Source organism: Loxodonta africana, chromosome 3, assembly GCF_030014295.1.
Source record: "Loxodonta africana isolate mLoxAfr1 chromosome 3, mLoxAfr1.hap2, whole genome shotgun sequence".
Taxonomy (NCBI): domain Eukaryota; kingdom Metazoa; phylum Chordata; class Mammalia; order Proboscidea; family Elephantidae; genus Loxodonta; species Loxodonta africana.
Window position 1 is genome coordinate 179,668,652 of NC_087344.1, and position 72,089 is coordinate 179,740,740.

General features: G+C 41.9%; 1 long non-coding RNA gene and 4 other non-coding genes across 5 annotated transcripts; 2 read left to right on the forward strand and 3 right to left on the reverse strand.

Annotated features, from left to right (window-relative positions):
• Nucleotides 1-23,002: 23,002 nt before the first annotated feature.
• Nucleotides 23,003-23,074, reverse strand: TRNAH-GUG (transfer RNA histidin (anticodon GUG)). The gene has a single exon. It is a non-coding gene; the product is annotated as a tRNA-His (tRNA).
• A 380-nt stretch (nucleotides 23,075-23,454) lies between these two features.
• On the forward strand, nucleotides 23,455-43,089 carry LOC111750468 (uncharacterized). The gene is made up of 3 exons (XR_002785601.2): nucleotides 23,455-23,792; nucleotides 39,064-39,213; nucleotides 40,272-43,089. It is a non-coding gene; the product is annotated as an uncharacterized LOC111750468 (long non-coding RNA).
• An 11,684-nt stretch (nucleotides 43,090-54,773) lies between these two features.
• TRNAE-CUC (transfer RNA glutamic acid (anticodon CUC)) lies at nucleotides 54,774-54,845 on the reverse strand. The gene has a single exon. It is a non-coding gene; the product is annotated as a tRNA-Glu (tRNA).
• A 7,331-nt stretch (nucleotides 54,846-62,176) lies between these two features.
• On the reverse strand, nucleotides 62,177-62,249 carry TRNAV-CAC (transfer RNA valine (anticodon CAC)). The gene has a single exon. It is a non-coding gene; the product is annotated as a tRNA-Val (tRNA).
• A 3,702-nt stretch (nucleotides 62,250-65,951) lies between these two features.
• TRNAE-CUC (transfer RNA glutamic acid (anticodon CUC)) lies at nucleotides 65,952-66,023 on the forward strand. The gene has a single exon. It is a non-coding gene; the product is annotated as a tRNA-Glu (tRNA).
• Nucleotides 66,024-72,089: the final 6,066 nt, after the last annotated feature.

Consider the following 72,089-nt stretch of genomic DNA (forward strand, 5'->3'; position numbering starts at 1 on the left):
TAGCCATAGCTTGCAATCTGATACCAGACGGAAACTTAGACACAATGCTCTAGACCAGAAGCAAGCTCTTAGAACAGAAAGATCACATAAACTCACTGAACAATACCACGCAAAACAAGGACATGAGAATTTTAGGTTCTTAAAGTGTTTATAGCAATTTTGGGTAAGATTGACTCAGTTCTCTTAGGATTCCCGGAATCCCTATCCTAGGGCCCCAACCTCGCCGGAGACCCCACTCCAAGCTAGCCTATGCGTAGTAAACTTCCTTAGACAAAAGTAGTTCTTGAATCTGGTGGGGGGTTTCATACAAGATTGTAATGACAACGTTACAAGGATTCGGGGGTACAAGTACACGTGAATAGACATACAAAGAACGTTTTAGACTGACACAAGGCTAACAGACAAGGGCAATAGAGGTAGTCTTGACAGCCTCAACCCCCCAGACGACCAAAAGATGTGACGGGGTGATCTTGATGGCCTCAGCCTCCAGACTCCCCTGTTTCAAGGGCTGCGACACCAACCTCCCTACTCTAGAGTTCCCTGGAGTCCCTCTCTGCGACCCTACTCACGGAGTCAGTCATCCATGGCGCCACTTGCCCCAGAAACCAAAGGCTAGGATGCAGTTTCGGAAGCCACATTGGTCTGCCCTATCCGCCCCGGCCCTGAGTAAAAATTCAACAAGCAAAAAGGAACTGAGCAGGGAAGAATAAGTTTAAAAGAAAGAAAAATGGTGTAAGTCCTGTTCATGTGATGGCAGAGCAGACTGTTCCAATCTGAGGGGTATTCATAGGAGTGTAACTCATTGACTTTCTTCTTTCCAGTCCTGAGAAAGTTATGGTTTCTCCTGGAGTAAAATGTTCCAGTATTTCATTGCATCTGATATCTCTGGTGACTACTTTCCACCTAAAAACCGTAAATATGTTTCCAAGCTATATGTATGGAAAGTGATTTATCTTAACTTCTGGACATCAGTTTTGAAACAGAAAATGTGATGACCATTCAAATAGAAAACAATGGCAATAATCATTCCAAGATTCAGCACTAGATAATGCAAGAACCTGTGATAACTGGGGTGCCAGAAATCCGGTTTCTTGGGTCTTATCTTAGTTATCTAGTGCTGCTATAACAGAAATATCACAAATGGATGGCTTTAACAAATTGAAATTTATTTTCTCACAGTTTAGGAGGCTAGAAGTTCAAATTCAGGCTCTAGTGGAAGACTTTCTCTCTCTGTTGGCCCTGGAGGAAGGTCCTTGCCTCTTCTGAGCTTCTGCTCCTGGGCAATCTTCATGTGCCATGGCATCTCTCTTCCCCCATCTCAGCTTGGTGGCTTGCATTTAATCTCTTTTTACATCTCAAAAGAGACTGATTTGAGACACACCCTACACTAATCCTGCCTCATTAACATAACAAAGACAACTCCTTCCCAAGTGGAATTTGTTTTAATTATCTAGTGCTGCTATAACAGATGGCTTTAACAAAGAGAAATTTATTCTCTCATAGTCTAGGAGGCTAGAAGTCCAAATTCAGGTTGTCAGCTCCAGGGGAAGGCTTTCTCTCTGTTGGCTCTGGGCGAAGGCCTTTGTCCATCTTTCCCTGGTCTAGGAGCTTCTCAGCACAGGGACCCTCAGTCCAAAGGACATGCTGTGCTCCTGGCACTACTTTCTTGGTGGTATTGAGACAGATTTGGTTAACTGTGCTGGCGGAACAAAAGAGCTATTAAAAGATTACCATCTAGAAGTTGGGTAAACAGGAACCACACTCTGTCAACATGAGATAAGGTCAACATGAGAAAAGGTCAACATGAGATCTCCTTCTTAGTGTCTTTCTAGTCCCTTCCCCCTTTACAAGCTCCGCATGTGAAGAACAAAGTGTGACTGCTGTTTAACCTTCCTTAGCCTTCTGAAGATGGTGATGCACTGCTGAAGATCAGTGTGCTTGGACTACATCCCATAATAAGTGATGTGAAGGGCTGCCAAGAGGACTCCATCCTGAATATCAGCAGGTTCCAACTTGGATTCCAAGTGCGTGCGCAACCTAATTAGCATGCACCACCATTCTGAGAAGTACCTGCCCCTTGAAAGAAGCCCACTAAATATTCATTACTTTATTGTCTCCACTGAACCCATAGAAGCCCTAGCCTTGCTTCCCTTTTCAAGTCAGTCTTTTGGAGAGACTTAGTCCCCCACTGACTCCTTTGCCTTGACTCAAGCAAAATAAAGCTTGCTGAAGATAAAGTTTGTCTTTCGCGTGTATTCTTACTCAGGAAAAGACAAAGGCCCTTTGTATCAGATTGACGATTGGTAACAAAATTTGGTGAGCCAGCCAGGAGACTAGGGGCTCAAATTAGCCACCAGTTAGGGGACGCAGACCAGAATCACTGAGCCTGCAGAACAGACCTCTACTCAGAGACAAGCAGCCATCCGAACCTTTTTGTCTGGTGTCTCTTTGAAGCAGTAAGTTCAGGGAACCCTGACCCTCAATCCTCCTTCCCCCTTCAGCAACTTTTATTATCCCTTTTTTTTTTTCCTGGGTATTTTGTCTCCATATTTTCTCTCTTCTTCTTTCCTCTTTCCACCAAACGTGTCACAAGCCCCAATGAAGAGAGGTTCGTGGAGAGCATTCCAGTCATTTGCCTTTCACAAAAGGAGAGTTGGGAACAAGGAGTGAGTCCTTGTTAGGGCCTGATCATCCCATATTGCAAGGGTGGGTTGTGGACCTTGGACAGAGCTGCTGAGAGCATCCACTGAGTGGGCCGTGAACCCCACCAGAGAGTTGCAGAGAGCACTCCGCTAAATTGAGTGGGTCACAAGCCTCCAATAGGAGGAAGCCATGGAGAGCACTCCAGAATGGGTCGCATACCCTCAGCAGGAGGTCTCAGAGGGTGCTCCAACAGTCTACTTCCTTGACTTTTTTTTTTCTTCTTTCCCTTCATTTTTAAACTATTCTCTCAGGAGGGACTCTTGGTCTTGCGACTCTAGAGTTTGGGCAGGTGAACGAGTGTGTGGTGGCTGTCATTTTTGTGTGTCTGGATGTTGTGTGTCTCTGGTTGGTGCACTCTGGTTCTGGGGAGTGGCTGTAGACATCTCTGTTTAGACTGGGAGATTGAAGCCCCTTCATCTGTTATTGGGGATAAGAGGTATCTGGAGGATCGAAGTGGAGATTCAGATATTTCTAGTAATGTGTTAAAAAAAAAAAAGACCTCACTAAAATCATCCTTATGCTACTGTTCCCTTTCTGGCTTGTCTGGTCCGAGCACTCTCTGTTTGTCTGTTTGTCTTATGTGTGAATCTTACATGTGACAGGGGCTGTCTGGGAGGTTAAGACTGCAAGATTGTCTCAGTTACCTCTGTCTGCGTCTTATGTGTAATTTGTGTGATGCATAGAAATCAAGTGGTGAAAAGAAATTCAGGTTAAATTAGAACATACTTGTAGAGACTCTTGAGAATTTATTGATTGGGCTGAAGAAGGAGATGAATAGGGAGAGCAGTTTCAGTTTAGTCTGGGATTTGAGTCAAGTGTTAAGACTTTTTTTTAAAAAAAAAAGAGGTTCTCTCCCAGAGCTGAGAAAACTCTTGGTTGCAGCACGAGAGACAACTAAATTCCTATTAGACTAAAAGAAAAAGTTGGTGTTATCAACTACCCATAAAAATAAAAATCTAGGTTCTTGGGAACAGTCAGTTGGACAGAATGAGAAATCAGGAGAACATACCAGGAGATTCACCCCTAGGGTGCATTCTTAAATGCAGTTCTTTTCTTATAATCAATTAAAGAAAAAGTTACAGACCAAAATCACCATGCCGCATTCCTAACTGCTGCCTTGCAGGCTAAAGGCCATCCGCCCAGAAAACAAAGACAAGGAGGGAGACCAAGACCACAGGAGCCAAGAAAGCCTCACACCCTTTAGAAAGGAAAAGACCAGTGCAGCTGGTGTAAAGAAAAAAAAGACAATTTTGTCTTAAAGTAAAAGTAATAGTTCCAGAACAGTAAAAGGGAAAGAAATTAATTTTATCTTTCGCCTTTCAAAAACATCTAGGTCAACTTAAACATACATAAATGAATTAGAATGACCTAATCTTGACTTCTACCATGAGTTAAAAAGTAGGTAAGGGCAGGGCAAGATCAGGCCTTCTCAGCGTCCAGCCCTAGTCTCCAAGGTATAACTCCAGGGAAGCTTTTAAAGGACCCTTTTTTTTTCCAACTAGGTGGAGACCTTTTTAAGACCAAAAAAAGAAAAAAAAAAGGATAAGAAAAATCACTACTTCACTACAGTATCAGAAATTGGGTAAATCCTAATCATAAAAGAACTGTAAAACAAGTTCTCTCTATTGTAAGAGAACTTTAAAAAGCCTGTGTGTGTGTGTGTGTGTGTGTGTGTTTGGGTCTGTTAATGAGTAAGTTGATTTTTGCCATTTAAAGGGATGTACTTTTTTTTTTTACTATTATTAGAGATATACAACAAAAAACGTTTTTAAGAGGTTTATTGAAAAAAGAAATTTATTTGATAATTGTCAAAAGTTTATCTGTCTGACTAAAGTTTAATGGTTTCATTTATGAGATTTTTAAGAGTTTTAATGTTAAATAGCATGTAAAAGAATTAGGTTTCTCACTGTTAAAATAACAAGAGTTTCTTTGACTATGGAGTTGAAGAGTTCATCTCTTCTTTGTGTAATCTGCCTCTCTCATTAGAATAAGATTCCAGAGTCGGAAACCAAGCCACATGGCTTTAAGAAAAAGCTAAGGTTTTTATTTTAAGATCTTTGGTTAAATAACTAAAAGTATTATTTCTTGGTAATTTATGATAAACTTCTGACAAGTTTGAAAGTCACGAAAATGTTTTTTATAAAGAAAAAGTGCTAAAAAGGTTTATTTAACATGTTCTAAATTACATAGAACATGCTGTTAAAATCAAGAGAAGTGCCTGATTCACTTTGAGTTAAAATTTATATGTTAATAAACTTTATTTTTCAATCTAGCAACATCAAGGCCAATGGAGTAACTGAAGAATTCACATTATTTACCTATGAAGTTATTTTTATTACTATTCAGGTATTTAGAGACTTGATAATCTTGGGATATTTTTAATACATCCTGACTATATGGTATTGTCTCAAGATTATTATGTATTATACCTGAAACTCTTTAAAATATGGTTATATTTAGAAATATTGTTATCTAAAGTTCTTTTTAACTAATTTTATTTGGCCTTTATGTTATACTTGTAATTAATTTCTATCAGGTCTTTCACTATTAAGAGTTATGTTTTTAAATTAATCATGGCCGTATTAAGTTTTGTCATCTGCAGGTAAGTTTTTACTTTGCTGATTTTCCAGAATAACTCAACAAAAAAAGATGGACTATAATGAACTTGCAAAAAAGACTGACTAGACTCAAGATCCCCAAAACTCTTATGCAGAAGCTGATGGTTTTGCAGACTGCCATAGATCCAGAATCACATGGAACAAAAATTGACTATATAAGACTGAGTAAATGAAATGATACTATGGGATTTCGTGTGAGAATGTTGCTAATGTTTTCAAGTCTTTCCTTCTGGAAATAAGAAATGCTTTAAGATCCTACATTCTGGTGATAAGAAACTATTTTTCTCTTTTCCCCTAAATTATCTAGCTAATGGGTTTAGTTATTTTGACTCTTGAATTGGAAGTTCCTGTTGGTAAACTTAGCAAAGTTGTAAATATCATAACCAGAGAAGTGTTTGAAATTTGAGCTACAATTTTACAAATTAGAATAGCATTAGATTTCCTATTAGTTCTCTCAAAGAATAGTTTGTGCCTTAATAGATAAATGTTGCCCTGTTTATATTAATACCCAGTTTTAGGTGTGGCAGAATGTAGTTGTTGCTGATCCACATGAAAAGCAGTTACTGATGCTACTTATGCATAAACGAACACCTCATGAGATTTGTTTCCTTGGTTCAGAGACCTTAGGGTCATGGTTTCACTGGTTATATCAGATAATTGGCCTAGCATTATTTGTTAGTATTTCTATTTTACCTCCCGATTTGCTGTACGGTACCTGAGATCTTAAAAACCAGACAGTGCCCAGTTACCATTTATTGAACATTTTTGATCAAAAGATTCTATAACAAGATCATGATCCAAAGGAGGAAACTATAAAAGACTTATAATTCTCTTGAAATCCAGATTTCTGGCTTTCATGAAGGTTGGGGCAGCCCACACGGGCCACCACGTTTGGGTGTCCTTTTGAACCTCGAGCTTTGAGGAAAAACTGGTTCCTGAAGCCACTTTGAGGCAAGCAATTGTTCAGATAAACTAGCAAGACTATTTTGCTCTGGGCATTGTAGGTTTTTTTTATTTTTTATTTTTTTAAGAATTCAGTCTGTTTTGAGAAACTGACTTTCAAGATCAGTAAATAGAGTTCTGCTTAGGGTAAATCAGTAATCGGTTTAATCAGTCTTCTAGACAATGTTGCATGAAATACCTGTATAATGTTTATAATCAAACTCTCACTCTCTTGCTATGCAGAAGATTACATATCTTCAAGAAACCAGTTTCTCAGAGGAGATGGACCTCGTGGCTCAGACTCCATTTTGTCTTAGATTCTACTTCTGCTTCTGAAAAAGTAACCCATGACTGTTAATAGGGAAACTAAGGAGGAGCAGCTTTTCCTTAGGGAAAACACTTAGTATGTTTTGGACGGATTAACTAGAGACCTCCAACAGGAGACGTCCATCCTGTATTATCTTGCTAATCATGAATTCTCTAATGAAAACTTGGTTGTCACACGTAAGTTTTCTATATTTTCTGTTTTCTCTATACAAACTGTGTGTTCCTTCTAGACATGTTTTTATGTGATATATCCACCTATACTAGTTTAGATGATCACTTTTCACTGATAGTGAATTTACATGGACAATTTCTTGTTTAAATTCCTGATGAATACGTGGACAGTACACTCTGGGAACTTTAGTATTATCTTTAGATATTCATAGTAAATATTAGATAGTATATTTGAATTGAAGAAATCTTTAAGAAATTTATCAATCACTATGGGACAAATGGAAACCCTGGTGGCGTAGTGGTTAAGTGCTACTACTGCTAACCAAGAGGTTGGCAGTTCAAATCTGCCAGGAGCTCCTTGGAAACTCTATGCGGCAGTTCTACTCTAACCTATGGGGTCACTATGAGTCGGAATCGACTCTACAGCAGTGGGTTTGGTTTTTTGGGTTATGGGACAAATAACAGACGAAGTTGCAGTGGGATGAAAACACAACATTGATCCCTGACCTCATTAATCCAAGGTGACATGAGGTAACAAAATAGCCTTAAATTTTTATTCATTGGTTCAAGAAAAGCGTAGTCTGTGCTGTAACAGATACTCATGTTAAATAACACAAGAGAAGTAGAACACACAGACAGAATTGGACAACAAGCTACTTGGTTATGAACTGTAACACCCTTACAAACACCACATTTATTGGGTTGGTTACCATCAAGAATAAGTACCTGAGCTAGATCACTACTGCAAGGGATAGTCCTGATAGTATTCGACATAATAAAATTTATCCTGTATTGTCTTACACACTTAAAAGGCAAAAGAAAAGCCTCGGGCTAAAATGTTGAAGTGCATTGAGTCTGCAATTCATGAGAACTTTGCTCTTATTTAAGCCCCTGGTGAAGAACCAGATGGTAACTGGTGGAAAGTCAGCACATGAGTTTAAAGAGCCTGAAATGGCCACCATCTAGGAGCTCAATTAAGTCCAGGTATTGATTTATCTCCAATGTCTGATCAAAAAGAGAAAATGATTTAAGAAATAATATTGGAGTCACTATTCCCTATCCTTAAACATTGAGAATGTGACCCAGCTAAAGCTGGGCTTCCAAGGGCTCACAAGGACTCGCAAAGACACATCAACTGATTATTCCCTCCGACCCCCACCCCCACCCCCAAAAAGAGCAGAAACTGGCAGAATCAACTTTGTCAGAACTTTGGAATCTGGACAAAGGCGTTATAGCAACTAAGCAAATGTTGAATCAAGGAAAAGGTGACTTTAAAACAGTAAGAAAGCTTTTCTACCTGCAGTGTCCCGCCCTCTCCCTGGCTAAGCAGTTGCCTTAAAGCTGTGGTGGCCTGCATTCCTAGGGAGGGACTCTGGTCTCTGGGTCCTGAGGAAGCAGAGCAGACTTTATTCATAAATTATTGTGTATGTCTGTTTTAACCTGTCTGGAGGCTACCTGAAGGACTGAAACAAGGCACTCGTCTCTGTTTAGCCTATCTCAGAACTCACACAGGGCAGAAAAGTGGCAAGTAATGCCTGAAAATTCTAACTGTATGCAGCTGCCTGGGATTAAGAGTACAATAGAGGCATACAATAGGATCCCAAAGTCTGGCAGGGGAAGCCAGGGAGAGTTTCTTTGGGAATTAGGGCATTCAAAAGCACCAAGTATATGGAGAAATTTAATCAGAAAATACTTGAGAAAACCCTATTCTCTGACCTCAGCCTGATTCCTAGGCTTAGTACAAGCCTGGCTAAGTGTTGAGGGAGTGTCTCAGCACAGAGCAAATTAGCAAAGGCTGGGAGAGTGTCTTAGTTTGCTAGGGCTGCCATAGTAAAATACCACAAAGTAAGTGGCTTTAAAAAACAGAAATTTATCTTCTCATAGTTCTGGAAGCTAAAAGTCCAAATCAGGGTCTTGGCCATGTCAATAATTCCTTCTGTAAGCCTCTCTCCTAGTTTCTGGTGGCTGCTACAATCCCTGGCATTCTTTTCCTGCTTGTAAATATGCCTTACTTTGTCATCAAGGGAAATCCTAGTGGTGTAGTGGTTCAATGCTGTAGCTGCTAATCAACAGGTCAGCTGTCCGAACCCAGCAGGTGCTCCTTGGAAACTCTATGGGGCAGTTCTACTCTGTCCTGTAGGGTTGCTATGAGTAGGAATTGACTCAATGGCAGCGGGTTTGATTTTTTTGTTTGTTTTTGTCATCACATGACATCTCCCCCTGTGTTTGTCTCTCTGTATCTGTACTCCCCTTTATAAGACACAACTCAGAAAGGATTAGGTTAAGAATCTGCTCTACTCTTATATGACCTCATTAACAAGACAAAGAAAACCCTTCTTTCTAAACACGATCAAATATACAGGTATAAGGGTTAGGACTTCAACATATTTTTAGGGACACAGTTCAATCTGTAACAATCCATAACAGAGATTGAACTGTCCCTTTCTTTTCTTCCATTCTTCCTTCTGTCCATCCGTCCTTCCTTCCTTCCTTTCTCCCCATGGCATTCAAGAAAATCTCTGTCAAAACACTAGCTGAACAAAAATTAGGGAAAATAGACTTTGGTGCCCACACCAAACCAGGAAGGCAGTCTTGGCAAAAAGGGTAGTCATTAAACAAATGGAGTACTACATTTTTTAACAATAAAAAACAAACAGCAACCAGCAAACCTTGGGGAAGGGTGGAATCTCATTGCCAGAGTCACCGCATTACAATATTCACATATCTAGTTTTCGACAAAAAACACAAGGCATACAAAGAAACAGAAAAGGATGGCCCATTCAAAAGAACAAAAAAAAGTGACAGAAACCATCCTTGTGGAATGGTCTTACTGGACAAAGACTTTAAAACAATAGTATTAAATATGCCCAAAGGGATCAAGAAAAACTCAAAGAGCTAAAAGAAATCAGGAAAATGATGCATGAACAAAGGAAGAATATTGATAGAGAGAAATTATAAAAAGGAACCAAACAGAAATACTGCAGATGAAAAATATAATAACTGAAATGAAAACATTCCCTGGAGGGGTACAGCAGCAGATTTTAACAGGCAGACAAAAGAATCAGCAAAATTGAAGACAGGGCAATTGAAATTTTTGAGCCTGAGGAGAAAAAAGAATGAAAGACAGTGAACATAGCCTAAGGAACTTGAGGGGTAACATCAAGTGGACCAACATACACATAATGGAAAACCCAGAATTAGAAAAAAGGGGCAGAAATAATACCTGAAAAAATAATGGCTGAAAATTTCTCAAATTTGCAGAAAGATATGAATCTACACATTCAAGAAATCCAACAACTCCAAGTAAGATAAACCCAAAGAGATTCACATTGAGACACATCATAATAAAACTCTAAAAAGACAAAAGTAAAGAGAATTTTGAAAGTAGCAAGAAGGAAATGAGTTGTTACACACAAGGGATCCCCAATAAGATTAAGCACTGATATCACACTAGAAACTGTGGAGGCCAGATGTCAGTGGATGATATGTTTGAAATGCTAAAAGAAAGGAACTGTCAACCAAGAAATCAATATCTAGCAAAACTGTAGTTATGGATGAATTGTGTCCCCCAAAAATGTGTGTCAACTTGCCTAGGCCATGCTTCTCAGTATTGTGTGGCTGTCCACCATTTGTCATCTGACGTGATTTTCCTATGTGTTATAAATCCTGTCTCTATGATGTTAATCAGGCAGGAATAGAGGCAGTTATATTAATGAGGCAGGACTCAATCTAAAAGATTAAGTTGTATCTTGGATCAATTTCTTTTGAGAAATAAAAGAGAGAAGCAAGGGGGACTTTCTATCACTAAGAATGAAGAACCAGGAGGGGAGCCCATCCTTTGGACTGGGTTCCCTGTACTCAGAAGCTTCTCAACAGAGGAAGATTGATGACAAGGGCCCTCCCCAGAGCTGACAGAGACAGAGAGCCTTCCCCTGGAGCTTGCACCCTGAATTCAGAATTCTAGCCTGCTAGACTGTGAGAGAATGAATTTCTCTTTGTTAAAGCCATCCACTTGTGGTATTTCTGTTATAGCAGCATTAGACAACTGTTGTCATGGATTGAATTGTGTCCCCCAAAAATATCTGTCGACTCGGTTAGGCCATGATTCCCAGTATTATGTGATTGCCCACCATTTTGTCCTCTGATGTGATTTCCCTATGAGTTGTAAATCCTATAACTATGATGTAATGAGATGGATTAGTGGCAGTTGTATCAATGAGATCTGCAAGATTTAATAGTGTTTTAAGCCAATCTCTTTTGAGATATAAAGGAAAGAAGTAAGCAGAGAGACGGGGGATCTCATACCACCAAGAAAGCAGTGCTGGGAGGAGAGCCTTTCCTATGGACCTGGGGTTCCTGTGCAGAGCAGCTCTTAGTCCAGGGGAAGATTGATGAGGACTTTTCTCCAGAGCCGACACCCTGAACTTGGACTTCTAGCCTACTAAGAAAAACTAGGCTGTGGGAAAATAAATTTCTCTTTGTTAAAGCCATCCACTTGTGGTATTTCTGCTATAGCAGCACTAGATAGCTAAGACAATAACTAAGACAACTGTCCTTCAAAAATTAAGGCAACATTATAAGACATTTCCAAATAAAAGCTGAGGGATTTCGTCACCACTAGACCTTCCCTACAAGAAATGTAAAGGAAGTCCTTCAGGTTGAAACAAAAGGACACTAGACAGTAACTAGAAGCCATATGAAGAAATGAAGAATTCTGGTAAAAGTAATTTCATGGACAAATACAACAGCCAATTTTATTGTATTTTTTGTTTGTAACTCTACTTGTTACACAAATTAAAAGACAAATGCATAAACAATAATTGTAAACTTATGTTACTGGGCACACAATGTATAAAGATGTAATTTGTGACAACAGCAGATAAAGTGAGGGGGAGGTGACAGAGCTGCATAGGAACAGAGTTTTTGTATACTATTGAAGGTAAGTTGGAATCAAGACATACTAGATTGCTGTAAACTTGAGATGTTAAACGTAATCTCCACAGTAACCAAAAAGAAAATATCTTTAAAATATACACAAAAGGAAAAGAGAATCAAAATGGTTCACTACAACAACTGAACAAAACACGAAAGTAGGTAGTACTGAAAGAAACAAGGTACCAAGAAAAATTTTAAAAGTATACAATACAGAAAACAAATAGCAAAATGGCAGAAGTCCTGCCTTATCAGTAATTACACCCACCCCTCACTTAGCAACATGGTTTGGTTCCAAAAACTAGGTCACTATGTGAAAATCAGCATTATGCAAAAATGGAGGATGACCACATCAGGTCATAAAAATGGAGGGTGATTACACCATTACATAACTACCAAATTACAACATTACATAACTGCCAAACCACTGAGAACCATGGCTCAGCCAAGTTGACACATAACCTTAAACATAGCCAACGTTACTCTTGCCTCACACCTTGGCATTTGTTACTGCCAGACATACATCATTAATGCACAAAACCGATAGTAGATGTTTTGTTGTCATAAATGTGAAATGTTAGATAAAAGAGAGTAGGTGTATTTTAAATGTAAATGGATTAAACTCTCCAACCAAAGGCAAAGATTGGCAGAATGGATTAAAGACAAATTATCCAATTATGTCTTGTCTATAAGAGAAGCACTTTAGATCCAAAGACACATGTATGTTGAAAGTGAAAGGATGGAAAAAAAGCTATTCCATGCCAATAGTAACCAAAAGAGAGCAGGGCTGGCTATATATTACCATCAAACAAAATAGACTTTGGGTTAAAAACTGTTGCAAGAGGCAAAGAAGAAAATTATATAACGATAAAAGGGTCAATTCATCAAGAAGACACACCAATCATAAATATACATATGCACCTAACAACAGATCTCAAATATATATGAAGAAAACATTGACAGAGTTGAAGGGAGAAATACACAGTTCTACAATAATAATTGAACCAGCAGTCAAGAAATCAAAAGACGCATTGCATTGGGTAAATCTGCTGCAAAGGACCTCTTCAAAGTGTTGAAGAGCAAAGATGTCACCCTGAAGACTAAGGTGCGCCTGACCCAAGCCATGGTATTTTCAATTGCATCATATGCATGTGAAAGCTGGACAATGAATAAGGAAGACCGAAGAAGAATTGATGCCTTTGAATTGTGGTGTTGGTGAAGAATGTTGAATATACCACGGACTGCCAAAAGAACGAACAAATCCGTCTCGGAGGAAGTGTGGCCAGAATGCTTCTTAGAGGCAAGGATGGCGAGACTGCGTCTCACATACTTGGGACATGTTGTCAGGAGGTATCAGTCCCTGGAGAAGGACATCATGCTTGGCAGAGTACAGGGTCAATGGAAAAGAGGAAGACCCTCAACGAGGTGGATTGACACAGTGGCTGCAACAACGAGCTCAAGCATAATGATTGTAAGGATGGTGCAGGACCAGGCAGTGTTTCGTTCCGTTGTGCATAGGGTTGCTATGAGTCGGAACCGACTCAAAGGCACCTAACAACAACAATAATAATTGGAGACTTCGATGCACCACTTCTCATGGTGGATACAATACCTAGAGATCAATAAGGAAATGGAGGACTTGAACATTCTAAACCAATTAGACCCAACAAACATATATAGGACACTCCACCCAACAACAGCAGAATACACATTCTTCTCTAGTGCACATTGATCATTCCCCAGGATATATATGAAATATATACTTAATATTATTTTAATTTATATATCAAATAATTTCCCACTTCTGTATTTCTTACATGTACAATTCGATGTCATTAATTACATCCATCATGTTGTACAATCATCAACACTACCCATTTCCAAATTTTTTCATCACCTTTAAAAGAAACTCAGGGTCCCTTAAACAATAATTCCATCTTTCCTTCTTATTTCTGCCCCTGGTGTCTTAGGCTGGGTTCTCTAGAGAAGCAAAACCAGTAAAGTGTATAAATACATACATAGAGAGAGATTTATATCAAGGAAACGGCTCACGTGGTTGTAAAGACTGGAACATCCCAAGCCTGTGGATCGGTATAGAGGCGTCTCCCGATTCACATAGCTGCAGGGGCTAGCACACCCAAGACTGGCAGGTTGGAGAGCAGGGCTCTTGCTCACAGGTTGTGAAAATCTACGAATCCCAAGTTTGTCAAGTTCAAGGAACTGGAGGTCATACAAACAGGAGCCAGCCGCAGGATCCATAATGAGCCAAAAAGCCAGAATGTCTGCTTATATTTCTCTTTTTTGAATTATATATAGTCACATAATTGAACCTAACTCATCAGGTGATGTTACAGAGTGGACAATACGTGACAGCATATGCCTACTAAATTAACGTGTATAATGTAAGATGTGAAAATATTTTGTTAAATTTCCTGAACAGAAACAAAAATACAAGGAGAAATTAATGACCCAATAAAGAAATGTCCCTCTGCTGATGTTCTTGTCAAAATAAGGTGCCCACCAGACTGAAGATTAAATTATGAAAACACTCCTTTCTGGTTTTAAAAAAATCTGCTCTTTCCAACCCGTCTTAGTTGCTCAGAATTTGTTGCCTTTATTTCTGATTTACTTTTGCCAACACTCCCAAAGATGGATTTAAGGATCCTCCTGGGCATCACATTTCTGAAGTTCCCAAAGGTCAAGTATACCCGTGAGAATATCCATGCAACAGGGTCATAGCCACAAAATTCAGAACCAATGAGATCTGAGACTACAAACAAAAGTGCCATGCTTACATTTTTATTGCTACCAATCTTCCTGGGTTAAAAAAGTTAAACACCAAAACAGAAGAGAAGTCTTGAATTCAAGTTTGCTAAAATACTAGATAGTTCTTTCAATTTATTCGTCTCTCGAGGACTTTGTCTATGAAGAGATCAATTGTCTCTTCAACAACTCTTTGTCTATGAAGAGATCAGTTGAGGGTAAAGTTAAAGAATTATATTTAAAAGACTGGTAATTTTCAGTGTTGGTTTTAAGCATGGGAAAAGATGAAGCCTCATAACACTTTGGGCGTGTAATTGGTACTTACATATTGGAGAGCGGTACATACTGGTATTGTAAATCCACACTATATTTTACCCAGCAGTTCCCACTTTCTGGAATCTATCCTAGTTATATAGTTTCAATTTTAGCCTGGACATTAACCCTGTTTCTCCCCCAGAGTCTTGGGAAAAGTGATCCACAGCATCTGGGAGATGGCGAACACAAGAAGCAGTCAGGAATAAGGCGGAATATCCTACTACCCCCCAAAAAGCCAAACCCACCGCCATGGAGTCCATTCCAACTCAAAGAGACCCCATAGCGTTTCCAAGGCTGTGAATATCCTACTAACGAAGCCACGGGCGCCAAATCATTACCACTAGACCAAACCAGAACCAAACCAAACCCACTGCCGTCAAGTCGATGCCTACTCATAGGGACACTATAGGACAGAGTAAAACTGCCCCATAGAGTTTCCAAGGAGCGCCTGGCGGATTTGAACTGCTCCCTCTTGCTTTGCAGCCCTAGCACTTAACCACTACGCCACCAGAGTTTCCACCACTAGACCGTCCGGGAACTGAACCGCAGCTGTCTTTCTCACATCTGCGGGCGACTGCACGGATTTCACTGAGTTCCAGGAAAGCCCTTGTAGATGCCGCCGGGCGGTCTAGGTATCTTCCCGGAAAGCCAAAGACCGTTTCCTCTTTGCTTCCTCCAAAAGGTGAGCCCGCACGCGAGGCACCTTGCGCTCCGCTCTGGGGCGCGCCTGCCAGGCCCACAAGTCCTGGAGCTGGCTCTTCCCCGCCGCACCTCAGACCTCATAGAGATGCGCCTTTGCGCGGCGGCAGCATATGGAGAGGTGGTGGCCAGGTCCAGAGCAGGGGACCAGCTCTCCCGGATGAGGTGGAAGGGAAGGCGCCCAGGGTGAAAATGGGACGGAGTATGAACTCCCGGGATCTTCAACATCCAGAAGGACTCAGAAGGATGCAGAAATGGGGAGAGCCTGGATGGAAATCTCTTTCAAGCAGAGCCCCGGAACCCTGAATTGAACTCCAGATCCTCCCTCTAAAACCGGCTGCATCTGAGTTTCCCCACCTTCATCCCCACCCATCCTTCCATACGCTCAGGCCAAAACACTTGAAGCCGGTCTTTCTCTCACACACCACATCAAATTAGTCAGAAAATCATGTTTCTACTTTGGTTTGATCTGCACAATCTTTTTCCTGCTCTCTGAATTTGAGCACTGGCTCCCCTGATAAAGGCGGGGAGATGAACTTAACTGTGCGGATGGGCCGTGTTGCGCCTTATCTTTGGTTCTGCCCCTTAAAACCAGCCTCTGCAGGGCCTGTCCTCAAACACCAGTGGCAGGGCTGGGTCTCCTCAGCGCGGATCCTCTCTCTGTCAGGAAACCCACACCTTTCCAGTTTAGCCTCCAGAAGACTTCAGGCAGCGCTTTATTCCGTTTCTTCGAACCCCGCGAGGCCCAAGTGCCTCCCACCTCCGCACAGCCCCTGCCCTCCCTGCTCCTCTCGTTCTCACCGGCCGGTACTAACGTCCCGAGTCAGTCAGAGCTCCGGAGACCCCCACAGGGAGGGACCGCTTGCCCCCTTTTAGGTTCAGTCCACAACGAATCGAAAACGGTCCTGAAAAGGGTCCTGAAAAGGCAGAAAAGGAGAGGTGGAAATAGATCACAGGAAAGGGTACCATGAAGATAAAGTCGGCCTCCTCCGGAACCTTGTCCTCCCGTCGTTGCTGAAGGTGAGTTGCATTCCCCTCTCCAGCTGCAGACAAAGGAGACAACCACGGCCTGGCTGTCAGAGAGTATGCAACCCCGCGTGCTCCCAGTGGGGTAGCGAGGGAACTGGTAGCACGTTTCTCCCAGGCTTTCTATGGATTCCAAGGGTGCAATTGATAACTTTTTTTTTTTTTAACTATCCTTACTTGAAGAAAGAATAATTTAAAATTTTTAGCAAAGGAAATGATTTCTGACAAGTTTTGACCTGATGACTTTCAGGTGTTGAGGGAAACACTAAAACCATTACACTAGGAAATCAACTAATATCGAGAATCTCACACACGGGAACTGCACATCAGCCAGGTAGGTTTCACCTCCAGGTTGGGCCCATTTTACTTTAAATGCACTGTTGGTGGAACTTAAGTCTAAGAGGTTCACGAATAAATATTTTAATAGTTTTTCTCTTAAGTACACGTTCCAAAAGTTATAGAACAAGCACATGAAGCCCACTTTTTACCATTTTTACAAAAATGGGAAAGATGGTATACAAGTAAATGGCAACTTCTCATAAAGGGAACTTTAATATTGTTTCCTTTATGGTTTTTCTTCCCTTTTGTTTTTGTTGTTAGGTCCCTCCTTAGGTTTTCTAAGAGTTTATGATCTATTTTGGATCACAAACTATGCTGTAGTTGTTAGGCGCTCTAAATTTCGACTCATAGTGACCCCACGTGACAGTGTAGAACTGCTCCATAGGATTTTCTAGGCTGTAATCTTTACTGGGGCAGATAGCCAGGTCTTCCCCCCTCCCCCGGTGGAGAGGAGTGGCTGTGTGTTCAATCGCCAACTTTCCAGTTAGCAGCTAAGAGCTTAACCATTTTGCCGCCAAGACTCCTTTTTTCTTCCCTGAACATGGCCATTTAACTTCTCTTCATACAAAATCTGACATCTATGGCCAGACCCTAAAATCAGTTTTCAGGTTCCGTTGCTTCTCTACACTTTTGCTCAGCATCTTCCCTATCTTGTTTTATATGTAGAAACAGTCAATTCTTCCTCAGCCTCCATTTTACTATCCTATTGTCAACAATCAGCCTAGTATAGTATATTAGGGCCCCTCTCTGGGACTCTATCTTCCCACAAATAAGCAGAAAATTGCAAATCACATATTGTATTTTTTAAATAATTTTTATTGTGCTCTAAGTGAAAGTTTACAGATCAAGTCAGTCTGTCACATATAAGCTTATATACACCTTACTCCATACTCCCACTTACTCTCCCCCTAATGAGTCAGCCCACTCCCTCCTTCCAGTCCCTCCTTTCGTGACAATTTTGCCAGTTTCTAACTCTCTCTACCCTCCCATCTCCCCTCCAGACAGGAGATGCCAACACAGCATCAAGTGTCCACCTGATACAAGTAGCTCACTCTTCATCAGCATCTCTCTCCAACCCATTGTCCAGTCCCTTCCAAGTCTGATGAGTTGTCTTCGGGAATGGTTCCTGTCCTGGGCCAACAGAAGGTTTGGGGACCATGACCGCTGGGATTCCTCTAGTCTCAGTCAGACCATTAAGCCTGGTCTCTTTATGAGAATTTGGGGTCTGCATCCCACTGTTCTCCTGCTCCCTCAGGGGTTCTCTGTTGTGCTCCCTGTCAGGGCAGTCAACACATTGTATTTCATGGTCATAAATAATAAAAAAGAATTTTTTTTTTTTTTTGGTGGCCAAAGGCCTGAAGAATGAACTACATTTTCTCTCCAGGAAAAATATGGACTCAAAGTTGAGTTTTGCAGACACTCAATGTACTGGGCTGAATAATATATCTCCAAAATTCATATCCACGTGGGATCTCTGATAGTGCTCTTATTTGGAAATAGTGGCTTTGCAGATATAACTAAGATGAGCTAGATTAGGGTGGGCCCTAAACTCAATATGACTTGTGCCCTTATAAAGGGAAGAGAACACACAGGGACACAGACACCAGAAGGAAAAAGGCTACGTGACAAAGGAGGCAGACATTGGGGTGGTCTAAGCCAAGTGTCTTAGGATGGATTCTTTAAAGGAGCCAAACCAGTGAAGTGTATATATAAATATACATAGATTTATTTCAAGGAAATGGCTCATGAAGTTGTGGAGGCTGGCAGTGTCAAATCAGTGGGTCAGGTGTCAGTCAGGCTGGAGGCTTCTGCTGGTTGACAGACTCGGAATTGGCAGGTCAGGCAGAAATTGCTGCATTCTTAACCACTGCGCTACTAGGACTCCCCATTGCAGTTAGGTGTCTTAATTCAGTTAGGGCAGTTCCTACTGTCAAATCTGATTTAAATAAAATAGCAATCACAGTAGTCTTCAAGGATGCTGGCGCTACTTTCACAAATTTGTTCCTCACAGTTTCGATAAAAGGTCTGTCCTCTGGACACTCCATGTGTGAGTCTGTGGGTCTAACCTGATAAATCCACTCTAGCATGGCAATTTCCCTAAGCCTACAGTATACCAAGGCAGGTCTGATACTTCAAATTGATTTAGGGTAGGTTACTACTTAATCCGTGATTCAGTGAGCCAACCAAATAAACTATTAAATCCTTTCCTAACCTCTTGAGCTGAAACATTAAGTGAAGAATCTGTGCTCAGTGGGCCCATATCAACAAACTCAGACTGATCCGACATTATGTTCTTTGCACCATTTATCCCACCCCTTAATAGCCATTCCCACACATATTCCCCAGGTTTCTCTTTGTATATATGAGAAAAATCAAGCAGTTCTTTTGGAGTATAGAATACTTCCTCCTGCATCACGCTTCGTACTTCACCTCTTGAGGCTCGCTGGGATCTAAGTTTACCTGCAGCTCTAGAGACAAAAATGATAGGTGGAATGAGTCCTTGGGACATTCAACAACATTTTATAAGGCATCTGTCTCAGGTGATGCCCCAGATAATACCTCGGACACTGACCCAGGAAATATTTCAGATAATGGCTCTTCAGACACAGCTGGGTTAACCTCATAAGATGGTGGTGGAAGGGATAATGGTTCTACTGGAGAGGGTGACTTAGCAGACAAAGATGGAGTAATTTCTTCAGATGGGAGGAAGAGGGCTGGTTCTTTTGGCAGGAGTGATTCAACGGAATTTAGGGGCTCCGTGTCACCAGCTTCCTGATTATCTGCCCATTTGTCTCCACGACAAGTTTCAGGATCCCATGTTTTCCCAATCACTGCTCTCACTTCAACTTCAGACACCATTCGATGTTGACAATTCAATTGGCATTTTAATTCATCACTCTTACGATAAGACTCTGGGTTTGGTTTTCAGCAATATCAGCTCTGTTACTACAAGAAATAAGACTTTCTTTCAGGACAAAAGTGTCAACTTTCAGGTCTTGTATGTGGTTCTTCAGCTGTGATTCTGAAGCTCATCCCTGTCTTTGACCACTTTGTCTAGTGAAAGTAGGACCAACCAACCAGCTCCCTTAAACTTCTCATTTTGACAAAATTGTAGAAAAGTATCAAATGTGCAATTACCCAGAACCTAGTCTCTCACAGATATTTGGTCCGACGATGTTGATATTTTGCATATTTATACTGCCACCTCATGCCATGGATTAGCGGTACCCTCTTTACTACTGGAGACCACCCAGACTTGAGACTACCCAGACTTGAGAACCAATTCAGAATAGAGAGATTTATTTCAAGGAAATGGCTCACACAATAGTGGAGGTTGGCAAGTCCCAAACCCATGTATTAGACATCAGGCTGGAGGCTTCTTCTGACTCATATGGTTGCAGTGGCTGATGAACCCAAAATTGGCAGGTCAGGTGGAAGGCTGCTAGCTCATATCCCAAGAACTGGAGCACAGAGGATGGCAAGTTGGATGCAGGATCAAGACGGAGCAAGTTTTGCCAGATCCTTCATATATATTAGATGCAGGGATGCCCCTGAGGAAATTCCCCTTTCAGCTGATTGGCTGCACACATCAGATCACAAAACAGAGGATGATTACATAATATCGGCCAAACTACTGAGAATCATGGCCTAACCAAGTTGACATATAACTTTAACCATCACACCAAGGAATACCAAGGATTGCTGGCAACCACCAGAAGCTATGAGGAGGCAAGGAAGGATTCAGAGGGTGCATGGCCCTGTTGACAGCACAATTTTGGGCTTCTTGCCTCTAGAACTGTGAAAGAATAAATTTCTGTTAAGCCACCCAGTTTGTGGTACTTTGCTACCACAGCTGGAGGAAACTAATATATTCAACAATAGGGATAAAACTCAGAAACATTATGTAGAAAGAAAGTACAGACATGACAACATACATACTCCATGATTCCACTTACAGGAATATCTAGAAGAAGCAAGACTAATTTAAGGTGCAAAATATCAGGACAGTGATTTTCAAAAACAGTGCAGAGAATAATGACAATGATGACAATGATTCTACTGATTACAACATTATTGATCAAGTAGCTATTAAGTCCAGGCACATCTGACAACAACATGATGAAGTAGACTGTCCTTATTAGCCCCATTTTGCAGAAGAAAGAATTGAGGCACACAAAGTTTAAGTTACTTGTCCAAGGTCACACAAGGGCAAAACTAGATTTACAACCCAGAGCCTGTGTACAGATTACACTGGGTTTTTCTTCTCAGATTTAGATATTTCTGGTTATCTCAGCTAGGGGTGTGAAGAGGAGAGGGAAGAAGAGAAGGGACAAAACGGGGAGTGAATGAAAGATGGAAGCACAAGGGTCTGTAACTGTCAAGGAGCAGAACAGGGAACTACTGTGAGTGATTTTACATCAAATGTTATAAAGAGGATTTCTGGGTGGCTGGGTTGTTGGTCAGCAAGTCATGAATTCTACAGTGGTTTATTGTGCTGTGATCAGGAGATGAATTTGAGATGAATCATAGATTTTAAAATGAAAACTAACACTAAAACTTCTAGGAAAAATATGGGAAACTATATTCACAGTCCTGGGATAGTCTCAGGGATGCCAAAAAGCCTTAATAATAACAGAAAAATAAAGTAACCTGATTTCTTCAGATTTAAAAATTCCACTCATCATCAAAAATCACCAAAAGAAGGTAAAAAGGCAAGCCGTGGGCTGGTAGAAGATATTTCCAATATGCTTATTTAAAAAAAGGACTCAAATCTTGGATACATAGAGAACTTTTAGAAATCAGTAAAAGCCAAGCCATTTAAAAATGGGCAAATACTTGAATGGCCTTTTCTTTTTTTAGAAAGAAACACACAAGAGAATTTCTAAATGGCCAAAAGGCATAAGAAAATATGTTCAATATCGTTACTCATTAGGAAAACACAAATTAAAACCATGGTGAGATATCATTACACACCCACCAGAATGGCTAAAATTTAAAAGACAGACAGCACCAAGTGCTGACAAGAATGTGGAGCAACTATTGTTGCTGGTTAGAGGTAAAATAGGACAACCGTTCAGGAAAATTGTTTGGTAGTTTCTAAAAAACATCAAATTTAAACCCACCCCATGATCTAGCAATTTCACTACAACGTATATCCTCAGGAGAAATGAATGTGCAGTTCTGAAAATGAATCACACAAGAATATTCATAGCAGCTTTGTTCACAACTGTCAAAACTAGAAATAATTCAATTGTCCAATACTGTGGTGTGTTCACACACAGGAATAACACTCATCAACAACTACAAAATAACACACCCAACAACATAGATGCATCTCAAAAACACTGTTACATGGAAAAAAAAAAAAAAAAGACACCCAGAAGAATGTACTTACACCCACAGTGGTCTAGTAGATGGAGTAGAACCAGGTCACTGCCAGGAACATCTGGCAGGCTTGAACTGCCAACCTCCTGGTTTGCAACTGAGCAGTTTAAGCACTGCACTACGAGCGGTCTTGCATTAATCTATGGAGCTAAAAATCAGAGTGGTTTGCCTAAGTGAGGGTGGAATGGGAATTGACCAGAAAGGGTTCTATCGATGTTTTGTGAGTTGATGGTTACATTTGCTAAAATACATCGGGCGTGCGCTTCAGATTTGTGCATTTTTCTCTACGTAAATTATACTTTAATAATGTACTGTTAGCATAAAAACTGGGGTGGTACCGAGGCATCGAGTTTAGGTTTTATATTTAGTAGATTTTATATTATTGCATTTTATTGCAAAAGAAATCGAACGTGAGCACATAAAAAGCTGTTGCCATTATGTCTAAAAAGGCCCCACTGACACTTGAAATATCTCAACCAGAAAAATGGTTTTGGCCTCACAATTGCATTAGCAGAAGCTACAGTCAGGGCTTCTTGAAACAGCATTTTACTTTTTGGGATAGTTTCTGCGCATGCTCATACTCATGCCAAGCCCGGCGTTTCCCGATGACCGGGACCCAGGTGTGTGCGCTGAGGGGTTTCCTTAACTTCTCCTGACCGCTTCGTGCTGGGGAGCCACCGTGAACACTGCTCTTTGGACGCAGATAAAGTGCGCAGCCCATGTTAGGATTAAAAGTCAAGCTAAAAGACTCATCAAATACTGCGGACGCAAAGGCCACTTATTGCCGTGACTCGGATTCGAACCGAGGTTGCTGCAGCCACAACGCAGAGTACTAACCACTATACGATCACGGCGCGCCACAGGGTACCGGCTGCCATCGTTCCTCTTCACATTTTTTATTTGGAATCATCCACGATATTACCCTTTCTCCTTGGACAGCTACAGGTCCTTGCGTTTTTTTCTTTCATGTCCCTTTCTCCTTCCCCATTCTGATACATAATAAAAACAATTCTCGTCTTTCAGGATCTGGCCCGTGCCTTGGCACAGGCCTCCTGGGAGAGTTCATTGTTCTAGTCCACGCTTCCCGTTTTCTTTCGGTCCTCTCCCTTTTGGGCCCACCCTTTCCCGTTCCCCCTACACCGAGCCCCCGACCCCGCCGACCCCACAGACCCTGCTGACCCCACCGACCTCGTCCAAAGCAGCCGCGCTGAGCGCCAGGAGCAGAGCCGCGCAGACCGCGCTCTCGGCTTTCCCGGTTGCCCCGCCCCACGGGACACTGCGTGCTTCGAAATCGATGAACCAAAATAAAGGCTTTCAAAAAAGAACTTCTCCCTTTGAAAATCTTTCATGAACCTGAGATCTTCAAAGGACTAAAAGTATAAACATGACCATGTATCGATTCAAGAGGTCCTAATTGAGCGCCCTGGTGTGTGCGCCAGCAGACCCTGTTCTCGGCTGGAGGACACAAGAGCGACCATCACCTCGACCCCTGCCCTCGTGGAGCTCAGGCGCTGGACAGAGGAGGAATCAGAAGATGGAAGCATCACACTCGCCCCGAAAGTGGGTCGACAGGTGGGCAAACCCTCATTCCCTGACCAGCGTATGTCCTTCCACGCTCTCTAGGCCGAGCGTCCATCCCGGGCCTGGGGGCTGGCGATGAAGGGCGGTCGGGTGAAGGCTGGGCAGACAACGAGAAGAGCCATCCTGGGAGGCCCTGGGCGTTCAGTCTCCCTTGAGCTCAGGCCGGGAGGCGGGTGCGGCGCGGACCCGAGCATCTCCGGGAGCGCTAGCTTTTGAGGCACGCAAGGAGCAAGAAGGGGCAAAGATCATTTGGCTGGCTTTCTACCTTCACCCAACGCACGGGTTTCAACCTTGACGAACAACACGATTCGAACTCCCAATCTCTTCATCTTTCCTAGGTTTTGCATCACAGCCGTACAGCAGAAGGCGGGTGGCACCGCTTAGCGGTTAAAGAGTCCTAGAATCCCCATCGGAAAAAAAAAAAAAAAAAAAAAACTACCCCGCTGGGTTTCCGAGGATCCGCTAGCGATTCAAACTGCCAACTTTCTGGTTAAGAGCCTGAGCTCCCAACCGCAGTGCCGTCAGGGCCCTGCTAAGCCCCAGATGCAATTAGTAAAATTAGCTTTTCACGTTCCTGTAGTGCAATCGGTTAGTGTGTTCCGCTGTTAACCAAAAGGTTGGTGGTTTTGAGCCCGCTCAATCCAAGCTGTTTCCAGAGATTCGCTCACTCAACCTCATGCTCACTTGACGTTCTTGCACACCCTCCCAGAAGATCTAATGAGAATAAACTCAATTCTACGGTTGGGAGATGCCGAAATTCCTTGAAACAGGATATAAGAGCCTGGTGTAAACCCCGTCGTGTGGCCTTGGACTAGTAACTTAACCTTTATGTACCTCAAATTTTTTCATTTCTTATGAGGCGGCTAATAGTACACTACTTCCAGGATGTGCATGAATTTAGTAATTGTTCCATTTTTATTGGTCTAACACTAATAAGCTCCATAGGTGTCAGTATCAGCAAAAAACGTTGTCAGTACACAGTGGATCCCCCTGTCTTAGTTATCTAGTGCTGCTGTAACAGAAATACCATAAGTGAGTAGCTTTAACAAAGAGAAATTATTCTCTCACAGTCTAGGAGGCTAGAAGTCCAAATTCAGGGCACCAGCTCCAGGGGAAGGGTTTCTTTCTGTCAGCTCTGGGGGGAGATCCTTGTCGTCAATCTTCCTCTGGTCTAGGAGCTTCTCAGTGCAGGGACCCTGGGTTTCAAAGGACTGCTCCCCTCCCAGTTCTTTATTCTTGGTGGTAGGAGGTCCCTCTGCCTCTCAAAATAGATTGACTCAAGATACAACCTAATCTTGTAGATTGAGCCCTGCTTCATTAACATAACTGCCTCTAATCCTGCCTCGCTAACGTCGTACTGGTTAGGATTTAGAACACACAGGAGAATCACTTCAGATGATGAAATGGAGGACAACCACACAATACTGGGAATCATGGCCTTGCCAAGTTGATATACATTTTGGGGGAACACAATTCTACCCATAACATCCTCCCTAAGAACTCCTGACTTTAATAAACTGCTCTACTTACAGGGGATCTTAGAAAAGAAAGAAAACTGAATATCTAGCATCCAATAGTCTGCTTTATTAGTATGATGAAGACCCTAAGTTATAGGACAATTTCAGGACTGTTTAAATCTGGCTGAAGAAAGGAGAGAAAAGATATTTATATCATTACAATGTGGAAATTAAGTTAATGAAATGGAAGCTTCTGACAATTATGTAAATTTTAATAATTTCCAGAACCATGAGCTGGCTCATCGTTTTATGAAAAAGGGCAAAAAAATCCTTTTACAATAGATTTTTTTTTAATGCATGAAATAAAATGATAATAATGCAATGGGTATTTCTTGAGAAGGTTCTGTTGAGGAAACCCTGGTGGCATAGTGGTTAAGGGCTACGGCTGCTTAACCAAAAGGTTGGCAGTTCGAATCTACCAGGCACTGTTTGGAAGCCTTAGGGGGCAGTTCTACCCTGTCCTACAGAGTCACTATGAGCTGGAATTGACTAGACCACAGCAGGCGTTTTGGTTTTGGTTCTGCTGAACTATAAAAAGTATTACAGTTAGTCAAATTTTCAGCAAAGAGGTTTCTCCAAACACCCAATGGTGCTTAATTATTTTCTTTCATTTCCCTCACTGACAAGCATCTTAATAGATACCATTGCCTCTTTTCTATTTTAAGAATAACGAAGCTCTTTAAAAGTCTTGTGTATTGTCAAAGCAGCTTCTGTAGTCATTTTTGTTCTTTTATTCATAGTCCTATTTGTTATAAGCTGTTTGAATTTCCTACTTTTCCTTTATCATATAATTGCAGCAACTGCTGATATTTCCAACTGATTTGTCATTCTGCTCTAGAGTCTTTTAGAATATTAACTCATTCACATCTACATACTTAACCTTGTCCTAAAATTGGAATCAAGGCCACCAACAATTTGCTGCTGTTACTGACACGATCCAGAGCCGCAAAGAAACACTAATGATGCCATTAAAGCGGTCATGATACCAATAATGCAAGATACAGTTCAATTATTTTCTTCCTAATCTACAAATGAACCTTTACATGATTTGTTTAACCTCATCTACGTTATTTGTCTTTTGCAATCAGGCCAGATAAATTCAGAGTGTAATTGGCTCCTTCCAGCTTTCATTAGTAACTATTTTGTGCCTTTTCCAAGTGCTTCCATAAAATCTTTCTTTTTGAGTAACGTAATGGCTTTCCATGCTCACCAAATCACTATGTAAATGGGACATAGGACATGGGACATGGTCATCTGGCCATTCTAAATACTTATTACTATTTTTAAATCTCATTTACTCATACATTATTAAGAGCATAACGTGGTAAGGATCTGGTCCAAGATGCTAGATTTCACTGGTTCATATGAGGATTTCTGCCCTGGCTCATTGTTCTTAAACTAGAACATGCGATTCATAATTTATTGCTGACTGTGATCCAAATAAATAAAATACCTCAAGCTTTACATACTTTACAGATTAGCATGAATTTGTTACCTCCAAAACCAAACCCATTGCCGTTGAGTCGATTCTGACTCGTAGTGACCCTATAGGACACAGTAGAACTGCCGCATAGGGTTTCCATGGAGTGGCTGATGTATTCGAACTGCCGACCTTTTGGTTAGCAGTTGAGCTTTTAACCACTGTGCCACCAGGCCTAGAATACTCTTTTAAAAAGTGAAATTGCTCTTTACTATTTATTGGCAATCTATACAAAAGCTATTTCATCTTTTTGAAGTAAGGGCTAAAAAAATTGAACAGCCAGTCAATGAAAACGTTCATCTGGTTGATCAAAAGTTGATTAAACTACACCAACCTCGTACAGAAGGGAAAGAGGCCCCGGGTAAGTAAAAGACTACTGAAAAATAAGAACAAAGTGGGAGGCCTCACACTATCTGATTGTAGAATGTATTATACCTCCACTGTAGTCAAAACAGCCTGGTGCTGGTACAACAACAGATACATAGACCAATAGAACAGAATTAAGAATCCAGATATAAATCCATACACATATGAGCAGCTGATATTTGACAAAGGCCCAAAGTCTGTTAAATGGGGTAAAGACAGTCTCTTTAACAAATGATGCTGGCATAACTGGATATCCGTCTGCAAAAAAAATGAAGCAAGACCCCTAACTCACACCATGCACAAAAACCAACTCAAAATGGATCAAAGACCTAGATATAAAATCTAAAGCATTAAAGATCATGGGAGAAAAAGTAGAGACAACACTAGGAGACCTAATACATGGCATAAACAGTATATAAAACATTACTAGAACTGTACAAACAGCGAAAGTGAAATTAGATAACTGGGAGCTCCTAAAAGTAAAACACATATGCTCATCCAAAGATGTCACCAAAAAAGTAAAAAGATTACTTACGGATTGGAAAAAAGGTTTTAGCTATGACATTTCCGATCAACATTTGATCTCTAAAAGCTACATGTTACTGCAAAAACTCAACAACAAAAAGACAAATAACCCAATTAAAAAATGGGCAAAGGATATGAACAGGCACTTCACTAAAGAAGACATTCAGGTAGCTAACAGATACATGAGGAAATGCTCACGATCATTAGCCATTAGAGAAATGCAAATCAAAACTACAATGAGATTACATCTCACTCCAACGAGGCTGACATTAATCCAAAGAACACAAAATAATAAATGTTGGAGAAGTTATGGAGAGACTGGAACACTTATACACTGCTGGTGGGAGTGTAAAATCATAGAACCACTTTGGAAATCGATTTGGCACTTCCTTAAAAAGGTAGAAATAGAAGTACCATACAATCCAGCAATCCTACTCCTTGGAATATACCCTAAAGAAGTAAAAGCCATCACATGAACAGATATATGCACACCTATGTTCATTGCAGCTCTGTTTACAATAGCAAAAAGATGAAAGCAACCAAGGTGCCCATCAACAGAAGAATGGATAAATAAATTGTGGTATATTCACACAATGGAATACTATGCATCGATAAAGAACAACAATGAATCTGTGAAACATTCCATAACAGAGGAATCTGGAAGGCATTATGCTGAGTGAAATTAGTCACTTGCAAAAGGACAAATATTGTATGAGGCCACTATTATAAGAACTCAAGAAAGGGTTTAAACAGAGAAGAAAATATTCTTTGATGGTTACGAGAGGGTGGAGGGAGGAAGGTAGGAAGAGGGGGATTCCCTGATTAGATAGTAGACAAGAACTAATTTAGGTGAAGGGAAGGACAACATACAATATAGGAGAGGTCAGCACAACTGGACCAAACCAAAAGCAAAGAAGTTTCCTGAATACACTGAATGTTTCAAAGGCCCTTGTAGTGGGGTGGGGGTTTGGGGACCATGGTTTCAGGGGACATCTAGGTCAATTGGCATAATAAAATCTATTAAGAAAACATTCTGCATCCCATTTTGGAGAGTGGTGTCTGGGGTCTTAAACACTAGCAAGTGGCCACCTAAGAAGCAACAATTGGTCTCAAACTACATGGAGCAAAGGAGAATGAAGAACACCAAAGACACAAGGTAAGTATGAGCCCAAGAGCCAAAATGGGCCACATAAATCAGAGACTACATCAGCCTGAGACCAGAAGAACTAGATGCTGCCCAGCTACAACTGATGACTACCATGACAGAAAGCACAGCAGGGAATCCATGAAGGAGCAGGAGAGCAGTGGGATGCAGACCTCAAATTCTCATAAAAAGACCAGACTTAATGGTCTGACTGAGACTGCAGGGACCCCAGAGGTCATGGTCCCCAGACCTTCTATTAGCCCAAGATAGGAACCATTCCCAAAGCCAACTCTTTAGACAGGGATTGGACTGGACTATAAGACAGAAAATGATACTGGTGAGGAGTGAGCTTCTTGGATCAAGTAGACACATGAGACTATGTGTGCAGCTCCTGTCTGAAGGGGAGATGTGAAGGCTGAGGGGGGCAGAACTGGCTGAATAGACACGGAAATACAGGGGAGTGAAAAGGAGTGTGCTGTCTTATTAGCGGGAGAGTAACAAGGAGTACATAAAAAAAACCAAAAACCAAACCCATTGCCATCGAGTCCATTCCGACCGATAGTGATCCTATAGGACAGAGTAGAACTGCCCCAAACAGTTTCCAAGGAGTGCCTGTTGGACTTGAACTGCCAGCGTTTTGGTTAGCAGCTGTAGCTCTTAACCACTATGCCACCAGGGTTTCCAGGAGTAAAAAAAAAAAACCCAGTGCCATAGAGTCAATTCCGACTCATAGCAGGAGTACATATAAAACATAGCAAGGTGTATATAAGGTTTTGTATGTGAGACTGACTTGATTTGTAAACTTTCACTTGAAGCACAATAAAAATTAAGAAAAAGAAAAGAGGCTTAAAAAAAAAAAAGTTGATTAAACTGATTCCTAGCCCTATTCTCCTATTAGGCCTAGGGAGACTAGAAAAGTGAGTATGAAGTGGATTCCAAATTTCTTACAGTTTTTGTGATTGTACTTGTACTTTTTTGTCTCCTTCCATTGCCTAATACTAATTGCTTAAATGTCCGTACAGAGCCATTAACCTGTGGTAAAATCCAACTGATTATTACGCATCAAAAAGAGACTGAGGCTCTCATGGTCAAATTGGCTGTAGTAAGAGCAGAATTTTGACCCAAATCTGGCAGGTTAAAAATTCTAAATAGAGAAATGGTACAAACTTGGCTTAACTAATGTGGAGGTTCTAACAAAGGACTTCGGTAGAGATAAGCTGTTATGTATACTTTCAGCTAAACTGTCAATATTATCCAGAAAACTCAGGAGTAACTTGCTCCACGGTAGACTGCTCAAACTGGCCTTTTAGAGATTCCAGAAAGAAAGGAAGAAATGCATCCTTCCCTGATTGTGTCTTTTTTTTTTCTCCATTCTCACCTATTTTAACTTAAGTTTTTGGAGAGTGGCTTTATTTAAAGACCAACAGTTCTTTTTCATATATGAAAGTGAATAGTATTTGGATAATTATCTGTGATTATTCTTTGACACTATCTATTAACACACGTATACAAACATATATAACATACAAATATAAAACCAGTTGCTGTTGAGTCTTTTCTGAGTCCTGTCAATCCTACACACATTTATAATACCCATGATTAACCTTTTAAATGGACATTTCCCAGTTGAGTTTGCATCCACATACACTGGGCTAAAGGCTTGTGGAAGAGCACCAGGTTGGAGACACCAGAGCACAGAAAGCTGGCAGCAGAATTGAAGAACAAAGAGAGTTCTGTTGTGAGCTAAAATCCAGGCTGTAAAAGAGAAAGATATCTCCCATGTTTCAGAAAGCTCGACGCTGGGATGAAATGAACAAATAGAAACATCCAGAGTCTTACTGTTGCTCAGATTCCAAGCTCTGCTCAAAGAAAAGTTCTGATCACAGTACCAAACCTTTGAAACCAGTGATAAATTGAATCTAACTAGTTCAACAAAGACAAGACCCACCAAAAGTACACATTAGATTGACTAGCCCTCCACATTAGAGGCCTGATAGAAAATTCCATGTGCCAATATCTGTGAGTAAAAATTTACTTCTGTTTCTATTGTTGTTTTATACACACTGACATACATTTAAAAATTACAAGAGGCACAATGAAGCAAAGAAGTGACATAAAATCAAGAAAAATAAAGTCAATAGAAGCAACCCCCCAGGTGGCCTAGATGTTGAACTATTACACAACGACTTGAAAATAAGTACAAGAAATATGCTGTAATGACTAGCAAACAAAAAATAGACAATACATACAATCAGATGAAGAATTTCAGAAGAGAAATAAAAACTATAAAAAAGAACAAATAGAAATATAGTATCAGAAATCAAGAATATATTCAATGGTGTTAACAAAAGACTACACACAGCAAAAGATGGATCAGTGAATTTGAATGAGTTAACAGCAATTATGCAGACAGAAACACAGTAAGAATGAAGAGTAAAAAGAAAATAAAACAGGATATCTTAAACCTATAGAACAATATAAAATGATCTAATATATGTGTAACTGGAGTTCCAGAAGGAGAGAAAAAGCAGAATGAGGCTGAAGAAATATTTGAAGAGGTACCAGTCAAAATTTTTTTCAAAATAGTTGAAAACTACTAATTCCTAGACCCAAGAAACTAAGTGAACCCCAAGGAAGATAAAAATAAAACTATGCCTATACATATTATAATGAAACTTCTGAAAACCAGTGATTAAAAAGAACATCTTAAAAGCACTATTTCTGGGGAAGACAAATTAGTTTTGTTTGCTTTTTCTGTTTTTCTTTGTTTCATTAATTAGTTCTGAGTATTTTGTAGGCCTTACTTTTTTTTACTGAACTTTAAATGAAGGTTTACAGAACAAACTAGTTTCTCATCAAACAGTACACACATTAACAAACCCACGACATGTCAACACTCTCCCTTCTCAACCCTGGGCTCCCTATTACCAGCTGTCCTGTTCCCTCCTACCTTCCAGTCCCTGCCCCAGGGCTGATGCCCCCTTTAGTCTTGTTTTGTTCCATGGGACTGTTCAATCTTTGGTTGAAGAGTGAACCTCAGGAGTTGCCTTGTTACTGAGCTGAAAGGGTATCTGGGAGCCATACTCTCAGGGTTTCTCCAGTCTCTGTCAGGCCGGCAAGTCTGGTCTTTCTTTTCGAGTCAGAATTTTGTTCTACATTTTTCTCCAGCTCTGTCTGGGACTGTCTATTGTGATCCCTGTCAGAGCAATCAGTGGTGGTAGCCAGGCATCACCTCATTGTACTGGACTCAGTCTGGTGGAGGCCATGGTAGATGTGGTCCATTAGTCTTTTGGACTGATCTTTCCCTTATGTCTTTTTTTCCTTCATTCTTCCTTGCTCCCAAAGGGGTGAGACCAGTGGAGTATCCTGATGGTGCAGGCCTTACTTTTAATCTCCATTTTCTCCCAGAAATCCTGGAGGTTGAGTAAGAAGGAGGGGATGCAAATTTAGTGAAGCCTTCTAAGTTACCACTGAGCATGATGGCTCAAGGGCAAGGGCTCTGGAGGCAAACTGCCTGGGTCTGAGTACTGGCTGTCACCATCATAGAGGAAGGGCCTTTGAAAAGGTAAACCCAGCCATTCAGGACCTGAATATTCTTATCTACAACAAGAGGTAGTAATAACTGACAATATTTTGCAGGATTATGTGGACTAAATAAATTAGTACACGGAAAAGCACTTAGGTACCATGCCAATCTCATAGTAATGTTCTGAGAAAGCAATTATAATTATTATTATTACTATTATTAAAAAAATGTTCATTTTCATTTCTAATTGTACCAGTGAGGACTTTCAACCTTCTCTAAAATAAATAAGAACTGTTAAAAGGCTTGGTTAACCTCCCCCCGCCCCCCATATTAATGGCCAAGCATCTGGACAACTGGTTACTTCAAGAGTTTGATGGTGACCTAATGAAAAATGCAGACAGTACATCAGGGGACTGGATCCAATTTCATGAAATTCTTGGTCCTTGGACAGCCATGAGAATTGTTTAGCTCATGGTAGAAATCTTTTGCATACAAGTCAAGCAAAAGCTTTTAATATCCAGTCAGGCTTATCCCAAGTATTTCGAAGAAAGTCCTAGTATGTACCAGCGATCCCTTATTTTTTGTTGTTTTTGATAAATCAAGGTAGGAAATATACCTGAAATTTGTAGATTTCTTTTTTCAGTCATGTTGGTGTATTTGTAGCAAACCAACACTCATGCCCAAAACAACTAGATAAAGTGTGATTCAAAGGATTTCTGTTTGAAGTCTTTGGAGAGCTACCAATGCAGCAAGGACCTATACAGGCAGATCCTGAGAACGAGAAAGAAAGAGAAAGAACCTCATTGAAATGAGGGTAAATCCCTGCCTTTTCCCCCCAGGGTATTTGCTTATTCTTAGAATGGGACAGAAGATTGAGGATCTGCATAGAGGGCAGCTGCTAATAAGAGGAAGAGAAAACAGCATCACTTTAAGAAATCTTACAAGGCTGGGGGAAAAAAAAAGACCTGTTGCTGTTGAGTTGATCCTGACTCATAGTGACCCCATAAGGCAGAGTAGAACTGCTCCATAGGAGTACCTGGTGGATTCAAACCACTGACCTTTTGGTTAGCAGCTGTGACTCTTAACCACTACACCACTAGGGTTCCAAAAGTTAGGAAAGGGGGGAAAAAAGACACATGGAGCTGTCCATATATTCAGGCTTAAGGAGCCAGGATCCTGGAATAAACTGAGAAGTGAACTAGGTGCTTTACAAATTAAAGTATGCAAAATAAAGTGGCTATGAAGGCAAGCAAAGTATGGCTGAAAGAGAGGGAAATTTCAGTAGTAACACGGTGCAAAGAAGATAGATATAAATTACAATTCAGGACCCTCCAAAGAGCAGGTGCCTTTCAGATGGGAGCAGTAGAAGTCTACAACCTAGGAGTGTGGGCAAACCAGATATAGACTGAGACTTTCCATGAGTGCAAACAAGTTGAAATTAGTTTAGTCACGATCGGATTGAAGTGATCTGCCCCTCTGCTATCTACCAGAGGAGAGGGTGAATAACCTTCAAAGAAAGAAAACATTATCTGAAGCCTCCAGTAGTTTTTTACACATCAGGTCCATCGGTCAATCACACTTTTCCAGGCAGAGAAAGAAACAAGAACAAGAGAAAAAAAGAAAACAGAAGAAACTGACTCACAGATGATTGGAACATTGGAAATATCAGATAAGAACATTGAAATGATATGTTTTAGATATGTTTAATAAAATGTTTTAGATATATTTAAGAAATGATAATCTTTAAGAAAACAGATGACAAGATGGAAAGATTCACCAGAGATTAGGAATTTATTTAAAAATCAAATGGAAATTCTAGAAGTAAAATATATAACGAACTTTTAAAATATCAATATATTGTTTGATGGCAGTTTGGACCAAGTTGAAGAGGAATTAGTAATTGGAAAATAAGTATAAAATATCTGGTTTGAAGTATAGAGTGCTAAAAGGAATGGAACTTCAGAAAAGAGAAAATAAAAAATGAATCATGTTATAAAGGCCTAATGTATATGTATTTGAAGTCTTAGAAGTTGCAGAAGATGAAAATTAGATTGGAAGCAATATTAAAAGAATGTAAGAGCCAATTAAAAAAAAAAAACCCGACGAGCTATCAAGCCACATGTACAAGAAATTCTACGAACTCCAAGCAGGATAAAAACAAGAGAACCATACCACGGCACATGATTGCAAAACTTATGAAAATTCAAGTCAAAGAAGCACTAGAAGAAAAAAATTCACATTATGTTCAAGGATTGGAGCTAAAAAAAGATAACTGAAAAGGAAGTCAAGAAGCCATTATTAAAGGGCTGAATACTGTAATTTCCCACCTACATTCTACTCCCTGACAAAATATCTTTCAAAGTGAAGGTGAAAGTCCTTTCCAAAAAAGCAGCAGATCCTCACTAATCGCACCCCCTAGTTTCCATGGAGTTGATTCTGACTCATTTTGACCCCACATGTGTCAGAGTAAAACTATGCTCCATAGGGTTGTCAGTGACTGATTTTTAGAAGTAGATTACCAGGACTTTCTTCCAAAATGGCTCTAGTTGGACTCCAACCTTTCGGCTGACATGAACATGTTAATGGCTTGCACCACCCAGCGACTCTGACTCTCGATGTTGCCGACAAGTTGATTCAGATTCATAGGGAGACTATAAGACAGAGTAGAACAGCCCCATAGAGTTTCCAAGGAGTGCCTGGCAGATTCGAACTGCCAACATTTTGATTAACAGCAGTAGCATTTAACCACTATGCCAACAGGGTTATCAACTCTCAGTAAAGAAAATGTACAAGGTAGTTCTTCAGGCAGAAATCAAATGATCCCAAGGGAAACATGGAAATGAAGGAAGGAATGAAGAACAATGGATAGGTTAAATATACAGATAAATCAAATAAGCGTTACTGTCCAAAATAAAATCAATGACAACGATAACTCAAATGGCAGGAGGGGAGTAAATGCAATTAACATTTCTAAAGTCGCAGCATTACCTAGGAAGTATAAAAGTTCTAATTTATTTTAGAGTCTTTTGTTCTGGTTTCACAAAATACATAAAAGTAAAAAAATATATATCAGGATGAAGCCAAAAGCTATTATTTTTGTGTGATTTCATCTGTGTTTTTAGAATAATTAACTTTATTTTTATGCTAACTGTATTTTATTGTGATATAATTTGTGAACAGTAATAATGCACATACGTGAAGTATACAGTGTGGTGAATCTTGATAAATGTATATACTCTTATAATTACCAACCAGACAAGCTCTATAGAATATTTCCATCCTCCCAGGAAGTTTCCCTCATGCCAATTTCCAGTGAAAATTCCTCAATAAAGCAAAGCTCTTCTGATTTCTGTCTCTGCAATTTAGTTTTGCCTTTTCTGGAACTTTATATGACTGGGATCATACATGAGCATCACACAGGAACACTAAAATATGTTTTTGATATTCAAAAACTTCCTTTTAAACAGGAATCTTTTACTGAATGTACCGTTTTGGAGGGATTTATGCATGCTATGACTCGAAGGCACTGGTACTGGGTAGGAGCATAGGTAGTCTAATCATTTTAATTGCTGAGTAGTAACATGGGGTCACCATGAGTCAAAATTGACTAGACAGCAACTAATAACAACAACAACAATCCATTATATTAATATAAAAATTTACCAGTTCTCCTATTGGTGAACTTTTGCATTGTCTCCAGTCATTGCCTAGTATGAATAACTCTGCTATGGTCATTCTTGTAAAAATCTTTTTTGGATTATATGCGTTAATTTTTCTTGGGAAATAAATAGAAGTAAAATTGCTGGATCATAGGGTAGATGTATGTTTAACTCTATGAGGAACTCCCAAATAGCTTTCCAAAATAGCTGTGCTAATTTAAAGTCCAATGAGCATCATGGAATAACATCACATAGTCTAAAAGAGGTAGAGGGGAGGATTGGGCATGAACAACAACTTTCAAAATCAGTTTTTCCAGACTTCCTTTCTTCATCTTCTTTAAATCCTTAGAAGGATGTGTGGAGGTGGCTGTGGTCACACCAAGTGGCACCACTTGCCTATTCAAGCCCAGCGAGCCACAGAGAGAGAGGACTAGGGAAGCCCACCCAAGTCTCAGGCTCATAAAACCTAGGTGGGAATGGAGCCAGCTGGTATCAGCTCATGAGAGCTTGTTGTTTAATTTACAGGAATTCTGAGGGCCAGTTGTTAGACAGAGCCATTATTAAAAAAAATTGAAATGTATTAACTTATAGTTAAATAAATTACATTAAAAAAGGTAATAAACATTCAAAACTCATGACTTCCTAATTATTTTACAACATTTTACTAGTATCTATGCTCTTTAAGTTATTTACATCTATTGTCTTTACATGGCAGAAATACTATACAATGGTGTGTTATCGTGCATCTTTTCCCAACTTCATGTTCAGTGATGTCACATTGGTAGCTTAAAATTGGCTCACAGAAATAAGCAAATGTTATAAATCTGGCCTTTCCCTCCCTGAAGTGCTGGTTATTGAACATCAGAACACTACTGAAGTAGATACCTAGGAGGTGGGAAGCAAGGTCAGGCAGTGACTCCCATCCCTGTGCCTCTCTTCAGTCTCAGTAGCTGGGACACTAAAAACTGTTGTTTACACTTCTGTCTATCTCCTCATCTCTTGGCCTGGATTTTACTGAGGCAATCTCGACCGTACTGGGTGGGTTTTATCAAGGCAGATGTATCAAGGCCAGAATAAAATAGTAAAACCATCAGATTTACATGTCAGCACCACTTGAAGCATCTACTACACATATTCAAGGAGACAGGCATAAAATGTTTTAAGGACTTTGACAAGGTTGGGTGAGGACAGGGGTGAAAGTTCAGAAGGCTAAAATTGGCTTCATGTTAAATGAAATTCCTACATGTTGTTACTATAAGGGAAAAGAAGCCGATATTGCTTTCAAAGTAAGATATCATTCTGCTAAATATATTAGTCATATTTGAGTATTATACTCCAGTTTTGCTTGTTAAGGTTTTGAAAGAATTGGGGCAGGGGGTGGGGAGAGGAGGCTGAAGAGTTCCTAAAGAAGAACAGTAAAAATCACTAGAAGTTAAAAAAATTTTATTTAGGAAAAACCATAAAAATTGGTTTTGTTGAAACTGTCTTCAAGAAGATAAAAGGAATTGAGAAAATATTGTCTTGATATGCAAAGGCAAGACTGAACAAAAACAAATATGTTTAGGTTTTTTTTGAAGAAATTGACTAGTTGGAAGTATCAGAAAATTTGTACACACTAATTAGTGGGCTGAGGGCTGTGGGGACCATGGTCTTGGGGAACATCTAGCTCAATTGGCATGACATAGTTTATACAGAAAATGTTCTACATTGTACTTTGGCGAGTAGCGTCTGGGGTATTAAAAGCTTGTGAGTGGCCATCTAAGATACTTCACTATTCTCACCCCATCCAGAGCAAGGGAAAATGAAGAAAACCAAAGACAAGGGAAAGATTAGTCCAAGGGACTAATGGGCCACAACTACCACAGCCTGCACCAGACTGAGTCCAGCACAACTGGATGGAGCCTGGCTACCATCACCCAGTGCTCTGACAGGGATCACATTAGAGAGTCCTGGACAGAGCTGGAGAAAAAGGTAGAACAAAATTCTAACTCACAAAAAAAGACCAGACTTACTGGCCTGACAGAGACTGAAGAAACTCTGAGAGTGTGGCCCCCAGATACACTTTTAGCTCAGTCATGAAGTCACTCCTGAGGTTCACTTTTCAGCCAAAGATTACACAGGCCCATAAAACAAAACCAGACTAAAGGGGCACACCAGCCCAGAGGCAAGGACTAGCAGTCCTGCAATTGGTAACCAATGTCACAAAACAATATGTGTTCTAATTGTTTAATGAGAAGCCAGTTTGTTCTGTAAACCTTCAACTAAAGTACAATCATTTAAAAAATAAATAAATAAAAGAAAAAGGGTACACAGATACTAAAACTGTCTGGTGAGGGGGTGGTCTCCACTGACATAGACGTCCATGGAAAAACAGGCAGCCTTGTGTTGAGTATGCCAGGCTATCAGCCAGGACTTCCTCAGGTTCTTTAGCTACCTCTGCATTCTAAGTCTATGATTGTGACTGGAGACCTGGCAGTCTGAGTCCTTCTTACCGTACTCTTGTTGGTATCCAGACCACAGGCAGTGACTTGGGATTTGAGCTCTGGCATCTCAAGTTTTGCTTTTACCTTTCTGACTCTCAAACCTTGAAGGCGATGAAAAGGCATCCTGGCTTCTGAAAGGATCCTCAGGGAACTTGATCTCAACCATAGAATTAAAAATACTCATTCTTCAGCCCAATTTAAACTCCATTTGATGTCATTTGTGTTTATTACATTGTTCTCCTGTTTTGTTTTTTCTTCTAAAATGCCCCCAGACTCTCCTGTTCCTCTTCATAGCAATATCTCTGCCTATTTGCTGCATCCGTCCTCCAACTCAAGGTCCTCATTGCTGAGGAGGTACTTCTTCAAGGGGGTTCATTGTAGGCTTGACTCTTTTTCTTCTCCTTAGATTCTGTGCTTTCGATTTTTTGCTCCTATGAGATCCTTTTCATAATCTAAATTCTTTAAACCATAATTTTGTTTCAACTCCACTAGGTAGTTTTGGAGGAAAGCCTGGCCATTGTGGAGACCCAGATGTAGTTCTTTTCCATTCTTTCTTTCAAAGGAGGCAGAAGAGTGTTCGTCATGAGAAAATGCTCTAACTGAAGGCTGAGATGCATCAGCTCTTAGAGAAGAAGGGGACTGCTGAGAGCGGAGTGAAGGAGCAGAAGACACAGCCCAAGGAAATAGGATTCTCCTCTGTGTCCCAGAGTGGGTAAGAGATTCCTTGCTTAGAGACTTCCACTGCCAGAACTGTTGTCACAGGGGCTTTCAGGGTCTGTATCCAGGCTCCATATCTTAATTTTAGGACTTTCTTCCAGGAAATTCTTTAGAGAAAAGTCTTTAGTGTTCATTTTTATCGTTAACTATATTATTCAGAATAATTTGGTTTTATTCTAACGTTACAAGTAAGGCTATGCATAAGATACAGCCTATATTCTGTGTCATCAGCACTCCTCAAGGTTGGACACTTAAACAAATCAGAGTTTCATCATGGTTAAATCGAGAGTTTGAACGTGGGAGCAAAGAGCTGCCTTATTCTTGCCCAGCATATCTTTACCAAGTTTACATGAAACAGATTATTATTAAGAGCTTAAGTCAGGCGAGCAATTTTCTCATGATTTAGGGTAAAAAGGGCTTACATTTAGAATTATCACATGAATATAAAATTTTTTATGTATTTGACAGAGTGAATGTAGGCTTTGTGAGTTGAGAGCCCAGGACTCTATGTTATTTTTTCCAAAGGCTATTGTGCAACTTTGATCAAGTGACTCTGCCTCTTTGGTCCTGAGTGTTCTCTGTTCTGAAATGAGGAAGTGAGACTAGCAGGCTCTGAGGTTATTTTAGCTCTAACATTATTCTGTGGGGCAGTGAAATTTAACTGGTACATATCGGGCAGTAACTCAATGGAGCATGAAGTGGAATTTGAGGTGTCCAAAGCTGTTGCCCAATCAACAGGCAAGGAAGTGATGATTGAGCATTTCAGTCTGGAACTTACAGATAAGTGTACAATGGATTAATCCCACATTATCTGAAAAGGACCGTTAAAGACAGCCTGGCAAATTTAGCCAACAAACCGCTATTTGGCAATGTTGTAAGCTTATTTTAAAAATTGAGCTTATTAAAATTGCTCTGATTCTAGTAACCAATAATCACCTAATGAAAAAAGTTTGACAGAAATGTGAATAAAGTAGGGGTGGTTTAAAAGGTTCAAGAGGAATTGTATGCTATCTGCGGGTCACTTGTCCTGATTCCTGCTTTGGCTCCTTCCAGCACCTGGGTGACCTGTTCCGAATGAGCAACTCTGGGCCTCAGGCAAATTTCAGCTTCTCAGAAAACAACCAGCACCTGTGCTTGCTGCTGGCACAAAACAGGCAACACTGCCAAGATCTCCAAGAGAAATGATGGCATCAGGAATAACAGTTCTGCTCTGGCCAACCAGCTGGAAAAACAGAGAGAATGTCAAGTTTGTCTTAAAAATTCACCATGACCAAAATAATGAGTGATAATCTGTCTTCTTTTCGATAAGTTAAATACGTTATGGACTGCAGTACTCATCCCAACATTAAAATAAATTTCAATACTTACCATATTTCTAGAAAGGTGAAAAAGTGTTTTACCATCTGTCATGGGTTGAATTATGTCCCCCCAAAAAGGTGTGTATCAACTTGGTCAGGCCATGATTCCCAGTATTGTGTGATTGTCCTCCATTTTGTGATTGTAGTTTTATGTTGAGAGGATTAGGGTGGGAATGTAACACTACCCTTACTCAGGTCATCTCCCTGATCCAAGGTAAAGAGACTTTCCCTGGGGTGTGGCCTGCACCACCTTTTATCCTCAAAAGATAAAAGGAAATGGAAGCAAGAAGAGAGTCGGGGACCTCATACCACCAAAACAGCAGCACCAGGAACAGAGCGCTTCCTTTGGACACGGGGTTCCTGCACCTGAGAATCTCCTTGACCAGAGGAAAATTAAGGACAAGGACCTTCCTCCAGAGCAGACACAGACAGAAAGGCTTCCCCTGGAGTCGACGCCCTGAATTTGGATTTGTAACCTACTAGACTGTGAGAAAATAAATTTCCCTTTGTTAAAGGCATCCACTTGTGGTATTTCTGTTATGGCAGCACAAGATAATTAAGATACCATCAATTTACAGGTGGAGAAACTGAGGTACAAAGTAGCAAAATGACACGCCTGAGTTTGCAGTGGCAGAGTAGAGTGTTTTGGGGCTAAGATCCAGGTCTGCTGATTCCTGCTATAGACACCTAACTTCTTTGTCTCTCTCAGGAGCAAGATGAACTGGTACCCTCTCTTCCCTTGTGTATAACAAATAGTAGTTCTGTTGGGCAGGATATGACATGATTCTAAATTAGTTCAGATCATTTTAAACTCTTTTGCATCCATAGGGCAAAGCACTGTGCTAGTTAGTTACACTATGTGATACAGAAGTGATAGTATACAGTGGTTAAAGGACCATCAAGATTTCTGTTGCCAATTGAGCCTTGGCTATCTGTACAAAAGACATGGATAGGTCGCTGCCTGGAGCAAGTGGTCTCTTCTTTCACATGAGTTCAGAGAAGTCATTTTTCCCTCTGTGGATATCACCTACCCCTGCCTGATACAGGCCAGAGTAAACGCAGAGATTGAGGGCATTTAAAGAAAATCCAAAAAACCTCTATTAGTTAGTTAATGCTGTGTTACAAAGCATCCCCAAACTTAGTGTTTTAATACAACAAAAATTATCTATTAGCTTCCAGGTTTTCTGTACGTCAGGAACTAGGGAGCAGCTTGGCTGGGCGACTCTAGCTTGAGGCCTCTCATAGGGTTGCAGTACAATGGCTGGTGCACAGTTATCTGAAATTTGGACTGGGACTAAGAGTGTCCACTTTCAAGGGTTCACTCTCATGCCTGGCGAGATTGTGCTGGCTGTAGGTAGGACTCCCTTCTTCTCCATGTGGGTCTCATCACTGGGTTGTTCGAGTGTCCTTGGCATGGCAGCTAGCTTCCTCAGAGCAAGTGATCCAAATGAGTTCACAGTATAACTCCAATTGCAATCCAAAATCACAAAATTCCCCATTTCCATATTTGTACCTTCTTTTTCTGTCAGTGAGAAAACTCCCATTATTTTCAATATTCTATTTTGAAAATACCTGCTTATATGTTTTGAAAATATTTACTTATATGCTTGTAAAATGGTAATAGTAATAGTAGCATGAGAACCTGTCTAACTTCAGAGGGGATAATGACCAGAGTCAGCCCAAAGCTGGTCCCTAGGCGGTAGGGGTCAGAGATACCTCCACTCTCCAATCTTTTTACCAATTCTGACACCAGCCGTCCCTCCCACGGCACTCACTACTTCTCTCCTGATTCCATAATCCATTGTAATGGTCACACAGAGCTCACAGACTGTACTTCCAGTTAAGTGGTTTATGAAAGGAGTAACAGGGTACAACTCAGGATTAGGATCAACAGGCTACAACTCAGGATCAGGATCAGGAAGAATTTAGGCAAAGTATCCCTTCTTCAGTGCAGGACAACTCTCTCCAGCTCCTGTTGGCCCCCCTCAGGACAGGCTCCTCTTGGCCCTGCAGTCTGTAGCCACCAGCTCTGCTGCTGGGCCTCTTTTGGGCCTGTTGCCATCTTCAGCGTTACAGCCCTTGACCTGTGTTACAGTTCTTTTAGGAAGTTTCTTGCCTCCTCTGTCTTTGCTTCTCTTTTCTTCTCACTTCTTTCTTCTTTCTGTTTCTTCCTGCTGCTTCTCTTCCTGTTTCTTTCTGTCTGAGAAACCTCTGTGGGGTTGGCTGCTTATATAAACAAACTCCTCATCAATTTCAAGGCATGAATCTTCCACCAGAGCCACGAACTGATCAATCTCATCTAGGTAGGCCAAAGACACTTCTTTTGCCTAGTTTATTGACCAATCCCTGCAAGATGCGTACCAATAACAGGGCAGGCTGCAGCCCAGGATCAGAAAGAAAGTGTCAAACCAAGTTCCAAACAGCTTACGCAGGAAATGCGACAAACCCTCTGGAGTAGAAAACTAGGGCAAAGGTAAACTCCTCAGAGCTTAGGGGAAACATCTCTCAAGGTGTTTGTCCAAAGAACCAAGGCAAAAGGCCACATAAAGGAACTCATTTCAACCCAATGTTCCATACCTGTATATAGTCAATCTATACGGTCCCTATGAGCCAGAATCGACTCGACGGCACTGGGTTTGGGATGACCCCTCTGGGTCGTCTCTGCCTCACTGCTGTGACTTGAGGTCTGCCCTGCTAGAGCCTGACCAATGATTTTGGATTGAGTTAGGAAGAAAGAGAAGAAGGAAGGAAGAAAAGAAACATAGAAAGGAAAGAAGGTAATCCTTCCCTTGAATTGCTTTGAATAGACTAAAAAAAAAAAAAAAAACCAGTGCCGTATGAACATACTACTGAGGAGATTATAATTAGTTGTATCAATCTGTAAATTTATGTTTCAGTAGCTGTCCTGTGACAGAAAAATTAATTTGCTGTGGACTGGCATTTATATTCAGATCTTTCACCCCTGGACGCATTTGTTCAAATGGATTCTTGGAAGCACAAATATATGAAACATATTTTTGAGTGATGGGAGAATAGGGCCTGGAGCCCATGTTTTCCTCATTTAAGACTTTACATGCTCTGACACCTCGTGGAATGTGCTAAAGACACTGTCATGGATTGAATTGTGTTCCCCAAAACTACACATCAACTAGACTAGCCCATGATTCCCAGTATTGTGTGGTTGTCCTCCATTTTGTGATTGATGTAATTTTCCCATGCCTTGTAAATCCTAATCTCTGCCTGTGGTTAAGGAGTCAATGTAAAGGGAGTTGCCCTGCCATGCGGCCTGCATCACCTTTTATCTTACAACAGATAAAAAGAAAGGGAAGCAAGCAGAGAGTGGGGTGGGGGGAGGGGGAGAGGACCACATACCACCAAGAAAGCAGTGCCAGGAGCAGAACAAGTCTTTTGGACCTGAGGTTCCTTCACAGAGAAGCTCCTCGACCAGGGGAAGATTTATGACAAGGACCTTCCACCAGAGCCAACAGAGACAGAAAGCCTTCCCCTCTAGCTGGCACCCTGAATCCCTGAATCTGGACTTCTGGACTACCAGACTGTGAGAGAATAAATTTCTCTTCATTGAAGCCATCCACTTGTGGTATATCTGTTATAGCAGCACTAGATGACCAAGGCAGACAGGAATTTGAAAACCACCTTCTGGACAACCACTTAGTGATAAAAGCATAGACGGTTTTCAAGAATTAGATAGTAGTCGGGTAAAAAAAAAAAAAAAAAGTAGATGATTAAAAATGCTAAAACAACCTTAAAATAATGTTATTTTAAAGATTCATCGAGCACCTAGCATGCACCCATGCTGTATTGGGTTCTGTTAAACATGGAAAAATATGCACTGTGTCTACCTTCACAGAACTGGTAGTCAAGTTTAGGGAGCATGACAAGTGTTTATAAAATAACTAGAGAATAATGAAATCGTGTGATGACATATTTACCCAGAGAAAAATTTATTCTTACTTACCTCCTAGTTCATTTAATTCCACCACAATTGTCTCTTCTTGACCATTTGGTTGATTTTCCTTTCACCTTTCAGTGAACACCTGGCTTTGTTTACTATATGAAAATGGCTATGGGCTGAAGAGAGGTCAGCTTTTAAAGGAGAGCTAGAGAAGAAAACCTGATTCAATTTTTAGAAGTATGAGACAGAGGGAATGACAGTCTTAGAAGGGATCTTTCACACAGGGGAAGGCTTTGTTTTCCTTCCTTCATTCCTTTGACCACATTCAGGTCACTAACCATGTGCTAGAATTCATCGTGGGGTCTCCTTTGGTGATACTCATTAAGTACCTTCTGCTTGAGTGCCATAATTTATCAGTCATTCCTTTCCACTCTTATTTCTTCCTATTCTTGCCCACTTTAGGAAATATCATTCCTTAATTCAGAATCAGGCTCAAGAGTTGACCCACCTAAGGCAGAAGATGAGGATTGGGAGAGCTGTCTCTTCCCTTCTCATCCAGCACGTCAAGAACACAATAAAGACCTTTGAGGAGCTACTCAGCAGCAATAGCATTGACCACTACATGGAACAGCACTTTTGTGAGCAGCTGGCTAGGGGAAGCCAGCTGGCAGAGAGCCTCGCCAGCAAATTCAGCACTGGTGAGTTGTCCATGGGGCATGGGAAGGCCTTCAGTCTCCCCCAAAGTCTGACTGAGACTCACATGAACTCCTAGCCCCATCCGCAAGCGATTTTCCAACCTGGTAACCTGCTTTGTAATCGCCTCCTTGGGCTCATGGCAGGGCCAGGACAGGCTGGTGAGGAGCTCCAAGAAGAAACACATAGACTTGAGCATGCCATGATGATCATCAGCTTCTCCCGTGAAATATGGGTGGTAGGGCAGGATACAACATCGGAGGTAATGGCATTTTATCTGAAGCTAATTGGCGGAAATAGGGGTGGAACAGGGGCAGCTTGTGAAAAGACACTTGAACTAGAAATCTAAAGACACTTGCTATAGCCTGTATGTGGTCATTTACTAGCTCTGAACAGATTAATATTCCTTGTGATCTGTTTTCTTACCTCCAAAATTAGGTCAAAGAATACCAGCCCCTGAAGTTTGCATAGTTGTTCTAAGATTCAAATATTCAATATTCATCAGTGTGCTTCAAAAGAAGATGATAAAGAATCATGCTGATGGCATGGTTAAGCCTGTGTGTATTAGTACTGGTCTTGTTAGGTGCCCTTGAGTCAATTGTGACCCATAGTGACCCCATGTGACAGAGTAGAACGCTCCATAGACTTTTCTAGGCTGTAATCTTTACAGGAACGGAACACCAGATTTTTTCCCCACTTTGCTGCTGGGTGGGTTCAAACCATTGCAGCACCAGGGCTCTTTTAGTACCTGGTAGGAACATTAGTTATTTCAGGAGCTTTTTACATAGAACTTCCCCTGAGAGCAGCAGAGGGCACCTAGTAGGAGCAGGCTTAGTGACAGGAGTAGGCTCTGCATGAATGTTGTGATGGATCTGGGAAGCGCCTTGTTGCAGGACTTGGAGGCTCTGGTTGGAGTGGTCTAGAGGTTATTGAACAAGTGTCCCATACCCTGTAGGGGGAACGAGACATTTTTATCTTTTTGCTTTGACTCAAGGCAGATGAAGCAGAGATGGTGATATTTCTGGTGGGCTCAGGAAAGACTGTCAGACAAGTTCTCTAAGGACTCAAGCTGAGATCTCCTGGGAAAATTCAGAGTGGCCTAGACTCAGGCATCAAGTTAACATGTCTCTGAGCTCAGATAGAACCCAGCGTTTGCTAGCAGTCCTTGAAACGACATCTGCTTGAGTTATGACTGGTCCTTTCTGAATCTGGTTTTCAGATGACTGTACAAGTAAAAAGAGTGAAGCAGGACAGGTGCTGCAGATCCTCTGGTAATGCCAAATTTTCAGGGATTGTGAGAGATGTAATTTGGAGAAGCGTTCAGAAGTGTTACAGATTAAGTTGTGTCCCCCCAAAATTATGTGTTATAACTCCTAACGTCTACACCTGTGGTTATAATCCCAGTGAGAATGGGTTTTCTTTGTTACGTTAATGAGGTTGTATTAGGGTAGGGTATATCTTAAGTCAATATTTTTGAGATATAAAAGAAATTCGACAAGCAAGCAAGCAAGCAGCAGAGATGAAAGAAGAGAGATGCCAAGCCACATAAAGATTTCCCAGGAGCAGAAACTCAAAAAAGACAAGGACTTTCCTCTAAAGCCAACAGAGAGAGGAAGCCTTCCCCCTAGAGCCAGCGCCCTAAATTCAACCTTCTAGCCTCTTAAACTACAAGAAAATAAATTTCTGTTTGTTAAAGCCACCCATTTCTGGTATTTGTTATAACAGCACTAGATAATTAAGACAAAAGCAAGGACTGGAAGATCAAAGGGGCAGGAAAAAATACCCTGAACACTCAGTAAAAAACAAACTACTCATTGTACTGTTTTATTTATTCATCAAACCATTGTCTATCCTTAGTGACAAGATGGCTTAATTTCCTATTTATTATTTTATTTATCATTCTTTTGGTTCATATCTTTACATCAATTCACCAACTTAATAATATAGAGCCGATGTAACCTAAATGTGAACTATCCAGGTCTTAGGAGTCCCCGGAACCCAAAAGGATCACCTCTGCTTTGCCCTGGCTGTTTAAAGGCAGGAGTGAGTTGTGCATCAGGTTTATCCAAGGGTGGCCCAAGGAGTTCTGGCAGGTGTTAAATAGCTACAAATTTCCCTTGAAACAAGAGCTTACTCACCCAGCAATTCCACTCCTAAGTATATATAATATATACCCAAGAGACTTGAAAGCAAGGATGCAAACAGACACATGGACACCAATGTTCATTACAGCAGTATTCACAACAGCCAAAAGTGGAAAAAACTTAAACGTCCATCAGCAAATGAATGGATAAACAAAATGTAGTACATACATGCAATGGAATAGTACTCAGTCATAAAGAGAAATGAACTCCTGAAACATAGTACAAAGTGAATGAATCTTGAAAACATAATGCTGAGCAAAATAAGTCAATCGCAAATGGACAAATATTGTATGATCTCACTTATATGAAATAACAAGAATAGGCAAAAGTGTAGAGACTGTCTTAGTCATCTAATGCTGCTATAACAGAAATACCACAAGCTGATGGCTTCGACAAACAGAAGTTTATTCTCTCACAGTCTGGTAAGCTAGAAGTCCAAATTCAGGGCATCAGAACCAGGGGAAGGCTTTCTTTCTTTGCGGGCCCTGGAGAAATGTCCTTGTCATCAATCTTCTCCTGGACTGGGAGCTTCTCAGTGCAGGGACCTCAGGTCCAAAGGATGTGCTATTCTCCTGGCACTACATTGTTGGTGGCATGAGATCCCCCTGTCTCTCTGCTCACTTTTCTCTTTTATATCTCAAATAAGATTGGTTCAACACACAATCCAATCTTGTAGATTGAGTCCTGCCTCATTAACATAACTGCCACTAATCCCATCTCATCAACATCATAGAGATAATAGGATTTACAACACATAGGAAAATCACATCAGATGACAAAATGGTGGACAGTCGCACAATACTGGGAAGCATGGCCTTACCAAATTGATACATGTATTTTTGAAGGACACGATTCAATCCATAATGGAGATCAAAATGTATTAGTAGTTACCAGGAGTGGGAGGGAGGGGGAAAGAAGGAGTCATTATTTAGAAAGCAGTGAGTTTTTGTTTATTGTGATGGGAAATTCAGCAACTATTATGGGTGATGGTTGTACAACATGATTAATGTAATTGACACCACTGAATTGTATACCTGAAATAAGTTGAATTGGCAAATGTCGTACTATATATATTTTACAACAACAAAAAAGACTTGACGGCAACTAAAAATAACAACATACATAAAGGAGGTGTCCTTTGCAAGACACCCAGGAGGCTACATTGCATCAGGAGCCAGTTTTAAATGGACTACTGCAAATACTATTTAACAGATTACGTTCACCAAGTGGGTTAACTCTTAAGGACCTCTGGGTGTCCTATGAATGAACCACGAGTATTACTTGAAGAGCCTGAAAGGTCTTTTCTCTTCCTCAGGATATTTGTGGCCAATGCACTACTCGTACTTGTCCTCTGATTCTTTGCTGCCAAACAGAAATTGATTTTTTGGCTTCTTCTGTGAAGGAGTGTTCTCTTTGGCTTCTGAGGCTTCTATGAGCCTATGATCACGACACCTATGGCACTCATCCCTTCTTATCCCACCAGTATCTTAAGGAAGATGCATAAAATGGGACAAAATGAATGGCGTCCCAGAGACCACGCAGGATTCAAAGTCCCAGACACAGCTCCAGATCTTCTCCAGCAGCCATGCCCAGTCTGCCATCCACGGCCCTTCCAATAGCACCACCTCCTCCATGTTTGAGGAACAGGAAGTTCACCCTGCTATGGACGCAGCCAGTGAGTACCCACACAGCTCATACCTTTGTTTAGGCCCAGAGAAGGCTTTGCAGCTAGGCCCTGTAGATCTACCATGATGTAGCTGATTAGGCATAGCTCTGGGACTCGGCACAAAGCACAGGCCCCAGGGGTACTGGGTAGCTATTCTCCAATCCTAGTCCCACATGTCATTGGTCACCAAATCCCCACTGTTCTCTTTATTCATCAAACACATACATGGTGTTGGACTGGGGTGGGGGGCACAAGTTAGAAAGAAGAGGGGGAAAACTCTCCTACATCAATGTAACATAATCATGTCATCTTTCAGACCCAGGATGTGAATGTGGCTAAACTGGATTACCTATAAAACACTTCACTTCTGACATCCTGTTTGTTTCTCACTCTTGTTCCTTCCTGGACAGATGCCAGCCCTGCCGTTCCTGCTGATTCAGCTACACTGCCTAGCAACCGTTCAGGAGCCAGATCTGCCCAGCCCTCCTGTCCTCTGAGTGGTACCACACCACATCACACCACTCCGCCAAACAGGACACTGAACTTGGGCAACATGGCAGCAGTGGCCCATGGGACAAGATGAGGCCTCAGAAAACGAACGCATCTGGGAACCTATGCACCTTCTCCTCTTTGTACCAGCCCAATTCCAAACCCTCAGGTAAAGCAGAAAAGAGCATTTGGTGAAATAGGGCCCAATGATAAGAACAACACATTCTTGTCCTAACCAGGGGATTTTTTAATTCCTCTCTTAGATCCTGGCTCACAGAAGTGGATGAGATGAAGGTGCAATGTCCTTATGGATCAGGCAGAGAGTGAGATTCTAGCTCAGGGCTGACCCTTTCTAAGTACTTCTTGCCATTCTTCCTGCCTAGGGACTTACCCTGGGCAGGAAAATAAAGGAGGTCAGGGGCATTCTCAGGCACTACTTTCCAGGGAGGATGAACTGTCTCACATTCATTTGTTCTCTTCTCTGTGCCACAACCTTCTTAGGCCTAGATTTAGACTGTTCTAGAATGCCAAACTCAGACTTCCATGAGAAAGGTCTTCCTTGGGTTAAGAGCTATTATATTATGGAAGATTATTTCTACAGAGCCACCCACCCCTACACACACACATACATGCTCACTGTGCACACACCGTAACCCAGTCCTACTCTCTCAAACATTACCATTGGGATCAGAGCCAGGAACCCTGGCCAGGGGTGCAGCTAGGTAGGGAAATGGCTTGAAATAGCTTAGTTCCTGGGTCCCATGTAGTAAGACATTTGAAATTCTCAAAGAAAAACCTGGCCTTAAGCAAAATGTCCTGGAGCCTGCACTTGGCTTCCTTCTCTTTTCCTTTGTGCATCATGTTCCTTCCTTGGAGGTGCTCCCTTTTCCCCTGTTCCATCTTCAGGTCCTGACACCTTCCCAGGTTCCTCTTTGTTCACTAAAAACAGTTAAAGGAAAACATTCAGCATCAGTCATTATTCAGCAGCCTGATTTAACTTCATATGTGTTTGCCTCAGTCTTTCACTCTTTGAGTGGTGGATGTTAAAAGTTGTTCAGTCATGGATCAGCAGATAGGAGGGGTATGAGGTACAGAGATAGCTCCTCTAGGTTGCTATTAAAGTCACACCCAGGAGGTAGCCAAGCTTTCCCATTGCTAGGCTAGTCCCACCAAGAAAACTCTAACAGTTTCCCAGCCCTATTCTCCAGCCCAGGGTTCACCTCCCATAGATACTCCACTGAAAGCTCAGGAGCTTTTTAAACAAAGTTGCTTGGTGCTCTCTGAGTCCCCAGGTGAGAGGAGGTAGTTAACAGAAGAATAGAGATTGTCAAGAATCTTTCAGAGAGGCCCTGGACAGGCCCTACACGTGCCCATGAGTGATGAGGCTTCCCCGTCGCTCAACTCTCCCATGTTCTGGTGATATGCAACAGGGGCTGACCTGCTGGAAAAGAATCTTGCTGACATCCAAAGCCTGCGCCAGCGCTTGGAGAACTCTGTCTGCATCAGTGACTGCCTGCAGGAGAGGCTGGAACATGTGCTTAGTAATGCTGACCAAGGAAAATGTAGGAAAGGCCAAAATCATTGATTTCTGTCCAAATCTAGGGAGCATCAAAAGGGAATGGGCTCTCAGGGGAGAAATTCATGGCTTTAAAACTCATTGGGGTGCAATATTTCACTTATTCCTTGCAATCAGCCTAGAGAGGGAAGTAGAGCAGGTACTATTATCCCCACTTTATAAATGAGGAAATGGAGGCTCAAGAGTGATTCCCTCAAGAAGAGCAAGGTTTCCTTCTTAGGGTTGTCTGACATCATGCCCTTTGTTGTAACTCCATATATACTGCCTGGTGATGCTCCTGGGCTTGTGACCTGATTGTCCAGTGGTAGACCCATGGCCTCCATGGTGCCCACTTCAGCAGAGGGAAGACCACATCCCATCCTCATGCTGCTACTACATGTGGATATCACCTACCACTTCCCTGGGTATTCCCACACTCTCCTCCATGGATGATCTCACTTGGAAGCCAATATCTCCCCATCCCACTTCCCTTCTCAAGCACAGAAGAATGATGGCAAGGATACCTACAACATCACAGCAGCAGCCAGTTAGGGGGAAAAACCCTGTTCTCCATTGCATGGATATTGCTTGTGAGAATGTAGTTTCCTGTGGTGTACCCAGCAAAAACTGAGCCTCAGTCACATTACACTGTTGTCCCAGTGCACGAGGCTCCCAGGTTTTCTGCTTGGCTGGGATTGACATTTTGGTAGGTACAGGAAAGTGTATCTTTGAAAGCATCTGTTACCCAAATGCGTGACTTGTCTGGTTATTTTTATTCTCTGGGACAGTATCCATGGATAGGACCTGGAGGCCATACCCCAGCTCTAAAACAAGAAAACTACTTTCAGGGCAGCAAATTGTAGCTTTCAGCCTTACGGGGGCAAATCCCAAGCTGAGGACACTTCCAGATTCCTTTTATCTGTGGCAAAAGCAAAGAGAGGAGGGTGGAGAGGACAAAAATTTCCCAGACCCACACAGTCCAAAATTAGAAGAGTTATTCTCAGTCTAGATTCCCAATCTGTTTATGAGGTCCCACCTACATGTCCCAGACTCCCAGCTCTAAGAGTGACTAGCTTTGGAAAATCAACATTTCATGTGTAATCCCCTCCTCCCATCTTTGGAAACAACCAGAGGGTCCCTGGCTCTCAACTGGATACTAGCTTAGTATCTCACTCCCTGCCTTCCCCACTTCCATCTGAGTGTGCACTAGGAGGGGAAACGATGTCAGTTTCTGTTTGCAGCAATACTACAGTGAATTCTGTTAGGTCCTTCCAGACTTCACTGCAGCTTTGTCTCTCTTCCAGATACTGCCCAGTCAGCCCCAGATGTCCTCCTTGCAACCCCTCATTCCTACGCTCAGAGTCACTCCTCTGGGTCTGATCAAGAATTCCTGTGACACAATGCCTGGATGGTCTAGCAGAACGTTGTCCAGAGCTTTTCCAGTCCTATTCAATAGCATTCTTGGGTGTGCAACATCATTTCCTGTGTGGACTGGGAGACAGCAGACTTACATTTATTTAAATGGATCAAATTAATAAATTATTATTTAAAAATTATTGTTGACATATTTATTGAATGCCTATAAAGAGTAAAATTCATGTAGGAAAGAACAAAACCAGAGTGGCCTAAAGTTCATGAAAAAGGTTAAAAATAAATTTTCTCTATTAGCTGTCTCTGTTCTAGAAGCCTAGAAAAGAGAGATCACTGCTGGGGCAAGGTGAGAAATACTAACAGATAATAGAGCCATTATTATCTCCCATCACATGCATGGAAAGAAGGGAAAAGCTATCACATGTAAAAAGACAGTAGGAAAAAATACCAATGTTTTAAATGAGAATACTTTGCCAGACCCAGGTGAACTCCATTCAGGAGAATGATAGCACCTGCTTTTCAATGAGAATAAACGTTAAGAAATCATGAAGCTCAATCACAGAGTTGCCTTAAGCCTAGAAAATAGCAATTTTCAAATTTTAAAAACAATGAAAATAATTTATTTTAATACCTATAAAACAGTACATGTTATTTGATCTTTAGTAAATTCATATTCATTACACAGCTATGCAATCACCTAGAAAAGATGGGCACTGATACCCAGAACAAGTTCATCATTCACCAAGAGTAAGTTAAGCCACACTAAATTAGCAGATCAAAGGAACTGCCCAGGAATTGCTCAAGTGAACAGAACTGCCCCATAGAGTTCCCAAGGTGGATTCAAACTGACCTTTTGGTTAGCAGCTATAGCTCTCAACTACTATGCCACCAGAGTTTCTTCAAGAGAGCCAAGGGAAGTAAATTAGGCCTATGTGCTCTGCTTGGTCGTGGCATAGCTCAGTTTTAAGAGAACTTCTGGACACCAACTTTTTTCTAAGAGACGTAAGTTTAACTAGAGTTCTCAGAGCACAATGAGTGAAAATATTTTGTGAAGAAAAATTGCCCAAGAAGAAAAATCCAAGTATTAAGACAAGTTTCATCAAGTGTTGGAATGGCTACCACAGAAGTGAAATTACACTTTGTCTATAGAGAAGCAGAGGGCAGAATAAGCACCAATGGGTGAAAGTGACAGGAAGGCCTAGGTGGACTCAATGAAGAGCAATTTCTAACAACTGGAACTGTTCAATGACCGAAGTGGCATGTCTCAGTATGAAAAGAGTTCTGTCTGTTCTTGGAAGTATTCAAGGCATGTCTGACAGGAAATCCCTGAAAGGAGGTCTTGCTGAACTAGATATCTTAGGAACAATTGAACCATAAGGTTCTATAATTCTTTAATTGATATGCATGGCTTGATCTTTTAAACCAATCATTTTATGGTGTGGTTTTTATGTGTTTGTCTTTATTGGGTGTTATCTTATCAGTAGATTATCACAAAGAACAGCACAGTACCTCAACTGTGTCCCCTGCACACACACAAATATACCTGGCACATCCCCTGATGCCTGGGCACTGAGTTCAGTTTCCTGGGATTCAGACATGACTGTTATTTCACCGAACTCAGAAGAGTGCAAGTCACACCAGGGGCTATTAGTGGTCCTTTTCTTTATCTTTGAATTAGTTCTCAATGTTAGTGTGGACATGGCTGGGCTCACTGTGCAGCTGACACCTAGCCCCACATTGTTAAGAATCCGGATTTTCCCTTCCTCTGTTCCCCTTTCCAAGCCAGGCTCACCAGAGCACTCCAAGGAAATGGGATGCCTGAGGAGGCTCAGTCCTCTCAAGCCCAGCTTCAAGAGCTCAGACTGAAGGTGGGGCAAAGGAAGGTGGAGTAGCAGGCAGGAGCTTCACAGAACTGGAAGGGGAAGCAACAGCGGAGCTCGTATTTCCGGGAGTAATGTCTCTCCTTCCAGAGAGACTCCAAATGAAGTGGTCCCTATTTCTTGAGCCGGAAGTGACTAGGGCTAGACAGGTAGTGCCTACATTTATGTAGTTGTTAGTTGCCCTCGGGTGGAAAATGTTCACTGGTAAATGTACACGAAGAACATATAAAGTACTATTCAACTTTTTTATGTTTGAAATTTTTTTGAAAATTCTGAAAGCAAAAGGTTAGGCTTACTAAGATGAGGACAGCAGAAGTGGTGGCGGTTCCCGGTGGCCCAGAGCAGGATGCCGCTCTTGGGGTCTCGCAGCCGCTGAACAACTGCTCCTCGCCTCTCACCTCTCCAAGCCTGGGCGATGCCTGGCCTCTTCAGCTTTAAACGGGGCTAAAGAAGATTCCTGGGGAGAAAAGACATGACAAAACGATTTTCCCTGACCGGGAATCGAACCCGGGCCGCGGCGGTGAGAGCGCCGAATCCTAGCCACTAGACCACCAGGGAAGCCACAAATAAACCCCTTCTTCTCTTCTCCTGACAGTAGCTCTCTTCACACCAAACTCTGGGAAGCCAGGACGCCTACTTTCCGGGGTGCCGCCCCCTCCTCCTGCGATCGTCCCCGAAGGCCCTTTCCTCCCCGCCTTCTCCAAAAGGCGAGCCAGCCTGCCGCACACCGAGAGCTCTCAGGTCGCCACAAGTCTCGGAGCGAGGTGGCTCTTCCCCGCCCTACCTCAGACCTGGCCTAGACGTGCGCCTTTGCGTCGCGGCAGCGCGTGGAGACGTGGTGGCCGGGACCAGGGCAGGGGGCGAGCCTGCAGGGAGGGGGCGCCCACGGTGGGAAGGGGGCCGAGCAGGAGCCCGGAGATGTCCAGCATCAAAAAGGTCTCAGACGGATGCGGAAACGGAGACAGCCTGAACGGAAAACTTCCAAAGGGACCCGGGACCCGGAATTGAACACCAGATCTTTCCCCTAAAACCCGCTGCACCTGCAGTTTTCCCATCTTAGTTGATGGCAACTCCATCCATCCTCCCATATGCTCAGAGAAAAAACTGCGATTTCCCCTTGGCACCGTTCTTTTCCACAGACCCCACATCTTATTAGTTAGGAATTCGTCTACAGCATTTTTTGAAACTCTATGTTACTGATTACTTAATATAAATTAAGTAATAAATTAATATAAATTCTTAGATCTCAGGTGCATAGGATTAAGGCAGTTACGCTCGTAATTCAGGACACAGGATAGTGGGTGTTCTGAGAGAAGTCCTTTCTTACTACCGTCTTTCATTATTTATCCCACTCCCCTTTTCCGCCCCTAAGGCACATGCTCTAAAGGATTTGCCATACAGGTGGTCCTGGACTTACTAAGGGTTCCTTTTGAGTCCGTTCTGACGTAAATCAGAAATAAAGGGCACCCAAATTGGTAAGGAAGAAGTAAAAGTATGTCTCTTTGCAGAGATGATAGATCTTATATACAGAAATATCCAAAGAATTCACAAGAAAACTACTGGAACTAATAGAATATTTCACGAAAGTATCAGGATACAAGATAAACATACAAAAATCAGTTGGATTCCTCTACACCAACAAAGAGAACCTGGAAGAGGAAATCACCAAATCAATACCATTTACAATAGCCCCATGAAGATAAAATACCTAGGAATAAATCTAACCAGAGGCGTAAAAGACCTATACAAAGGCAACTACAAGTCACTACTGCAAGAAACCAAAAGAGGCCTATATAAGTAAAAAACATACCTTGCTCACGGATGGGAAGACTCAACATTGTGAAAATGTCAATTCTACCCAAAGCTATCTACAAATACCAGCAATCCTGATCCAAATTCCAACGGCGTTTTTTAATGTGATGGAGAAACAAATCACCAACTTCATGTGGAAAGGGAAGAGGCCCCAGATAAGTAAAGCATTACTGAAGAAGAAGAACAAAGTGGGAGGCCTTACACTACCTGATTTTAGAACCTATTATACTGCCACAGTAATCAAACAAGCCTGGTACTGGAACAACAACAGATACATAGACCAATGGGACAGAACTGAGAATCCAGAGCCGCTGATATTTGACAAAGGCTGGAAGTCAGTTAACTGGGGAAAAGATAGTCTCTTTAGCAAATGGTGCTAGCATAACTGGATATCCATCTGCAAAAAATGAAACAAGGCTCATACCTCAGACCATGCACAAAAACTAACTGAAAATGGATCAAAGACCTAAATATAAAATCTAAAACGATAAAGATCATGGAAGAAAACATAAGGACAATGCTAGGAGCTCTAATACATGCCATAAACAGTACACAAAATATTACTAATATTGTACAAACACAAGAAGAGAAACTAGATAACTGGGAGCTCCTAAAAATCAAACAATTATGCTCATCAAAAGACTTCACCATGCCTGGAGGGGGAATGGGAGGATAGAGAGAGTTGGAAGCTGGCAAAATTGTCACGAAAGGAGAGACTGGAAGGGCTGACTCAGTAGGGGGAGAGCAAGTGGGAGTACGGAGTAAGGTGTATATAAACTTATATGTGACATTTGACCTGATTTGTAAACGTTCACTTGAAGCTCAATAAAAGTTAAAAAAAAAAAAAAAAAAAAAAGACTTCACCAAAAGAGTAAACAAGACAATCTACAGATTGGAAAAATATTTTTGGCTATGACAGATCTGATCAGGGTGTAAGCTGTAAAATCTACAAGATACTGCAAAACCTCAACAATGAAAAGACAAATAATGCAATTACAAAATGGGCTAAGGATATGAACAGGCACTTCACCAAAGAAGACATTCAGGCAGCTAACATGAAGAAATGCTCAGGATCATTAGCCATTAGAGAAATGCAAATCAAAACTACAATGAGATACCATCTCACCCCAACAAGGCTAGCATTAATCCAAAAAAACACAAAATAATAAATGTCGGAGAGGCTGTGGAGAGAATGGAACACTTATACACTGCTGATGGGAATGTAAAATAGTACAACCACTTTGGAAATCAACTTGGAGCTTCCTTAAAAAGCTAGAAACAGAAGTACCATATGATCCAGCAATTCCACTACTTAGAATATATCCTAGAGAAATAAGAGCCCTCATATGAATAGATGTATGCACACCCATGTTCATTGCAGCACTGTTCACAATAGTGAAAACGATGCAAACAACCTAGTTGCCCATGAACGGATGAGCAGATAAACAAACTATGGTACATTCACACAACGGAATACTACACAACAATAGAGAACACCAATGACTCCTCAAAACATCTCATAACATGGATGAATCTGGAAGGCGTTATGTTGAGTGAAATTAGTCGCAAAAGGAAAATATTGTATGAGACCACTATTAGAAGAACTCGAGAAAAGGTTTAAAGGGAAAAGAAAGCATTCTTTGATGCTTATGAGGGTGGGCGGGGGGAGAGGGGTATTCACTAACTAGATAAAAAAAAAAAAAGATAGTACACAAGAATTATTTTAGGTGAAGGGAAGGACAACACACAGTACAGGGGAAGTCAGCACAGCTGGACTAAACCAAAAACTAAGAAGTTTCCTGAGATGACTGCCCTGACAGGGAACACAACAGAGAATCCCTGATAGAACAGGAGAACAGTGGGATGCAGACCTCAAATTCTCATAAAAAGACCTGACTTAAAGGTCTGACTGAGACTGGAACTACCCCGAAGGTCATGGTCTCCAGACATTCTGTTAGCCCAAGACTGGAACCATTCCCAAATCTAACTCTTCAGACAGGTACTGGACTGGACTATAAGACAGAAAATGATACTGGTAAGGAGTAGGCTTCTTGGCTCAAGTAGACACATGAGACTATATGGGCAGCTTCTGTCTGGATGGGAGATGAGAAGGTAGAGGTGGACAGGAGCTGGCTGAATGGACACCAGGAATACAGGGTGGAGAGGAGGACTTGCTGTCTTATTAGGGGGAGAGCAACTAGGAGTACATAGCAAGGCGTGTATAAGTTTTTGTCTGAGAGACTGACTTGATTTGTCAACTTTCACTTACAGCACAATAAAAAAAGAATATATATGTAACACAAAATTTTCCTTTTTAACCATTTTAAGTGTACAATTCAGTGTCATTAGAACATTCACAAAATTGTGCAACATTTATCACTAAAAAAAAAAAACCCACTGCCACTGAGTCAATTCTGACTCATCCATAGTGACCCTGTGGGACAGAGCAGAACTGCACCATACAGTTTCCAAGGAGTGCCTGGTGGATTTGAACTGCTTACCTTCTGGTTAGCATCCATAGCTCATAACCACTATCTCACCAGGGTTCTACTTCCAAAACTTTTTCATCACCCCAAGTAGAAACTGTGTCCACAAAGTAATAACTCCCCATTACCCTCTTCCCCAGCCCCTGGTGACCTCTAACATACTCCCTGTCTCTCTGAATTTGTCTATTCAAAAATAATTAATTTTTTTTTCATCTACTTGGAATTATATAGTATTTGTCTTTTTGTGTTTGACTTGTTTTACTCAGCGTGATTACAAGGCTCATCAATGTCATACAGCATGAACCAGAACGACTTCATTCCTTTTTATGGTTGAATAATATCCCATTGTATCATGTAGCATATTTTGTTCCTCAATCTGTTGATGGACACTTGGGTTCTTCCCACCTTTTGGCTTTCGTCAATGGTGCTACTTCGAACATTGGTGCACAAATACCCGCTTGAGTACTTCCTTTCAATTCTTTGGGTATATACCTAGAAATGGAATTACTGAGTCACGTGAAAATTCTGTTTAACTTTTGGAGAGACTTCCAAATTGCTTTCCTTAGTAGCTACACCACTTTACATTTCCACTAGCAGTGCATATTTTTCTATTTCTTGATTTTTCAATCAGCACTGTTTTTTAAAAATCAATCCAGATCATTTTTCCATCTGCTGCATAGAATTCCATGGCATGCCTATACCACATTTATTAATCTGTTCCTATAATAGGTATATAGTTTCTCCTGACCTCTCAGACAATACAAACAACATTTCGACAATAATCCCCATACATGTCTAATTATGGGAACCATGCAACTATTTCTCTGTGGTATACACAAGCGTAACAACAATCGTAAGGATGGCGCAGGACCAGGCAGTGTTTCGTTCTGTTGTGCATAGGGTCGCTTTGAGTCAGAAGGGACTGGAGGGCACCTAACAACAACAACAATATATACAAAGTAACAGGATGGCTTGGGTATAGGATACATTTAATTTCACTAAATACTGACAGACTGTTTGAGAATGCTTTTCATAATGACTGCATCAGTTTACTTCCCAAATGTGGAAAAACCTGATGCCAAATTTCTGGTTTTCAAGACCTTGTTTGTGATTTTCCCTGTTCTTACTACTTGAAGATAAAATTACAAACATTTGCATCACCCAAATTGAGTTGATTCCAAATTATCGGGATCTTCAAGCCATCTGGACCACACCAATACATGCAGTCACTCACCACTGGCATTCCTCTCTTTTTTGGCCATTGGACCCTGGATTCTATGGGACGTGTTGAACGAAAACTTCAAGTGCCCATCTGATTGAGACAGTTTGTGTCAACAGGAGCTGAATTTGTGTTGGCTTTAAGACATGGACACTTATTGGAGGAAGTGTGAGCCTCTGGCTGCCCTTGGAATTTAGGTAGCAAGGATCAGAGCAAGTGAAAGTGCTGGTTAGAATGGTTGGCCGTTTGGTGTTTAATTCTGCTGTGTTAGTTCCCTAAGCCCCTCTCTGAAGCTCCCTGGAAGAAACAGTCTGGAATTTGGTTTTCGGGTAATACTTAGTAGTCAATTCTCAGAGATGCCCTAGGATAATGAAGGCCTGTAGCACAGGACAGTTTGGGGTTTTGGACCTCCTCGGCTGGAAATTTATGGCCTTGAGGAAGAGCTGGATTCAAGCTGCATTGCTCTTTCATATGATGCAGCTCCAGGAAAAAAGAGGGCCCTCAGGGTAATGAGGAGCTGTGAGGTCATTGAGTCCAGGTTTGCCAGTCTGTTTCCATTTCTGCGAAGGAGGCTGGAAAACCAAGATCTTGGGCCAAATATAGATGGTGGACAAAACCAGACCATGGGTTATTGGATGTGTTATGAGTTACGAAGGAATTTCTAAGGTAGGAGCATTTGTGGTTCAGCTAGAATCCTCCCCTCACACATTGCCGACCTAGGTTCAATCTCTGGCCAAAGCATATAGTTGTTTTTCTTCTTTTCTCTCTGCCAGCATAACCTCATTTACTACCGTTGCTGAAGTCTTTATTACAAAGTAAGTCTGGTCTAGGCAGAGATCCAGCAGCCAGGAGCAGGGCTGCTGTCAACTGAGGAAAATGTGGGAAAGAAAAAAAATCCCAGTGTTGATTGGAACAAAAGATTTAAAGAGTTTGTCTATCCAATGAATTGGCAACATTGGGGGTCAGATTGGATCCTTGGAAGGATTGTGCTTGACCTAAGATGCAACAGCTACACCAGAAGGCCTTGTCTTCCAAGGCAAGAAGTAGGTTCTAGCGTATTTCTGCATTATGGAGCTTTTAGAATTAATATCCTTGTCACATTTGCCTATATTCCTGGCTAATTCATGAAGTCCAGGAGAAAAATCATAGTCACTGTTGACCTGTAATTCGTACCCTGGGCCTTAGTGCACTATGCAGGCCAGATCAAGTAACTGAACCTTCAAGAAGAAGAGTACCTCCGAATCAAGAGCCGGGCAGATACCCCAAAGGTGGTGAAGATGTTAGGGGCATTGTCTTAGGGGCCAGGGAAGGGGCTAAATTTACCAGTAAAAATCCATACAGAGCTGGCAGGAAGCTGTGAGGAGGGCCTTTGGGCTTTTCGAACGCGTAAAGGGCAGGCAAATCCCTGAGGATTCCGCTATGACCTCTAACAATAACAGTGCACGCCACTGAGCTGTTCTCAACAGCGCCATCTGGCGCCACGGAACCTAAGCGCATCCACGAGAGAACTAGGTTAAGGAAGCGTTCAAAGCTGAGGTCCTGAACTGATCTAGGCAGAATCGGGAGGTGCCCGTAAAAAGCAGGAAAAAAAGTGAGCAAAGGAGTGAGAGCCTTCCAGGATCTTTACACCATACATGGTGAATTGTATTTATTAAAATGGTCAGTAACCTAAGCCTCCACATGGAGGCTTACAGTTTTCAGCGGATTATTTGGGATAGAGGTATGCATACAAGTGTTAATATAAAAAATACACGTTTAATTGGTGTGAGTACAGAGTATTGACGCTACGAGTCCCAGATGCAGATTTAGATTTGTTTTCTTTGGCTCTGTCACGCAAAACGACCTAATATGCAACTGTGCTCAGGTTGGAGGGAATCTGCGAAGTAGTCAAAACCAATTGCGGTCGAGTCGATTCCGACTCATGGCGACCCGGTAAGACCGAGTAGAACTGCCCCATAGGGTTTCCAGGGAGCGCCTGGTGTATTTGAATTACCAACCTTTTGGTTAGCAGCTGTACCTCTAAACCACTACGCCACCAGTGTTTCCCGGCCAAGTGGGGCTCACAGGAAATTCGCCTTCAAAGATATAATCTCTTCCTCAGCGTCAGCCTGTGGAGAAGGTTCAGGTGATAAAAGAGGACCTTTAAAACTATCCGGAATGAAAACAAACTTTAAGCAGGACGTGTTCGGTGCCCCGTCTCCCAAAGGCAGATGAGAATTGTGTGCTGGTCTCCCTTCTGACGTAGGGCATAGAAATGAGGTCTGGTTTACGGTGCTGAGTAACTGGAGACCTCCTCCCATGTTCTCCACCTCCCCCGCCCCCCCCCCATTAGGAAACTATTGACGAACAATTAATTTTGAGAAAATGGAAGTTGTTTCCGCCCGGTTTCGAACCGGGGACCTTTCGCGTGTGAGGCGAACGTGATAACCACTACACTACGGAAACCGCGCAATGGACGGGACCTAAGATTTTATCCATGCACATCGTTAAGACCTGTGGCCCCTAAGTATGCTGGCGTCCAACACGCGAAATTCAACTACACTTGAAATTCTACTGCCAGCGGCAAAGTGTTACAGAAAGCTCTCGGGAAAAATACCAACAACCCTTTCAGGCCAAGGAGCCTGCGGCTTCCGCTAGGCCCTAACTGTGTTTTCTGAGCCCACCCCGGAAGCGAGAAGCTCTGGGGCCCACATCCCGGCTTCTGGATCTTCGCAGCTCACTAGGGTTTCCATTTTCAGAACTAAGCTCCTCTGGGGCTCTCCAGCTCCCACAGTCCAGGAGCTGTGAACGCCGCCACCCCGGGGCTTTGGACCGGAGCCTCTGTGGCCCTTTTAGCGGCGCTGGTAGTAAGTGCTCTTGGCTCTCGACAAACGATCCGTGTTGCCATGAAAAGATGCTCAATGTCATTAGTCGTTATTCGCCCCTGCACTTGTTAGTTGCCATGGAGTCATTACGACTCATGGCGACCCTATGAGCGCAGTGTAAAACTGCTCCAGAAGGTTTTCAAGGCTGTGACCTTAGAGAAGCAGATTGTCAGTTAGTAGTCGAGTACCTAACGGATTGGCAGAAAAACAGAAAACAAGTGTTGTCCAGGATATGGAAAACTGCAACTCTCACCCATTGCTGATGGGATTGTAAAATGCTTCAGTCTCTGTGGAAATCTTTGGTGGTTCCTCAAAAAGTTAAACAATTACCATACCAAAAAAAAAAAAAAAAACCCAGTGCCGTCGAGTCGATTCCACCTCAGAGCGACCATACCAACCCAAAAAAACCAATGCCATATGAGCCAACAATTCCATTACTAGGTATATACCCCAAAGAACTCAAAGTAGTAATGCAGATACTTGTACACCAATGTTCATTGCAGCACTATTCACAATATCCAAAAAGTGTAAACAAACCAATTGTTCATCAACAGAGGAATGGAAAAACAAAATGTGTTATATCCATTAAAAAAAACTTTACGTGTGTATAAGTTTTTTTGTGAGAGACTGATTTGATTTGTAAGCTTTCACCCAAAGCACAGTAAAAATTAAAAAAAAAAAAAAAGACAAAAAAACTTTACCTTCGAGTCAGTTCCGACTCATAGAGACCCTATGAGGACAGAGTAGAACTGCCCCATAGGATATCCAAGGAGGGAAAGATGAATTCGAACTTTCAACCTTTTGGCTTATTCAGCCATCAGGGGAAAGGGCAGTGCTGATGCATGCTAAGACATGGATGAATCTAGAAAAATTATGCTGAATGAAATAAGCCAGACAGAAGAGGACAAATATTACATGACCCCACTTATATGGAATATCTAAAATAGGCGAATGCAAAGAGACCAAAGTTTATTTAGTGGTTACCAGAGTGGGTGGGAAGGAAAAAGCAGCAATTATTGCTTAAACGGCACTGAATTTCTGTTTAGGATGCTGAGGAAATTTGGAAGCGGATAGTGGGGATGATTCTACACACGGTGAACCTAATTAATGTCACTGAACTGTGCACATAAAATGGTTGAAATGACAAGTGTTTTTGCTATATATTTCATCACACAAACTCAAAATGGTCTGCACTTCTAGTCCGCCCCAGAACAGCAGAAGAACCCTCCCTCCTGGCCCTACCCTGCGCTCCCCCTGGGGCCTCACCTGCACTCTTGCCCTCTTTCCGCTCAAGCCCTTTTGCCTGAGCACCTCTCTGACCGCCTTATGACACTTGTGAGGTCTCTTGTTCCATGAGACTCAAGTCCAATACTTTAATCATGCCTTCACGTCTTAGCTCTACCTTAACAAAGGCAGAAACATGTGTCTTAGGGCATTTGGCTCTTGGAAAATGTCGAAAAACCAACACAGGCCAAGCCAATCTCAGGGCCTGCATTGAAATCGTTTCAACACCAGGCCAGGAGGCCGAGTAAAAACCGCAGGACCCAGGGGCAGCTCACGCAGAGTTCAGGATCGCTTGCTTTCTCCCTCCTCAGTCTTGAGATTGTTTTTGAAGGGCAGTTATGTTTCAACACTAGAGATTCATTTTGCTTGCCTTTTTTATTTTCCTGCTCAGCAGGTCAGGGAGTGCTAATTTTAATGCAGGCGGTTTGCACAGAGCCACAGTGTCTGGACAGATTTTCACCTTCGCCGCACAGCAACCACCATTAGGCAAAGAGTTTCTTTTGCTGAAAGACTTTAATGTTATTCTGCCTATGGTTTCCCTTAGAGGTAAAGTTAAAAAAAAGAAAAGAAAAGTTTAGAGAAAAACATGCTATTTTCTCCAGCAGTTGCTGCTCTTGGTGCAGTGCTTACCGAGCGGCCTTCACACCCGAAGTTCGAGCGTTCCCACCCTGGGAAAGGCGCAGACTTGCCTGCTCACTGGAAACCAGGACGCCGAGCGCGCGGCTTTGTTTTTTGGTTCAAAGTGGAAGCGAGGATACAATAGGACCACATCACGCTCACCAGCGACCTAGGACCGAGTTCCAGACGATGCGGACTGCGGAAATTCATAACGCACTTGTCTTTTTTCCTTCCCTCCTTGATCTCTCTTCCGCCTCCACCGCCCACCCAGAGGAGAGGGAGGATTCAACGCCTTTCTGCCCCGTCAGGACCCTTTGGGTCCCTCCTGAACAGGACAAAGGGGACAGTTGTTCTTCCCCTACAGAGGTGGAGGGGACAGCGGGCTACTGGGGAACCACAAACTACCGCGTGCGTCCGGGCGCATCGCACACCTGCGCCTCTCCGGGTTCAAGAAACGGAAAAAAGGCGCCTTTGGAAGCTTCTCTGCAGGCAGAACCCGAAGGGAGTGGGGGGTTCGTGACTCCTAAGACAAGTCGAGCGGAGGGGTCTCAGGCATGTCTCTGACTCTCCAAGACAGGCCAGGAAGAGGCTGATTTTGAGGGACAGAGCCAAAGAAAAGGGGCTAAGGCAGTCCAACCCCAGGACCCTGGGATTAAGGGTCTCGAACCCTAAGGTCTGAGCGAGCCCGGGGTCGAGCCTTAAACTGATCTCCCGCCTGTATTAGGAGAGTCGTTGGTCCCAATTCAGAGCTCAGGAAAGGGAGGGACTGGGTAGGCCAACGTCCACATCTGACGGATAAAAGAGAAGAATTCCTAACTGATTAGATGTGGGCTCTGTGGAAAAGAACGGCGCCAAGGAGAACTCGCAGTTTTTTTGTCTGAGCATTTGGAAGGATGGGAACACTGCAGGTGCAGCGGGTTTTAGGGGGAAAATCCGGGGTTCAATTCCAGTCCCGGGGCCCGTTTCAAAGAGTTTTCCATCCAAGCTGTCTCTGTTTCCGCCCTTTTTGATGCTGGACATCTCGGGGGCTCATGCTCGGCGCCCTTCCCACCCTGGGCGCCCCCTCCCTGCAAGCTCGCCCCCTGCCCTGGTCCCGGCCACCACGTCTCCACGCGCTGCCGCGACGCAAAGGCGCACGTCTAGGTCAGGTCTGAGGTAGGGCAGGGAAGAGCCACCTCGCTCCGAGACTTGTGGCGACCCGAGAGCTCTCGGTGTGCGGCAGGCTGGCTCGCCTTTTGGAGAAGGCGGGGAGGAAAGGGCCTTCGGGGACGATCGCAGGAGGAGAGGGCGGCACCCGGGCAGGTAGGCGTCCCGGCTTCCCCGAGTTTGGTGCAAAGCGGTGTTCGGTTGGGAGGCGGGAGAAAAAGGACAGCCTACCAGTTCCCTGGTGGTCTAGTGGCTAGGATTCGGCGCTCTCACCGCCGCGACCCGGGTTCGATTCCCGGTCAGGGAAGGGAGCTTCTGCTACGTCTCTCCTCCTCAGAAATCTTCTTTTTAATGCGAGGAGGCCGGGCATTGCCTAGGCTTGGAGAAGTGAGAGGTGCTGAGCAGCTGTTCAACGACTGGGAGCCCCCAAGAACTGCATCTTGCTGTGGGTCACCGGGAACCGCCACCGCTTCTGCTGTCCTCATCTTAGAAGCCTAACCTTTCGCTTTCAGAAATTTCATCTCAAGAGAACAAAACAGAACGTGGGACAAGAGCTCCAATTCTCCTTTTCAAAAAATTTTGAAACATCTATAGTAACTGCGTATATTCGTCCTATAAGAATTGTCCTATAAGGTCGCTATGAGTCGGAATCGACTCGACAGCGCTGGTTTTTTAATTATGTTCTTCCCGCACATTTTACCAGAGAACACTTTTCACATTTGCTTTGTCAGTCTCTCCATATGTATGCATTTGCTATCGCATTTGAGAGTAACTTACAGATAACTCTAGATTCTTTTGGTTACTGCTTTCCTTTGGCAATATCCCTCTAAACTAGCCTCTTGGAGACTCCTCCTTTTTGTCCTCTCAAAGAGGCCCCTCTTGCACACTCTGAGGTGTGACCTAGAGCCCCTTCTATGAACTACAGACTCCAAGCACTGGGGAAATTCAAGAGTTTAGAGATTACCTCCTGGGAACTAGTGCAAAAGGCCAAATCCTTGGAGTAAAATTAATTGCACGCTCCACAGTACATGTCGAAATTTTAAAACAGATAGCGGTGATGGTTCCACAACAAGGTGAACTTAATGTCACTGAATCGTGCGCATAAAATGGTTGAAATGACATATGTTTTGTTATATATTTCATCACACACATTCAAAATGATCCACATTTCCAGTCCACCCAGGAACAGTAGAACCCTCCCTCCTGGCTGTACCCCCCACTCTCCCTGGAGCCTGACCTGCCCTGTTTCTTCTCAAGCCCTTTTGCCTCAGCACCTCTCCACTGTCCCCTCTCCCGGTCTTGAGGTGTCTCTTGTTCTATGCGACTCAATTTAAGTCTGATATTTTAATCACACCTTCATATTTTAAAGTGGCATTACTAGGGGTGTGTGTGAGGGATGGGGTGCAGACCAAACCAGGTGACACTGTCAGAGGGGTTGACACCAAAATGACTGTTTATAAAATTTTTGTGCAATGTTCAAGCAGAAATTTATTATTTTTTACAAAAATAAAAACAGTTATAACAACAAAAATGTTTTCGTAAGCCCAGCTTACATGTATCAATATACCTACAAGTCTAAAACTCTGTGCCAATTTGCTTTTTGAACATTCTAATGTGCTCTGGAGAGAACTGTCATTATTACCCAATTACAATAATGCTTCAAATCATGTGATTTTGTCTGCATGCCCTGCAAATACCTGCTAGAAGCACCCACTGTTGTTTTTGTTGCTGCTGTTTTTATAGTTGCTCATTTTGCCAAATTATCTGGTATTTTAGTTATGAATATTGGGGTAATTCATATTTGTGAATCTATATTAATAACTTTTTGAGAAGGAAATAGTAATTAAAGAAAAAGAGGGAGAAAAACACTTCTGTTCATTTAGTAATAATGTTGTAAGTAATAATGCTGTAATTCAATGTAGAAATATTTTACAAATATTTTGCTGTTAGTATTCATATAATCTAAGAAATAGTACAGTTAAGCAATTTACCACTATATAACTTATTATTTCATGATTAAAGTTGATAAAAAATACTACTAAGAATTCTGTTAGATGCATTGATAATGACTGGTGATTGGAATGTGAAGGTTGGAAACAAAGATGACGGATCAGTAGTTGGAAAACTTGGCCTTGGTGATAGAAATGATGCCACAGATCGCATGATAGAATTTTGCAGGACCAACAACTTCCTCATTGCAAATACCTTTTTTCAACAATGTAAACAGCAACTATACACATGGACTTCACCAGGTGGAATATACAGGAATCAATTCAACTACATCTGTGGAAAGAGAAGGTGGAGAAGCTCAATATCATCAGTCAGCACAAAGCCAGTGGCCTACTGTGGAACAGACCATCAATTGCCAACATGCAAGTTCAAGTTGAAGCTGAAGAAAATTAGAACAAATCCATGAGAGCCAAAATATAACCTTGAGTATACCCCACCTCAATTTTGAGACCATCTCAAGAATAGATTTGACGCATTCAACACTAATGACCAAAGACCAGACAAGTTGTAGAATGACATCAAGGATACCATACCTGAAGAAAGCAAAAGATTATTAAAAAGACAGGAAAGAAAGAACAGACCAAAATGAATGTCAGAAGAGACTCTGAAACTTGCTCTTGAACATCGACTAGCTAAAGCAAAAGGAAGAAATGATCAGGTAAAAGAGTTGAAGAGAAGATTTCAAAGGGCGGCTTAAGAAGACAAAGTGAAGTATTATAATAAAATGTGCAAAAGACCTGGAGTTAGAAAACCAAAAGGGAAGAACACAGTCAGCATTTCTCAAGCTGAAAGAAGTGAAGAAAAAATTCAGCCCCAGGTTTCAACATTGAAGGATTCAATGGGGAAAAATACTGAATGACTGACTCAGAAAGCATCAAAAGAAGATGGAGGAATACACGGAGTCACTGTACCAAAGGAGCTGGTGGATGTTCAACTCTTTCAGGGAGAAGCATATGATCAAGAACCAACGGCATTGAAGGAAGAAGTCCAAGCTACACTGAAGCCATTGGCGAAAAACAAGGCTCCAGGAATTGAAGGAAACCAACTGAGATGTTTCAATAAACGGATGCAGTGCTGGAGTTGCTCACTTGCCTATGCCAAGAAATTTGGAAGATAGCTACCTGGTCAACCAACTGGAAGTGATTCATATTTGTGCCCATTCCAAAGAAAGGTGATCCAACAGAATGTGGAAATTATGAAACAATATTATTAATATCACATACAAGTAAATTTTTGTTGAAGATAATTAAAAAACAGTTGTAGTAATATATCGACAGGGAACTGCCAGAAATTAAAGCCAGATTCAGAAGAGGATGTGGAATGAGGGATGTCATTGCTGATGTCGGATGGATCTTGGCTAAAAGCAGAGTGTACCAGAAAGATGTTTACATGTGTTTTATTGACCATGCAAATGCATTTGACTGTTTGGATCATAACAAATTATGAATAACATTGCAAAGAATGAAAATTCCAGAACACTTAATTGTGCTCTTGAGGAAACTGTACATAGACCAAGAAGCAGTAGTACGAACAGCACAAGGGGATACTGCATGGTTTAAAGTCAGGAAAGGTGTGCATCAGGGTTGTATTCTTTCACCATACCTACTCAGTCCGTATACTGAGCAAATAATCCCAGAAGCTGGACTACATGAAAAGAATGGGACATTAGGATTGGAGGAAGACTCATTAACAACCTATGACATGCAGATGGCACAACCTCGCTCGCTGAAAGTGAAGAGGACTTGAAGCACTTACTGATGAAGATCAAAGACTACATACAGCTTTCAGTATGGATTAAACAAAAATCCTCACAACTGGACCAACAAGCAGCATCATGATAAGTGGAGAAAAGATTGAAGTTGTCAAGGATTTCATTTTACTTGGATCCACAATAAATGCCTATGGAAGGAGCAGTTGAGAAATCAGAAGATGTATCGCATTGGACAAATCTGCTGTAAAAGAACTCTTTAAAGTGTTAAAAGACAAAGATGTCACTGTTACTGCAATTTCGCAAGTTAGAGCTGCCTGCTGCAAATAGCCAATTCTTGAGACAGGGGTGAGGTGGGTAGCAAGAGCTTTATTAGATATACCAGTATATGGAGACAGAGGGGAATGATCTCCTCCTAAAATCGTCTGTCTCACTAGACTAGCAATGGGTTCGGGTTTTTAAGGGAAAAGGGGCCATAAGTTTTAGGGACTTGTGGAACGTGCACTCTCTTTCTTCTGTTTGGTTTTGGTGGTCGTATCTCAAACATGTTGATCTTTTTCTGCCATTATCCCATCAGCTCAGGGGGTAGCTGGCGCCATCCTTCGTCTTATTTGACAGGCTTAGATCAATATCACTTGTTTTCCACAGTCTTAGAGGAAACGTTGGTTAACACTTAACCATTTGGGTAGCTAACATCAGGATCTTACTTGGAGGCAAGGATGGGCTAGGGGAGGGAAAGGAGAGAAAGAAGAAGGAATTAAAAAAAAAATTAGTTCAGGTACTGTTCAAGATATGGCTGAGCAGCCTGTTTCATCACTTTGAGGACTAAGGTGCACCTGACCCAAGCCAGAGTCTTTTCAACTTCCTCATATGCATGTCAAAGCTGGACAATGAATAAGGAAGACCAAAGAAGAATTGATGCCTTTCATTTATGGTGTTGTCAAAGAATGTTAAATATACCATGGACTGCAAGAAGAACGAACAAATCTGTCTTGGAAGAAGTATAGCCAGAATGCTCCTTAGAAGCAAGGATGGCAAGACTTTGTCTCACATACTTTGGACATGTTATTAGGAGGGACCAGTCTCTAGAGAAGGACATCATGCTTGGTAAAGCTCAGGGTCAGTGAAAAAGAAGAAGACCCTCAACAAGATGGATAGGCACAGTGGCCAAAACAATGGGCTCAAGCATAACAATTGTGAGTAGGTAGGTGCAGGACCAGGCAGTGTTTTGTTCTGTTGTACATAGGGTCACTATAAGCCAGAACTGACTGGGGGGCACCTAACAACAAGGATTCCATAAGGTCTGGTACGGGAGGAGATTCATGCATACCAAATCAAAAACCCATTGCCACAGAGTCAATTCCAACTCATAGCAACCCTATAGGACAGAGGAGAACTGACCTACAGAATTTCCAAGGAGCACGTGGTGGATTCGAACTGTTGACTTTTTGGTTAGCAGCCATAGCACTTAACCACTACACCACCAGGGATTCATGTATAGTATAGGTGATATCAATCCTAGTGACTCCAATAATGTTTCGGCCTCACCTTAGCAAAACATGAGATATGTGTCTAAGGGCATTTGGTTGTTTGAAAATATCAAACAACCAGCAAAGGTCAAGCCAGCCTTGGGACTTGCACTGAATTAGTTTCAACACCAGGCCGCAAGGCTGAGTATAAACTGCAGAAGCCAGGGGAACCTCACCCAGATTTCACGATCGCTTGTTTTCTCCCCTCTAAGTCTTGAGATTTTTTTTGAAGAGCTGTTATATTTCAATACTTGAGGCTCATTTTTGCTTGCCTTTTTTTATTTTCCTGCTCAACAGGTCATAGACTGTGAATTTTAACACAGGCAGTTTGCACAGAGCAGTCCTGTCAGGACAGGTTTTCACCCTGGCCTCATACTGCCAATTGGCAAAGAGTTTCTTTTGTTGAAAGACTTTGATGTTATCCTCCCTAGGGTCTTCCTTAGAAATGAAGCTCAAAAAAGGAAAAAACTTTGGGGAAGAATGTGCCTATTTTCTCCCGCAGTTGCTACTTTCGGTGCAGTGCTTACCAAGCTGCCTTCACACCTGAAGTTCAAGTGCTCCCCCACCCTGGAGAAGATGCAGACTTGCCTGCTCGCTGGACATCAGCACTCAGAGCTCGGCTTTGTTTTTTGGCTGAAAGTGGACATGGGGATATAACTGGACTCCATCACTCTCTCCAGCCACCTAGGACCTACAGTGTCTGAAGATAATGGAGGCAGACCAGTTTGCAAGCCCAGGAACTCCATGGATGGCCAGCTAGAGAAGCTGAGACAAGCATTTTCCCTCAGAGCTGCCAGAGTCTTCCTCTAAAGTCAGTGCCCTGAACTCAGACTTCTAGCCTCCTAAACTGTGATGAAATAAATTTCTGTTCATTAAAGCCACTCTCTTGAACTATTTTTGTTATAGCAGCATTAAGAATCTAAGACACTAGGTTAAGAGCTAAGCAAGCTGGTGGGGAGCAAAACAAAAACATTCAACAAGGTACTCTCTTCCCTGCCATAACTTGCATAGAATGGTTGCTAAAGGCTATTCAACCCTCTTAGTTCTCACAGCCTTGAGCCCTATGTTGGAAGCATGACCCAGGACCTGGATTACAAACCCAGGTAGCGGTTTTCTGGTGAATCTG